At 53.3% G+C, this 66,494-nt stretch overlaps 6 protein-coding genes across 13 annotated transcripts in view; 3 read left to right on the top strand and 3 right to left on the bottom strand.

The window, feature by feature from the left end:
• Positions 1 to 7,676: 7,676 nt before the first annotated feature.
• CYB561 (cytochrome b561) lies at positions 7,677 to 16,619 on the bottom strand. Of its 4 annotated transcripts, none has more exons than XM_083439977.1 (6): positions 16,559 to 16,619; positions 11,693 to 11,923; positions 11,101 to 11,199; positions 10,510 to 10,613; positions 9,432 to 9,589; positions 7,677 to 9,003 (listed from the first exon to the last, which is right to left on the bottom strand). In XM_083439977.1, exons 2-6 carry the CDS (start codon positions 11,898 to 11,900, stop codon positions 8,808 to 8,810), a joined length of 765 nt encoding a protein of 254 aa, XP_083296103.1. In that variant the 5' UTR covers positions 11,901 to 11,923; positions 16,559 to 16,619; the 3' UTR covers positions 7,677 to 8,807. The 4 variants fall into 4 exon arrangements, with proteins under 4 accessions (XP_083296103.1, XP_083296104.1, XP_083296102.1 ...); XM_083439978.1 differs by lacking the exon at positions 16,559 to 16,619 and adding an exon at positions 16,064 to 16,195; XM_083439976.1 differs by lacking the exon at positions 16,559 to 16,619 and adding an exon at positions 15,700 to 15,851.
• Positions 16,620 to 17,704: 1,085 nt separating this feature from the next.
• Positions 17,705 to 20,472, bottom strand: LOC310677271 (zinc finger protein 511-like). The gene is made up of 6 exons (XM_083439963.1): positions 20,345 to 20,472; positions 20,172 to 20,242; positions 19,839 to 20,049; positions 19,408 to 19,532; positions 18,727 to 18,924; positions 17,705 to 18,057 (listed from the first exon to the last, which is right to left on the bottom strand). Exons 1-6 carry the CDS (start codon positions 20,435 to 20,437, stop codon positions 17,988 to 17,990), a joined length of 768 nt encoding a protein of 255 aa, XP_083296089.1. The 5' UTR covers positions 20,438 to 20,472; the 3' UTR covers positions 17,705 to 17,987.
• Positions 20,473 to 20,549: 77 nt separating this feature from the next.
• Positions 20,550 to 32,042, top strand: TUBGCP2 (tubulin gamma complex component 2). The gene is made up of 17 exons (XM_083435129.1): positions 20,550 to 20,723; positions 20,866 to 20,994; positions 21,472 to 21,663; positions 22,084 to 22,243; positions 22,861 to 23,068; positions 23,394 to 23,593; positions 25,016 to 25,205; positions 25,381 to 25,526; positions 26,015 to 26,195; positions 26,634 to 26,814; positions 28,962 to 29,134; positions 29,415 to 29,543; positions 30,048 to 30,168; positions 30,675 to 30,818; positions 30,922 to 31,050; positions 31,301 to 31,464; positions 31,717 to 32,042. Exons 1-17 carry the CDS (start codon positions 20,553 to 20,555, stop codon positions 31,826 to 31,828), a joined length of 2,730 nt encoding a protein of 909 aa, XP_083291255.1. The 5' UTR covers positions 20,550 to 20,552; the 3' UTR covers positions 31,829 to 32,042.
• Positions 32,043 to 32,569: 527 nt separating this feature from the next.
• Positions 32,570 to 43,982, bottom strand: LOC310676769 (erlin-1-like). The gene is made up of 11 exons (XM_083438887.1): positions 43,841 to 43,982; positions 43,671 to 43,752; positions 43,431 to 43,477; positions 42,460 to 42,521; positions 41,161 to 41,286; positions 37,147 to 37,220; positions 36,825 to 36,883; positions 35,657 to 35,748; positions 34,646 to 34,735; positions 33,886 to 33,965; positions 32,570 to 33,679 (listed from the first exon to the last, which is right to left on the bottom strand). Exons 2-11 carry the CDS (start codon positions 43,704 to 43,706, stop codon positions 33,449 to 33,451), a joined length of 897 nt encoding a protein of 298 aa, XP_083295013.1. The 5' UTR covers positions 43,707 to 43,752; positions 43,841 to 43,982; the 3' UTR covers positions 32,570 to 33,448.
• Positions 43,983 to 44,145: 163 nt separating this feature from the next.
• Positions 44,146 to 54,462, top strand: CWF19L1 (CWF19 like cell cycle control factor 1). 3 transcript variants are annotated; one of them, XM_083436970.1, is made up of 14 exons: positions 44,146 to 44,240; positions 44,370 to 44,454; positions 44,549 to 44,627; positions 45,427 to 45,528; positions 46,796 to 47,013; positions 47,820 to 47,938; positions 48,433 to 48,517; positions 48,647 to 48,787; positions 49,634 to 49,745; positions 50,954 to 51,033; positions 51,451 to 51,660; positions 52,136 to 52,255; positions 53,256 to 53,353; positions 53,710 to 54,462. In XM_083436970.1, the coding sequence occupies exons 1-14, from the start codon at positions 44,215 to 44,217 to the stop codon at positions 53,852 to 53,854; spliced, it is 1,620 nt and encodes a 539-aa protein (XP_083293096.1). In that variant the 5' UTR covers positions 44,146 to 44,214; the 3' UTR covers positions 53,855 to 54,462. The 3 variants fall into 3 exon arrangements, with proteins under 3 accessions (XP_083293096.1, XP_083293097.1, XP_083293095.1); XM_083436971.1 differs by having other exon boundaries at positions 44,167 to 44,240; positions 50,954 to 51,015; XM_083436969.1 differs by having other exon boundaries at positions 44,167 to 44,240; positions 48,433 to 48,787.
• A 5,827-nt stretch (positions 54,463 to 60,289) lies between these two features.
• Positions 60,290 to 66,494, top strand: part of LOC310676207 (cytochrome P450 2H1-like) — a 7,889-nt gene continuing 1,684 nt past the window's right edge. The window contains exons 1-6 of one of the 3 annotated variants that reach the window (XM_083437850.1): positions 60,290 to 61,277; positions 62,270 to 62,432; positions 63,065 to 63,214; positions 63,902 to 64,062; positions 65,247 to 65,423; positions 66,253 to 66,394. In XM_083437850.1, coding sequence (XP_083293976.1) covers positions 61,098 to 61,277; positions 62,270 to 62,432; positions 63,065 to 63,214; positions 63,902 to 64,062; positions 65,247 to 65,423; positions 66,253 to 66,394 — 973 coding nt within the window. In that variant the 5' untranslated portion in view covers positions 60,290 to 61,097. Of the gene's footprint in view, positions 61,278 to 61,476; positions 61,691 to 62,269; positions 62,433 to 62,559; positions 62,701 to 63,064; positions 63,215 to 63,901; positions 64,063 to 65,246; positions 65,424 to 66,252; positions 66,395 to 66,494 lie in introns of those variants that run through there. The other 2 variants (XM_083437851.1, XM_083437852.1) reach the window with 2 other exon arrangements.

Here is a 66,494-nt window from a genome sequence, read left to right on the forward strand (position 1 = left end):
GCTTTGGCAGCAGTCTGGGATCTTGGGAGTTCGAGCTTCATTAGGATGGTCAGCTCCAGTCCATTAATGGACTCAAGTCTCTTGGCTTTGGTCAATCAGAGCAACTTCAAGAGGGGCATGGATGGATCACACTGTCATGGACCATGTAATGATCAGCCATTGATGTACACAGGTGAAGAGTCAAGGGGATCTCCCCCTCCTGCTGCAACAAGCTCTCCTCCCATCTCCCAGAACCAAAAAAGGGTTGAAATGGGAGGAGGAAGGGCAGGCTGCATGCAGACACAGTCTCAGATTGCTTGGGGGAAGCCCCGGAGAGGACTTCAATGGCTGTGGGAAAGCTATGAGTTTCAGTCTCTGCAATTAGATCTGATACTCAGCAAAATCTGTGAAGATTGTGTCTTTACAATAAAGAGTTAACTCCAACTTTAAGCAGTGTGCTTTTCTGACAGCTCACTCTGTGACACCCTAGATCATTTTCACATGTACTACTGGCAACTAGGTGTCCCTCATCTTATATTTGTACATCTGGTTCTTCCTAAGTGTAGAAGCTTCCATTTGTCCCCCTAGGAGCTGGGGGCACTGTTATACAGTGGTTCCACTCCTTCCTCCTGGGCCGTGTTCAGAGAGTGGGGGGGGGATGAGTGTTCAGACCCCTGGGCTCTCACTTTTGGGGTGCCTCAAGGTTCTGTCCTCCCCCCCCCATGCTTTTCAACATCTACATGCAGCCACTGGGAGAGATTATCAGGGGGCTTGAGCAGGGTGTTCATCAATATCCGGGTGATACCCAGCTCTCTCTTTCAAATCAGAACCAGTGAAGGCGGTGAAGGTCCTGAGTGAGTGTCTGGAGGTGGTTGGAGGATGGATGGCAGCTAACAGATTGAAGTTGAATCCTGACAAGACAGAAGTACTGTTTTCAGGGGACAGGAGGTGGGCGGGTGTGGAGGACTCCCTGGTCCTGAATGGGGTAACTGTGACCCTGAAGGACCAGCTGCACGGCTTGGAAGTCATTTTGGACTCACAGCTGTCCATGGAGGCGCAGGTCAATTATGTGTCCAGGGCAGCTGTTTATCAGCTCCATCTGGTACACAGGCTGAGACCCTACCTGCCCGCAGACTGTCTCGCCAGAGTGGTGCATGCTCTAGTTATCTCTCGCTTGGACTACTGCTATGTGTTCTCTGTGGGGCTACCTTTGAAGGTGACCCAGAAACTACAACTAATCCAGAATGCAGCAGCTAGACTGATGACTGGGAGTGGCTGCCAAGACCACATAACACTGGTCTTGAAAGACTTACTGTACGTTTCTGCTCACAATTCAAAGTGTTGGTGCTGACCTTTAAAGCCCTAAATGGCCTCGGTCCAGTATACCTGAAGGAGCATCTCCACCTCCATCGTTCTGCTCAGACACTGAGGTCCAGCGCCGAGGGTCTTCTGGCGGTTCCCTCACTGCATGGAGCCAAGTTATAGGGAACCAGGCAGAGGGCCTTCTCGGTAGCGGCACCTGCCCTGTAGAATGCCCTCCCACCAGATGTCAAAGAGAAAAACAACTAACAGACTTTTAGAAGACATCTGACGGCAGCCCTGTTTAGGGAAGTTATCGTATTTTAATATTTTGTTGGAAGCCGCCCAGAGTGGCTAGGGAAACCCAGCCAGTTGGGCACGGTATAAATTATTATTATTATTATTATTATTATTGAAATTCATTTTGTTAGTTTTGGCCCAGTCTTCTCCAATCTGTCAAAGTCATCTTGAATCCCAATTCTGTCTTCTGTAGCATTAGCTATCCTTCCTGGTCTGGTGTCACTGGGTGAGCATCCCCTCAATTCCTTCATCCAAGTCATTTATAAAGACAATGGGCCCAGAACAGAACCCTGCAGCACTCCACTTTTCACTTTTTTTCCAGCATGATGAGGAACCATTAACGAGTATTCTTTGGGTTCAGTAAGTCAACCAGCTACAAATCCACTTAACAGTTATCTCATCCAGCCCACATTTTACCAGCTTCCTCTCAAGAACATCGTGAGGGACTTCATCAAAAGCCTTACTGAAATCAAGATACACTATGTCCACAGCATTGCCCTGATCCAGCAAGCCTGTAAGTCCATCAAAAAAAGAACTGAGATTGGTCTGGCGTGTCATATTTTTGAGAAACCCATGCTGGGTCTTAGTAATCACAGCATCCTTTTCTAAGTGCTCATAGATTGACTGTTGAATTACCTGTTCTAGGACCTTTCCTGGTATTGATGTTATGCTCACCAGTCAGTAGTTACCTGGGTCTTCTTTTTCTCTTTTTGAAAATGGGGACATTTGACCACCTCCTCACCTAATCGCCAAGAATTCTCAAAGATCACAAAGGCTGAGATTACACCTGCAAGCTCCTTTAGTACCCTTGGATGCAGCTCATCAGGCCCTGGAAATCTGAATTCCTTTAAAGTAGCTAGATGTCCCCTTACTACCTCCTTTCCTTTCATGAGCTACAACTCCTTTTTTGCATCATTTCTTTTGTCACTAGGTTGGTCATTGCATTCCTTTTGTGTGAAGACAGAGAAAAAGTATATGTTAAGCAGTTCCGCCTTCTCTCTGTCACCCAAGAGCATTGCTCTGTCTTCTCCATGCAAATGACCTACCACTTGATTGTTCTTCCTCTTCCTTCGAGCATAGCTGAATAAACCTTTATTATTATTTTTAACCTCTCTTGCAAGCCTGAGCTCATACTGAGCTTTAGCCCACCTGACATTCACCCTACATCTATTGGCTACTAGTGTATACTCCTCCTTTGTGATTTCTCCATTCTTCTATTTCTTATACATTCCCTTCTTAACTCTCAGTTCATCTGTAAGCTCCTTATGTAGCCACACCGGTTTCCTTAGGTGCCTCCCACTTTTCTTTCTTGTTGGAAATGTCTGCATTTGGACCTTCAAAATTTCATCTTAAGGAAACTCCCATCAGTCTTGGACTCCCTTCTCTCTGAGTATTTCTGACCATGGGATCTTACTCAGTAGTTGTTCCTGATGTTTCATTGGAGTATTGTATGAAATTTGCAGCAGGTGGGTCACTTCAAGAGTAAGCACTATATGCCTGGATGCCCCTTGCAGGACTCCTGACTTCACAAGTATTTTGTCACAAAACCTTGGTATCACACTGCTTGAAACTTTGGGATCTTTTCCCCCTGTAATCCTTGTTCTTTCTTAATTCAGGTTAGCCAGAGTTGCATGCTGCATACATTGAGAAACGGATATGACTATGCAAAAGCTAAAAGTATTCCACACTTGCACGAGGCGCTATTAGTGCTTCTACAAAGGCAGCAGATGTCACCTTTGTTCTTAGCTCCATGATTACAGGGTGGAGAACAAAGAAGCCACCTAACATTCTTACTAAGAGGATTTCACCAAAGCCTAAAGTTGTCACAACCTATTAAGGCAAATGAAGCCTGGCATTTCACAAAAGGCAGAAACGCTTTAATTTGATTGTGAGAGATAGAATTCCTCATCTCCATGGTTTCTATTTCAGCCTAATCCTACTCAAATGACATAAGCACTTTCATACTGGTGATTATTTCTAAATCTCTGCTCTTGACAGGGGAAACATGACATTATCTCCCCACAGAGGAGTTGCGGTAGATTTGGGGCGGGTGAGGGGCCCTGGGCGAGGCGAGAGAGGCCGCCAACGGCCGGCGCTTTCTGGGTTCCCGAGTGGGCCCGACCCACAGGGCAGAGGGCAGAGTCCAGGTCTTCAAACGGCACCATCTGATGCTGCTGCTGCACCCGAGAGGCAAGGAGAGGAGTCCTGTGGCAGCCAAAACAAGCCAGACCAGGCGCCAAAAGCTCTTGCGGGCTTGGAAGGAACCAGGCAGAATGTCTTCCTGTCTTTCCTTCCGGGCTTCCGCGGGAGTCTGTCCATGGCTGCTGGGAGCGCGGCCTTCCTCTCCTCGCCTCCCCGCGCTTGCTTATACGAGCTCCTCGGCGGGGCGCGGGCCGGAGACTCGCTTGTTCGGGGCCCGGGCCCTCCTCGACCTCTGTGGGATAACTCTGAGGAGGGACACCCGCCGCCGCCGCCCCGCCCTGGCGCTCCTCGCCGCCTCCTTCCCGCCCTTTCCGGCGCCTCAGGCGAAACGAAGTAAAGGGCGGGAAACTTCGGGCGCGGCAGCGCGAGAGCCGCTTCTGGGCTTCCCTCCCCTCCCGTTCGCCTTTTCGGTCTCGGCGTTGGCTGCTCCGCCTGCCTGTCAACATGTGGCCCCTCCTTGCGCCACGCCGCCTGCCCAGTCAGACGCCTCTCTGAGCTGCCCGTCGGTCGTGGCTGGAGGCGGCGGGGGAAAGAGCCAAGTGCCTGAAAGTGCCTTGCTCGCCTGGGATTGAAATCTCTCCGCAGGCGGACCCACCGGGCCCTCCGCTCGCTTTCCATTCGGCCACAGGCTCCCTTTGCATTTATCAAAAGGGGGGCCATTTCGCCTTTAATGAGAAGTTTGTGGGGATGATGCTCAGTGAAATTCTTCTTAGTTTAATTGTGTGTCTTGCCTTGCAATGGCTTTGGCTGCATAAATAAGCAATATCTAGGCAGAAATAAATCCTTTATTCTGTAGGTACATTCCTATCTCATAGGAAGTGCTTGTAAGGCATTTGCAGCGGCTCCGTCCCCGTGTGTGTCTGGGAGGAGAGGCTGCCTTGGGTCATGGCCGGCTCACACGTCTTCCGCAACCAACATGGCCTGGGGAATTTGGCCCTTCACCAGCTGCCTGCCTGCCCTGCTTGTGCCCTTTCTGGCAAGGTGGGTGTAGCTCCGATGCAACTCAGTCCTTCTGAGGAACCAAAGGTCCCGTCTGGATTGTGGCCAGAGATCCTTCTGGGCATCGGTGCCGTGGCTCTGGCTTTCAGTACACACCAGAGGAGCACTCCTTGAACAGGCCTCCAGTAATGGCATCTTAATTCAGGGAGAATCCATACATTTAAAAAAATCACTGGATGAGATTTCTTTTAAATACCCTGCTTCTGTGATAGGGACACACAGAATTCAAGCTGAGAATACAAATTCAGTGCCTAATAATATTATAGGCATGTTGCATCTGAGTTTATCAAAGAAATGTAAGCAAGAATAGACACTGAACTTACAGTACCATCTCATGCATCTCTCCTAAGAGCCAACCTCACTGAGTTCAGTGGGGCTTACTCCCAGGTGAAGTGTGTAGCATTTCCGCCTCAAGCCTGGCAGCAAACAAACTCTGCATCTTCTCCAAGTCCCCGAGGGGAGTATTCCTAAGACTACTGCATTCAGGCCTTCTAGGCGTTGCGCTACAAGATCCCACTTCACATAAGCATAACAATGCTGGTGGAATGAAAAGTGCCATCTGAGAATGCATTCATTTTTGGTACACAAAATCAAAGTTTAGTACAATGTAGTTAAACTCAGGGTATCTGAGCTTTGATCTATGTGAACCAAAGTTTGTTACCTCACCCTGCCCCCAATTTCAGTGCATTGAAATATGTGTTTGTAAGTTTAAGCTCAGAATTTATGAACTCAAGGGGAGAAAAATTGAAAATCTGTACAATTATATCTGAGCCCCATGAATCAGACTTGTAAGAGCAATCGTGTTCTTTTAAAGCATAAGGACTTTATCAACACTCTAAAAAAAGAAAGCTAAGATTTTCTGGTTTCTTGCTTAAGAAGCTAAATTGATGTCATAGATCACACAGTGATGTATTCCCAACTGCTTAAGCCTCTGGACTTATGTCATGGATCACACCATGATATATTCACACAACTCAACAGGTTTTAAAGCAATGACAATTTAACTGTACTCATTATCTTTTTCCTGTCAGTAGGAGATGCAGCTTGGGGTGGATTTGTAGCAAAAAAAATGGAAGCAAAATTGTTAAGAAACTGCCCCCTCCACTATTGCCCACTGCTCAACTTCTGCTAGAAGTTTCAGCCAAGAAAGGAAGGAAGAAGAATAAAGAGAAAGAATAAGAGAATTGATGAAGGGAGGGAGTGGGAGAGGAATGGAACACCTGAGCATCCCACGTTGTTTGACTTCGATAGTCCAGTGGCTCTTCTGCCTCCTGCTTACCCTCTTGTATCCTTGCCGGTTCCTCTAGAGCACTTACCTTCAGCAAGGTAGAGGGCCACCTGAAACAGGTGGGGAAAGTCTACAGCAGCAGCTCCAGAGCAAATATATGGAGCTGGCTTCCACAAAGAGTGAGGTCCCCTTCCTAAAGAAAGTACTAGAGGAGTGGGGGGGGGGGACTCATGGCGCACCGTCCGCAGCACCAGAAAGAGCCTGCATGGCAGCTGATGCTTAGGTCACATGGCTATGAGCAGTCAGCAGGCAGGACAAGAGCCTCCTTTGTTTTATTTATTTTGCTTTACTTTACATTGTTTTGTTTTTTAATTTGTTTTCTGCCCTTCACCCAAAGATCACAAAGCAGTTCACAATATAGGGTGCCCTAGCCTGCTGTCTTTGGTTTTCCTTTGGGTAAGGACAGTGGCCCATCAGTTTGGTAGTCAGCATGTTCTAGCATATTCAGTGCAATTAACTTCAGCCACAAAGGGCAATGAGAGACATGGGAATGATGGCGAAGCCCTATGTGCATTGGGAAAATGTGGCTTTACCCAAAACACTTGTTACATTATACATCCCTTACTAACTCCATTCTTCCATGTCTCTTAACAAAGCAAAACAATACCTGTTTATCTGACTTTTGTGTTCAAATCTCAATTATCACACCACATTGAATATGCCCTAATTACCATATTTACTCGAATCTAATGCACACCTTTTTTGGCCAAATCACGTTGTGAATATTAGGTGTGTATTAGACTCGATGACACATTTACATTTGCCAGCAAATCCTTTTTTTGGTTTCAAGGTTCTAAAAATTGAGGTGCGCATTAGATTCGATGGCACATTAGACTCAAGTAAATACGGTACCTCATGCTTTATAACCACAGTGTAACTAACATTCCCCTTTCCTGACAGTGCGACACTGTCTGAGCAGGAGTCAGGGAACCAGACGGAAGGGAAAGACATTCCGCAACCCAGAAGCAAAGCAAGGCCCAGGGCTGCTGGAGATGCTGCAGGCTGACTCCGAGGGGCCACGTCCATTGCTGTCCAAGGTTCTGAACTACAGTAAGGTCTAGCCTGGAAGCCGGATACTTTGCTATTAATGTGCTGTTCCATGCCTTAATATAGAAGCCCAATCTAGGAACCGGGCTTCTTGCTTTGCCTGGCATCCTATAAGTTGGGGCTGAACACACCGGTGGCACTGATGGCACTAGGGCACTCGAACTGTGGTGCTGAGCATTACCCTGTTAGTCTTTGTGCTTTAACATGCGGTATGCAGGCTAGAACTGTGCATTACACATAATACATTCTGCAGGTTGGCTACGCAGATATGTTGTGCTTCATTCTTGCTGGGTATGAGTAATGTGTGGTCGTCACCCCAAGCATTTTTATTGCCTTCAAATCCAGAAAGAGCAGCTGCCCTAGGCAGAATACAACAAAGATGCTAAAATGGCTGGGCCTCTGGTTTGTGGAACAGTTCTGGGCTTGATTTGGGACCTAGTCTTGAAAGAGCTAAGCAGGACTAAGTAGCTTCATGAGTGTAGCTTGACCAGCAGCCAAGATCCAGTCCTAAAGGGCCCTGCTGAGATTTCACTGACAATTCAACTTCAAATAATTCAAGAACTTGCTGCAAATATTTATTGAAGTTCATCTCAACCACCAAACACAATATATACTGGTCAGTACACAAGAGAGTGTATTTGTATTAAGGCAAGGAGTCCCCAGGAAAATAAATAATTTCACACTTAAGATCAGTATTGTCATAGTGCCTATTGAGTGCTCATAGTGGTCCTCATCCTTAGCTAAGTAATTCTTATACAACCCCACGATTACACCTGATGCATTCAATTCAAATACTTCCATAGGGTAACGTCCCACCTTTTTCTTACAAAGATTTTGCAAACCACAGTATTGTATAATCTTTCTTATATAGTTGAGCCATTAGGAGAGATTAAACATCCAGGTCCCACAGAGATCTCCCAGAGCAGTTTGCGTCAGAGGAAATGCCTGCATCCAAACCCCAGAAAACAGGATAAGTGAGAGACTGTCAACTTTAGGGCTTTCTGGAGTTGGAAAAAACAAACATTTCAATCAAATATCTGCTGGTAGAGAAAGAGGAGACAGAATTGCACAAGCAACATTCTTGCCTCAGCCTCCCAGTTGTTATGCCTGATAATCACTGTGTAAACAGGAGAAACTCTACAAATATTCATGCTTGCTTAAATCTTTTGGACAATTAATGGAAGGAAGGTGTGTATGTCTAAAGCCTTCAGAATTTTGTTTTTTACTGATGCAGCTCTGCAAGAAGTCACAGCCTCCAGCTGCACAGAATCTGCAGCTGCCCTCCCAACACCCCTGAACCCTTTTTGTGAGTGCTGTCAGCCCCCCTTCTGGGAATGGCCCCAGGGGACTCCTTGTCCTGCTGCCATTAATGAACACTGAGCAGGAAGAGAGGAGCCGCTTACAGAGCAGAAACTGGAAGTCCCTGTTAAATCCCCTCTTCACAGGGAATGTGGCACAACACCCCAGATCACAGGAGTGACCAAGGCACTAACCCCCTGAGGGCAGAACAGGGGCAGGAGACCCCTGCTCAGAACGAGACCCTTGCAATGGCCACTTAAGGAAAAGGGATGGCAAAGAGTCCTCTGGAGAGGGCTTGCTGACACGTGGCCCAGCAGGAAAGGTGGCAGCCACCATGTTGCACGACAAGCAAGAGACACCACATGGAGACACAGGCAGGCAGTGATGGCGGCCATCATTGGGGGCTTGTTGGGCTGCCCTCTTCCGTGAGGGTCTTGAAATCCATGGACAGGGCCATCTCCTCAGCCAAAGGGGGCCTTTGCCACTCCTCCCGTGTCAAGATGTAGCCCACAATGGCCCCAAAAGCCACCAGGAGGAGGCCCAAGGTGTTGGCAAGGACACCCTCTGGGGCAAAGGAGCTGTAAGTCTCCCTGAGCAAGAACAGAAAGGTTGACATTAGCACAAGCACTTTATCTCCACCCCACCCCCACCCCCCAATTTCTAATTCATTCATTCATTCATTTAAGAAAAAGGCAGCTCAAGGCTTTCGGCAACTCGTCTGCTGACCAGACATGTTCAGAATCTCATTCTGCCTTCCAGGCCAGAGGAGGCAATGGAGACGGCACTCAGTTCCAAGCCCCGCACTGCTGCCATTTTGCAGGATGTTGATTTGAGAATATATTAGCCACGTAAACTGCAAAAAGCTGTTTACGAACACCCCTCCTAGGCAGTCATTTCTGCTCCATCCCTCACTTTGCAGCCCAGAATTCTGGATTTATCAGAAGGAAGCCGAGCAGAGACAGAGGCATCAGGTTGTAAGTTAAAACAGAAACACTTCCACAAAGTGGGGGCCACTCACTTGATGTTGAAGAGCAGCACCTCCAGGATCCCCAGCAGGGCAGTGGCGACAGAAAGGATGAGGAGGGCAGCCCCAAAGAAGACATGCTGCGGTTTGTATCTGCTGCGGAGCGAAAAGGAGGCTCCGGGGAAGAGGAAGAAGCTCCAGCCCAGCAGCCACTAAGGAGGAAGGGAGGCAGAACCCCAAAGTCACGAGACAGCAGCCCACCTCCCATGGAGCCCATCCCACCCCCAGAATGGACTAAATAATCAGGAGGCAAAGAGGAGCCAGCCCTCAAACCCTGCAAACTCCCTTGCTGCCACCGCCTTTAAGTTCTGGTGAGAGGCGGGTGGTGCCCCAGGATGAGGGGCAAAAGGTCTCCCTTCCAATAATCCACCCCCATGGCCTCCTTCTGATCCCAGGAAGCCATGACTGAGGAGGGGGGGCACAAGGGCTGGCTCAAAGGCAATTCAGAGCAGCAGCCTCCTTCCTTGGAGGTTTTTAAGCAGAGCCTGGATGGCCCTCTGTCATGGATGCTTTAGCTGAGATTCCTGCATTGCAGGGGGCTGGACTACATGACCCTGGGGGGTCCCTTCCAACTCTTAAGATTGTATGTGGTGCCACTGCAAGTGACCCCCACTCCCACCCAGGAGGAAGGTGGGCGCAGGAAGGGCTCCCAGCAATGCAGATCAGCTGTGCTCTGGGAAAAGATGAGGATCCTGGGAGCCAAGACCCAGCTCCCCAAGCAGACAGTGTCAAGAGCCCCGTGTTGTTTCTGCGGTGCAGATGGAGACCTCCCAGAGATTCCCCCATCCAGCGCCTGGAATCAAAGCCCCCCCCCCCCTTGAGAAAGATGTGTTGTGTCCAGACAGACCCCTGGACAGCTCAAGCCCCCCTCCAAGGTTGCTGAGGAATCTGGGGAGCCCCAGATGCCGTTTCAACAGGGGAATCAGCAGCCAGAGTTTCTTCCTTTCTCTTGCTCTGATTTCCTGCCCCTTGTGCATTTCTCCCTCGCTGCTCTCTGGGCACAGACCTGCTTTGGAAGGAGGCCAGGCAGACACCAGCCCCCTTTCTTCCTCCCGCTCTGCTTTTGCCTCACCTGCACAAAGTAGAAGCCAAAGGCCAGGATGCCACACCAGCTGTGCAGGCTGTACATGTCCGGGATGCTCTGCTTCTTGTGGAATTGGAACACGGCTATCAGACCTGGAGGGAGGGAGAGGCCTCAGGTGACCCCCTGCCTTTCCCCACCATCCCAACCCTCAGACAAAACTGCACCAGAGTGGGACCCCACTTAGCATGAGGGACGAGGGATGGGGAGATGGGCATGTCCAACTTGCCTGGGAAGAAGCACATGGGTGGAAATGGCAGGCGGTGGAGACTGTCTGTCTGTCTGGGGGAGCCCTGCTAGCTGTATTCCAATCCACATGTGAGGAACACAGTAAGCCACCTACGGCCTCGTCCACCCCAGCCTTATGTTTTTATGGGAGAGGAGGCCCAAAACATGCCCACTTCCTCCAGCTTGTTGGAGAACTCAGAGGAGCTGTGGGTTGACCCTGAGACTCAGGGAAGCCTCTGACCACCCCCTTGAGCCTGCTGCCCCTCAGAGGGGCTTCTGAGAAAGCAGGCAGGAGGTTGAGGCTCAAGCAAATGGGGCAGATTATTCCAGCTGCCCCCCCCCCCCAGGACTCACCAACCAGTGCAATGACCAGCGCCAGGGCGTGGAGCAGTCCGTGGAGGATTTTGGTAGAGCGCTTGCTCTCATGCCGGAAGACCCGATATACCAGGAGGGCTGCAAGAGTACAACAGGGAGGGGAGAGGGGCAATGAGGTGTGGGGCTGGCTGAGAGGGGGGCTTGGCTCTTGCTCCCCTGGCCAGGAACTGCTCCGCTCAGACCCCACAAGTAGTGTTCTTCAGTTCTGTATTTTGTACACTTATAAATTCATAAATATATTTTTAAAAAACAAATAATTGAAAAGGTTTGAGGGTCCCTCAAAAGTCTGGGATTTGAATAACAGAGTGCAAGATAATCTACTGGAGCATCTGCCTTAATCATGTGGCTGAATGACCATGCGCAGACACAGTTTGTGGACCCTTGGCTGGGCAGTGCAAGATGTGCTTCTGCCTCCTTTGGGACAGGGGGGTGGGGTGGCACATCCTGTTCTGCCCCCTCTCCTAAATTGTGAATGCAGTTACAGCAAGGGGAGGGGTTTGAAATAAGCAGCTCCCAGTTGTCTCCCTTGGAAGGCAGTTCTCAAAAGGCCCCCCACCCACCGCTTCCTTACCGTCTCCTTGGAGGAAGACCATCCCAATGACCATGCACAGTGGGTGGGCATTGAACTGCAGCTTGGATCCATCCCAGGCAATGCCGCCCCGGTATTGGCCCATCCAGGCCCCCGTCAGGGTGATCACGGCCAGGCCCACCACCTGTGAAGCAGCCACGGCGTAGGTGAGGCCAGATGGACTGGCGCTCCTGGCCGGAGAATCCTCCATGCTGTGCTCAGCAGAGCCCGGGGCTGCCAAACAAGAGGAGCACAGCTGTCAGCAGGTAGACCCAGGGAGGGCAGGGGCTGCCTCTGGAAATCTCGGGGGAACTGGAATTTGGGGGAGACCTGCACCCCTCCTTGTCCCACTTGGCAGCAGCACCTTGGAGTAGCTGCACCCGTCACCAGATCTTCTGTTAATTCCAGTGGCCAAAGAAGGCCCAGAGGGGGGACCAGTTCTCTATGAGCCAAAGGTGGCCCTCAAGATCTCGCTGGACTTCCAGTGGAGCCCGTTGTGATTCTTAATTATCTGTCTGCATTGTTTTAAAGTGATATTTTATCTCTTTTGTAAAGCTTGCTACACACTGCTCTGGAATTTTGCACGAAGGGTGCTCTATGAATACTTTTCATATAAGACGCTGGGCTAGGCTGCGTGGGGTTTAGAATCTTAGAATCATAGAGTTGGAAGAGGCCACAAGGGTCATCGAGTCCAACCCTCTGCCAAGCAGGAAACACCATCAGAGCACTCCTGACATATGGTTGTCAAGCCTCTGCTTAAAGACCTCCAAAGAAGGAGACTCCACCACACTCCTGGGCAGCAAATTCCACTGTCAAACAGCTATTACTGTCAGGAAGTTCTTCCTAATGTTTAGGTGGAATATTCTTTCTTGTAGTTTGGATCCATTGCTCCGTGTCCGCTTCTCTGGAGCAGCAGAAAACAAACTTTCTCCCTCCTTTATGTGACATCCTTTTATATATTTGAACATGGCTGTCATATTACCCCTTAACATCCTCTTCTCCAGGCTAAACATGCCCAGCTCCCTTAGCCGTTCCTCATAAGGCATCGTTTCCAGGCCTTTGACCATTTTGGTTGCCCTCCTCTGGGTTTCTCCTTCACCATTTCGTGGCTCTATAAGGATCAGGGAGAAGAGGAAGCTGGCATGGCCCCACTTGGCCCTGGGACAGAGAGCCCAAGCTGAAGCTGTGGGGCAAGAGTCTGAGGCTCCTCCACCTTCTGCAACTGGGAGCTACAACTCCCATCCTCCTCGGCTTCATACAGCAATGTTTTGGGGTACCTGATGGGACCTGGAGAGTTCAGAACATCTGAGCAGGCATGAAGCACCATGTTGGGGAAGGCCACTCTGGCCAAACTCCTCCCAGGAGTCCCTCACCCCAAATGCTTGTTCCACACCTGCATCTTCAGGTCCTTCTCTGCATTTTGACCCAACACAGCAGAAAGGTTTGCAAACATCCTCCACTTTAAAACAAACACAGGCCCCAGGAAAAAACAAAAATGCCTTCATTGAGCCACAACCAACAATGATGGTGTCCTCTCTGCACTGGGAGTTCCCAATCCAAGCAAGAGCCTCTGCTCTTGGGAAAGGGAAATGCAAAGTCTGACCGCCCCCCACCACCTGCAGGCTGCCTTCCAGCTTCTCTCTTCTACTGAGCCTCCACCCAAAGATAGGGCAGGAGGGAGCCTAGATGTGTTTATGGGCAGAACCAGGACTAAACCACTGAGCCTCTTGGGTTTGCTGATCAGAAGGTCGGCAGTTCAAATCCCCGCAATGGAATGAGTTCCTGTGGCCGTTTCCCAGCTCCTGCCAACCTAGCAGTTCGAAAGCATGCCAGTGCAAGTAGATAAATAGATACCGCTGTGACGGGAAGCTAAATGACGTTTCTGTGTGCTCTGGTTTCTGTCATGATGTCTGATTGCACCAGAAGCGGTTTAGTCCTGCTAGCCACATGATCCGAAAAGCTGTCTATGGACAAAAAGCGGCTCCCTCGGCCTGAAAGCGAGATGAGCGTCACAACCCCATAGTCGCCTTTGACTGGACTTAATCGTCCAAGGGTCCTTTACCTTTATGGGCAAAACCTCAGCACCACCATTTGCTGGTGGAGAAGCAGAGCCTGCAATGCCTCTGAGGAGCCTGGTGAGTTGTCCCCTAGCTGCGTTGCTGGGCTCTGGATCTCCCTGCCCCTCTGCCAGGGACGTACCCTAGGGGCCTGTTCTGTTGCACAGCACACAGCTGGCCTTTGCAGCAGGGAGGAGGACTGGGCTAAGCCAATTGACTTAATCCACTTAACTGCGCTGATCTAATAAGGCCTGCAGCTCTGGCCAAGAATCGATGTAAATGTGATAAAGACACCCACTCCCACCTCAGCTTCCAGGATCCAGGCTTCTGTTGGGAACATCCTGCTCCCCAACCAGATCCCCCTCTGGCCCCCCCGAGCACTTTGGAGTCTGCTGCTCCACAACAGCAAAGAGCAGGAGCTACCATTAAAACAGATGAAAACATCTGGCTGCAGAACAGGCCTCCCTAGGGAGAGGCGCAAGGCAGGGGATTCCTTTAGGCTGTGCTGACTTGCCAGGGGGAGGGGCTGCACTTTCCGCCCTGCTCTCCATAACTTGGTCTGTGGTAGAACAGCTGCTTGGCATGCAGAAAGTCATTGGCATCTCCAGGCAAGGCTGGGGAGAGACTCCTTGCCTGAAATCCTGGAGAGCCACTGCTGCCAGTCAGTGCAGACAGTACTGAAGGAGATGCAGCAATGGGTCCCACTCAGTATAAGGCAGCATTGCACGCCCCCCCCCCCTCCATGCCAGGCCCACACTGCCTGTCTCGTGAAGCTTGCCATGTAAGGGATGTGCCATGGCAGGAGGGGAGCAGGTGACTGACAGCACCAGCCTCTAATCACGGAGCACCTTTGCCAGGCTCTCCTTCCTACTCCCAATCACAGTGCCGGGGGGGGGGGGGTAACAGAATGGAGTTACCAGTTGCTGCTAAGGGACAAAAAAGCAAAAAGCAAAACCTCAAACCAACTTTCATACACCCCAAGTCCCTTCCCCCTGTGCCATTGTAGAGTTGAAAGGGACCCTGGGCATCATCTTCTGGTCCAAGTGTGTAAGGCCTGACAAATTCCTCCCTTGCCTTGCTGACCATTTCGTTTCCCAGAAGGTGGAAGAACCAACAAGGGGATCATCTATATTGGATCTGGTCCTCACTAATAGGGAGGAGCTGATCGATGAAGTGGAAGCACTTGGAAACTCTGAAACTTGGGAGGAAGTGATCCTCTTCTCCTGGGTTTCAGGATACAGAGGAAAGGGGAAATGAAAGGGGAGTCGGACACAGACTCTGGACTTCAAAAAGGCCAACTTCATATAGCTTAAGGAGCTACTGGGTGTGATCCCACCGTCAAAGAGAAGGGAGTCCAAGGTGGATGGGAGTTTCTAAAAGGAGAAATATTGAAGGCCCAAATGCAGACAATACCAACAAGAAAGAAAAGTGGGGGGCTCGGCAAAAATATATGTAAGCTATTTTCATACAAATTGCCCCCCAAGTCACAGCAGAGAGATAACCCCCCCACACACACACATTCTAGACTTCTCTTGCACAAAACCCCCAGCACTGACTTGAAAATTTCAACAAATTCTGCAAATAAATAAATATTATAGGTTCCACGTTATACTAAAAAAACACCATTAAAGGCATCTTGCCTACAGGCCCCTCCACCTGTTTGGCTGAACTCTGCCAAGCAGGATCCACTCGGAAGTGGCTGGCAGACCTGCCCTTGCCACCCAGTTCTGCAAAAGAGGCATCTGCTTCCTTGGGAGCCCCTGGCAGTCAGCAGAGCCAAAGAAATCCTCCGTCCACCTGGCGGAAGCCCACGCGACCCAGGTTCTGAGGGGCCAAAGCAGGCTGGGCCTGGCTCTTCCCTCCTCGGTGCCCCCTCTTCACCACCCCCAGCGCTGCCTCCTTCGCCGCGCAGTCCAGCCCCGGCAGGCAGCGCTCAGCCCGGCCAAGACCCACCTGCTGCTGCTGCTGCTGCGATCTCTGCTCCGCGTCCTGAGCCCCAAAGGAGGCGCGTCTGCCGGCCGCTCCAGAGCTCCTTGCGCAGCGGAGAGACGAGGCTCCCGTTTCCTCCTCCTCCTCCTCCTCCGGGCAGAGCCTGGACCTCCCTCCCTCCCGCCCGCCCGCCCCCCGGTGCCCAGCAGCCACCTCCGCCCCTGGCGCGCCCAGACTGGGGGCCCTCACCTGCCCGCCCCCCGCCGCCTCCTGCTCTCAGCCGGCGGACCCTCTTGCCGGGGGCGGGCGGGATGGTCCGATTCCTCGGAGAAGGGCGGGGGGGGGGACACGGGACTGGACGGAGCCACCTTCAGCTAACATGACTCACCTTTCCTGTTCTCGCCCAGGCAGGAAGCCAGAGAAGGACGAAGGCAGAGCAGCCCCGCGGGAGGTGGCCGGGCGGGGCCCCCGGCTTCCTGCGATGCCTCCAGGACCCAAGAATGGCCGGGGCTGGAGGGGACCCCGGGGCACCTAGTCACCCCCCCCCCGCAGTGCAGTCCCCCTTGCTTCCAAAGAGGGGTAAGCCGGGGGGGGGCAGCCTTGGAAGCGCCCCTGCTCCTTCTGCGAGGGCGCCTCCTTGCAGAAGCCTCGTCTCGAGAAGGATCAGGAGGGGGGCGGAGGGACAAAGAAGGGCCGCGAGGGGGGTCCTATGGGGGCAGACGGAAGCCCATCCCGGCCGGGGGGGGGGGAGAGAACTCTGGGTCGCCCGCGGGGGAAGGCGAGGTTGCCCATCCCACTCCCCCCCCCCGCCCAGATCGGGGAGATGCGGGGGGGGGGCCCTTGGCGCTCCAGGGAGGCGCCCCTCTCCTCCCCCCCCCCTCACCTGGCGGCGCCTCCGTCCCAGTCGCTGCTGCTGCGCGGCGTCCGCCTCCTCCTCCCGGCCGGGCTCCCTCCCCACCCCCACCCCGTCGCCATGGAAACGGGGGGAGCTGCGGGGCGAAGGAGGAAGAGGGGCTGCAGCCAAGGGACCCCTCCCTGCCCCTCCAGTCCGAGCAGGTGCAGGGGCGCAGGCCGGGGCGGGGGGCTGCCCTGAGCCCCAAGTAAAGAAGCGCCAGCTCCGGGGGGGGGCAGATAAGCCCCCTCCCCGGATGAGGGGGTCCCCCTGCCGACTGCACCTAGCTGCGCTGGGGGGGCGGATTCCCTGGTTGAGAAACTCAACAAGCTGCTGGTGGCCCCACAGGAAGGAGAAGGATGCCTGTGGAACTCCCTGCAGCTTTTTAGGTCTCTTGGAAACAGTCCTTTTAAGACAGGCCACCGCAATACATTTTTGTATAGAACCACCAGCACCTACTGATGATTTAAATGTTTCATAGATATGTTAGGGGTCTCCCTCCACCAGGATTTTTAACTGGTTTTATCCAGTTCTATTTTATACAGTGTATTGTTAAGTTGCTTTGAGATTTTCTTTGTATAAAGCCACTAAGAAACATAATAATGTCTTAGCTTCCATAGCAAATGTTTTTTAGATTATAAACTACGTCTTGGGCAACAAAAGATAATATTTAGAATTGGACTGGTATTTTTGTACAGAAAGGGACTATTCACAACATGTTGCAGAAGATGTAATTAGGAAAATGCTTCTTTGAAACATAAGTTTAAGCAATGTCTGACGTTTATGAATTTTTGGATTAAAGTCTTAGGATGTATAAATACTATATTTGGGGAGAAATAAAATTGTCAGATGATGGCATTATCCTAAATGTCATGTCAATTATATGAAGCTTGGCAGCTGGTCAATCTAGATGGACTCTTTGTGCCCTACTTCTGCCAAAAGACTGATATTGACTGGAAAGATAATACTTTGGCCCCTTTTTGATTAATGGAGAGAAGATAGGACATTTCTTGCAACATAGGAACAGATTATGTTTAGATGCAGATTGTGTATTTTGTGCATTTTGTTCAGAGAGAGATGACCCTCCATTTGCCTCCTGTGGCTTAATCAACCAGCTGCTCTTTTCAACATACAGGATTCTGTAAACACCAAGCATTTTATTTTCAAAAATACAGAAACGATTTTCACCCTCTGCACGCAACTCTGGTCCTGGGGACTCCTGGCCTGCAGGAGCAGCTCCCAGTTGGAGAAGGACCCAGTTCACTGTCTCTGCCGGGTAGGGCAGGCACACCTCCCTACACCAGAGCCCACTTTGCCTCTGCTGAAGGGTAAACCAGCTCCTCTGCCCGAGGAAAGGCCGCCTGGGCTTTGCAAAAGTCTTTCTTCACTCTGCCACTTCCTGAAGTTCCTCTTTGGTCCCTCAGGCCTTCTTTTTTCTGCCTTGGAAGCTGCGCTTTGCCCCTTGTCCAAAGCAAACAGTGTGTGGGACACTGGAAGAGAAGGAACAGCAAGAGAGCTTTCAGTGTCCTCATGGCCAGCAGTAAAAAGGGCTCTGGGTGGATCAGAGGCTTGGCTGAGGCTTCTCAGGTTTCCAAATGCCATATGCGAGCGCTGCCATTTAAGATAACTTGTGTGACTACAGAAGGCCCTGAAATCTATTGAAATTTGTTACGCTTTCCTGTATGGGTGTAGTTCCTTATTTTAACTCATTTTTGGTACCTCCATATTGAGCTCATGTTACCACAAGTGCATGAAGCGTTGTCATTTGATTAGTAAAAAAATATACATGCAAACAATATTCCAAAAGCAGAACAGCTCTTTCTGACTTATTCCAGAGGCCAGACTTACACATTTCAAGACGTTACTACCCTGTGCTTCTTCAGGAGGAAAGGGGATATAATTTTAATATAAACAACAATATTAGTTAGTAGTGCCAAATCGCCCTGAGTTTCACTCACACAATGCCATTCATGCAGCTTCCAGCCATTCTAAAAGATTTGGGGCAGGATTTTAAGATGAGATACCTATTTTCTCTTGGAGGTTTAGTGACCCTTTTTAGTTTGTGGCTGACTGAAGAAGCAAGCGTTGACATCATTCTCCACACACAAAGAACAAGCAGGTGCTAAGACGAGGACAGCCGCTCCAAGAGAGGCACCGACCTGGACCTGTAGAGCCGCCTCTCAGGTGGCGGAAAGGCTGGCGTGTCCTCTGCCCCAGGCTGGGGCGGCTTCTCCTCTGTGCTCTCGCTGGGGCCGACTTCCATGGCATCGTCCGCTGCCGGCTCCCTGCCGTCTTCTCCCTCCCACACATCCATCAGGAAGGCACTCTCTCTGGAGGGAGATCTCGCTGCCTTTGTGCTGGCGCAAAAACACAGCCCAGAGCAAAAGCCTTGCAAACTTTTTATGACAAGGCATGAGGACCTTGCTGCTGCCACCACCCCCGTTTCTCTCACCACATGGAGGCTGTCTGTGAGTCCTGGCCCTTCTCCCTTGTCAGCTTCTTCTCCCCCCAGCCTTGCTTTTCTTCCTGCAACATGCAGGCAGGAGCCTGGGTGGTGCAGCAGTCACAGTGGCAGGCAAAGACTTTTTAGAAGAGGATCTAAATCCCTCCCCACCCATGAGGCTCACCAAGTGGCTTTGGGGCCAGGCACTTCCTCTCAGCCTCACCTACCTTGGCTCCTGGGCGAAACAGGCAGGATTCCAAAGAAAGCCAAACAGTACTAGATTTGTCTAGAAGATTTGTCTGCTCCCCCCCCCCCCGCTCCATGTCCGAAGCCAGTCTGCTGAACAGTGAGCATGTCTGCCCCCCCCCCCCCCCGTTACCCACACCCAAGTACTTACCTCTTTGCCTTCACGGGTTTATCAAAGCGGAAGTCCGATGGGTAGCAGTGAACTCGGACCAAGTGCTCCTTGCGCTCTTTGCTGTTCTTGAACTTCTCCGGACAGCTCTCAACCAGGCATTGGTACTAGAAAAGGGGGCAAGAGGGGGCTGGTCAGAATTTGGGGTCCCAACCACTCAAACGGAGGTGGGCTTTTAAAAAAAATCTCTGATGTCTTACTGCGTTTTTATATTTTGTTGGAAGCAGCCCAGGGTGGCTGGGGCAATACAGTCAGGCGGACAAGATACAAATAATAAAATTATTACAATATGAAGAAGAAGCTGGCTACTGGTGCAATGGTCTATTATATGGACTAGAAGCCACTTCATGGAGCAGGCGGGAGGATGTGGGCCGCCAGGGCTGCCTTGCCTTCCAGGGGCCTCCAGCTCTCACCAGGCTGCGCTTCTCCGCCATGACCCCGAAGAGGGCGTCGTGCCACTCCAGCAGGTGCAGGTGCAGCAGGTGCGCCGAGGGGAAGGCGCGCTGGCAGGCGGAGCAGGCGCTGCGGTGAAGGAGGCCGTAGTGGTGCTCGCAGCTGGCCAGGGAGTCGAAGACCTGCGCGCAGCCCACGGCCGGGCACGAGAAGGCGGCGGCGGCGGGGGGCCTGCGGGAGACACGGGGGAGGGGGGGTCGGAAGGGGCACACAAAGGCCATCCAGACCCGCCCCGCAGGGAGGGGAGAAGGGGCGCCGGGGTTCCCCCGAGGGCGCCCGCGGGCGAAGCTCACCGGGAGGCCCCTCCGGGGGGGGCGCTGGGCTGCGCATCCTGGAGGCGGAGATGCCGCTGGACGTCGCCGTCCTAAGAGGAAGGAAGAAAGACCCGGATGACGCCACTTCCGGGAGGGCCCCCTCCCAGGGCTCCCCTCTCCCCCCCCCCCAGCCCGCCCGCCCGCCCGCCTGCCTCGAAGAAGGGGTGCTGCGCGGGGAAGCGGAGCCTGGCCGGGCGGAAGCGGAAGGGGCCTCCGCCGTCACGCTCGCCTTCCTCGTCCCGCATCCTCCCGCTTTCCTCGCCCGCTGCCGGAAGAGGCGGGTCTCCCGCTTCCGCTTCCGCTTCCTCTCCCTCCGCGGCGCTTCCGGTGCCCCGTTGCCGGGGAGACGCCTCCCGGTCCATGGCGGCCATGAGCGAGTTCCGGCTCCACCACGACGTGAACGAGCTTCTCCGGCTCCTCCGCGCGAGGGGCTCCTGCGGGGAAGGCGGCGCCGAGGGCTACGTGGAGCTGCTGCAGAGGAGCCAGAGCGGGCCCTTCCTCGCCACCTCCGCCGCCGCCCTCGGAGCCAAGGCGAGCGAGGCCCCGGGGAGGGGGAGGGAGGGAAGGACCCCCCCCGGGACCCCCGCCGGCCCCCTCCCTCCCTGGACCTCCCCAGGGACTCTCCCCGCCGGGCCCTGACCCCCCCCGCTGCGCCCCCCCCGTCTCCCCGCAGGTGAAGATCGCGGAGTTTTCTCGGACGCCGGAAGACTTTCTGACCAAGTACGACGAGCTGAAGTCGAAGAACACCCGGCACCTGGACTCGCTGGTGCAGCTGCTCTCCAAACTGACCGAGGACAAGGAGGTGAGGAGAGGCGAGCGGCGGGGGGGGGGGGACAGACCCCCCCACCCCGGGACAGGAGACCCAGAAAGCCGTTCCAGATCCGGGGAAGGGAGGCGGGGGAGACCTCGGCGAGGTCCCCCCAGAAGCAGCCCCAGCCAGCCGTTCCTCAGCCCAGCCCAGCGCTGTCCTTGATACCTGGCGCTAGCTCACCGGTTCCCCATCAAGAGAAGAAGCAGAGGGTGGGACCTGCAGCCCATGGTTGGAGGGTCCAGAGCCCCCGCTCCCCTCTCTCCCTTTCCACCCGGCAGACTGACAAGAGAGAGACAGGTTGCTCTGGCCTGAGGCCTGAATTTGAATTCAGCCCCCTGAGGGCTGCAGGTTGCCCACCTCGGCTGTCATATATCAAGACTGGGGAGGCAGCTGGGAGATCCACTCTCCCTGTGGGCTGTGGCTCTTTGGTGCCATTCCTGAGTTCTGCTTTTTGTGGGGCTTTTGCAGACCCTCCAGTACTTGCAGCAAAATGCCAAGGAAAGGGCAGAGCTAGCAGCCAATGCAGCGGCCAACAGTGGCGGAGCCAGCAGCAGCGTCACTTTCTCCATCCCCTCAACAACAGCCAAAATGACCGTCCAGGAGCTGGAGGAGCTACGGAAGCAGCTGGGCACCGTCACAACCAGCTCCAGCGCCCCACAGGTCCCTCTCTTCTCTCGGGTCCCCTGATTTGTTATTTGGGAAGGGAGGGTTCTGCTGCAACCAAAGCCTTTGGGATCTCTCTCTCACACACGGCAAGCCTAGGATGGGAAGCCAGTGACCTCAGTGGGCAGCTACAGGAGGTCCTTAGCTGGGCTCCCTGTAGCGCCTACGTCAGAGGAAGTTCTGCCTTGTCCAACGCTCTGGGCGGGTGGGCTGCTCTTCGGTTTGCCAAGGGGTCTAGGGGTGGGTCCTGAGAGGCCTCCCTGGGTGCAAATACTGTGCCAGCCTGTTTTGCCCCCTGAGCAAAGGGGGCAGGAACTGGCAGCGAGTGGGAGCCCAGCTGCCACACACCCTGGCTGCCATGGCTGCTTGATAGTTCAGTGTCTGGGCTGGCCTGTCACTCGCTCTCTTCCTTGGCAGTCTCTGGAGCTGGTGCGGAAGTCGCTCAGGGACAAGCAGAACAGGAAGAACTCTGGGCAGCCCATCCCGTCCTTTCCCGCCTGGGTGTATGAGAGGCCGGCCCTCATCGGGGACTTCCTCACGAGCTCCAGCCTGAGCCTGGACACCACGGTGCCTATAGGTGAGTCTTGCACGAGAGGAGCAGAGGGTCTCACGGCTTGGGGCTGTTTCTGCCTCCCCTGCCTGCTGGACGTTTCTCTTAATGGGCAGCTGGTGATGCTCTGCCAACGTGGGTCTGGGCAGTGCAGTGCGGAAGGTCCAGAACACAAGAAGAGTGGGGCAGCTGGATCAGGCCAAAGGGGCCTATCCATTCCAGCATCCTGTCCTCACAGGGGCCCACCAGATGCCCCCAATGGGAAATCCATTGGCAGGATCCAAGCCCAAGAGCCCTCTCCTCTCCCATAGCCACCAACAACTGCCAGCTTATCATAGATTAAAAACACATGAATACGAGTAGAGTTTTATTTGTGAGCCCAGCAGGCACAATAAAAAGTGTCAAACAGCTTGACGTAAAAAAATAAGCACACAAAACCGTATCCAGGTACACAAAATATCAATACGGATAAAGTCAAAGAGCATTTCAAGGCAGCCACCTGTCAAATGCCCTCTCCTCTCCCGGTGGTGGGAGACCCTGCTCTTTTTAAGAATGGCCAGCAGCCCTTTTGGCCCTCAGGCGGGTTCCCCAGATGCATTTGTTCGAGTGGCGCCGGTGCATGACGTGCCGCTTTCCTCTGCCAGGGACTTTGCCACTGGCAGCCCAGGAATCTGCTGTGGTGGAGGACTTGCTCTACGTCCTGATTGGGGTGGATGGCCGATACATCACTGCGCAGCCACTGGTGGGCAGAGAGAACCGCACTTTCTTGGTGGATCCCAACCTGGATATGTCAGTCAAGGAGCTGGTCACCAGGATCCTCCCTGTGGCAGCGAGCTACTCCATCGTCACCAGGTAGCAGCCTGGGGTTCCTCATCAGGGACGGAGCTGGGGGAGGCGAAGAAGATGCAGCGACAGCCTGTGTCCCATCCCTCTGGCTGAGGGCTGGGTGGGGGGGCCTCTGGGGTTCCTCCCACCTGGGCGCTGCAGCAGCTCAGAGCCCCAAAGGCCCCTGGAACCTAGGGAGCTTCCTGCTTCCTCTCATTGCTGAGCTGCACAAGAACAAGGCTTCCTTGCATCTCGGGCAGGGGGGGTGGCATTGGTGGGCCACGTTTCTGGTGGGGCCCAGAGGTGCTGGGGCTGGCTTCCAGCAGCAGCTCTCTGTCCTGCGCCCTGACAGGTTCGTGGAAGAGAAGTCTTCCTTTGAGTACGGGCAGGTGAACCACGCGCTGGCGGCCGCCATGAGGGCCCTGGTCAAGGAATACATGACCCTGGTGACGCAGCTGGAGCACCTGCAGCGCCAAGGCCTGCTCTCCCTGCAGAAACTCTGGTTCTACATCCAGCCCACCATGAGGACCATGGAGATCCTGGCTTCCCTGGGTGAGTGCAGGGCAAGGTCTCTCTGGGGGGGGGGGGCAGTGAGCAGGGTGTCTTTCTGGGCAGCCGCCTTCTCTGTCTGCTTGCCTCCTGCTCCCCTGGAGGGGGCAAGGGAGGGAGGGAGGCTTGGACCTTGGAGCCCCAGTGCAAGGAGAGGCCGAGCTGGCTCTCCTTCATCAAGGGGGGCGGTGGAAGGAGATGGGTCCGTGTGCCCAGGTGGGGCTCTGGCTCTGCCCACTGCTGGGATGTCGCTGCAGGGAGGGTCCTTTCAAGGGAGTCCAGCAGCCCACCGATGAAAGGGGTTCCCTCGTGCCACAGTCAGTCTCAGGTGAGGCCAGTGATTGGGTCATTCCTTTTCCTGGGGGCAGCAAAGTCAAAGGGGCTCCCTCTGGGCCTACCCACCCCCTGGAGGGAGGACCAGGGCCCCCTGGGAATGCCACTCCTCCTCCTTCCCACAAGGAGCCCCATCCCTCAGCCCTAGAAAGAGGAGCTGCAGGGGAGCTTCCTTTGTACACACATCCCCCCCCCAATGCTGTGGAAGCCTCCAAGTCCCCCCTACCCTGGTGCCCCAGAGCAGAAGGGGGCATCCTCTGGCCCCTCCCTATTTTGGTAATAATTTTTATAAAGTTGCCACAGAGGGATGTCGGGATGTCTTCATTTTGATTACTGTATATATATTACAGTTTTTAAGGTTGATCTCTTCTGTGAACCGCCCTGAGACCTCCAGGTATAGGGTGGTATATAAATTCAATTAAGAAGAAGAAGAAGAAGAAGAAGTTTGCAATTACAATCCGATAATAGCCTCATTATAACAATACCAACTTATAATACAGTTATTAAAACCAATCCCCTGGCCCCTCCTGCTGACTGCAGGAATAATGCTGGCGTGCTCGCTCTCTGTTTCTGTGTGTCTGCAGTCTGTGAGCTGTACACTATTTGTTGATTTTGCAGAAGCTTCTATCAGCTGAATAGGGTGGGGTGGGGGGGCATTCTTTGAATAAACAGTTCTACATGATTCAGATTCAGCACAGCAGATTGGCTGGAGCACCTCAATCGCGATAAGTGCACTTGAGGACAACCAGGGAGTGGCAGAGATTCTGTTCCTGAAGTGGTTGCCAGTAGCCTCTTTTCAGAGGTTCTTGGGCACCTTTGGGGGCCACAAGTGACCCCTGAGAGGCAGGTTTCGCTTCACCAACCCCAAGGGCCCATTGAGCCTTGCGGAAACCCAGCCTCCGCTCTGGGTGCTCACCTCCTAAGCCGGTGTCCCAGGCCATGGTCCAGAGCAGCCATCTCCTGCTGACCCCTTTTCAGATGGGGGAGCTCCTGCAACCTCCAGGTGTGTCTGCCATGGATGGGCACCTGTGCCCTGACCAACCCTGGCTTCAGCGGGACGTGACTCTTCTTGGCCTTTGCTTCTTGTTGCAGCCACTTCTGTGGACAAAGGGGAGTGTGTTGGAGGGTCAACACTCAGCCTGCTGCATGATAAGACGTTCAACTACACGGGAGACAGCCAAGCCCAGGAGCTCTGCCTCTACTTGACCAAGGCTGCCAGTGTCCCCTACTTCGAAATCCTGGAGAAATGGATCTACCGAGGCATCATCAATGATCCCTACAGGTGGGCGGAGGAACCTGTGGTCCTTCTCTTGGCATGTGAGCTGGAGAAACCTCTGTGGTCTGTTTGGGAGTCCAAGCAGGGTGCTGTGTCCTGGGACTGCCTGGATGAAGAGCCCTGGGGAGCCTCCTGCTCTGCGCCTCCCTGCCATGGGCCTAACCGCTTTTTAATTCTGCAGTGAATTCATGGTGGAAGAGCATGAGCTCCAGAAGGAGAAGATCCAAGAAGACTATAATGACAAGTACTGGGACCAGAGGTACACGATTGTCCAGCAGCAGATCCCCTCCTTCCTCCAGAAGATTGCAGACAAAATTCTCAGTACAGGTGAGGAGCCAACTTCCTGCTTGACAGGAAAGCGGGAGGGGAGGAGGGAGGGTCATGCAGTGGATGGAGAAGCCCCCAGGCGGGGCGGGCGGGGAGCGGTTGTGGAGTGCCTGGGAGGTCTGGTTCCCTTTGCAGCTCTTCCCTTCTGCCTCTGGGCGAGTCATATGGAGGATATCCTGTGAGATTTTTTTCTCAAGCTCCAAAAGCCGATCGTTGTATTTATCTGGCTTCTTTCCATTGCCCTTCTGTCAAGGTGGGAGATGACAGATGAAGAAATTGAGGGGATCCTCATCAGCCCAAACTAACAAAATGAGTTTCAGCAGAGACTAATGTCAGGTTGTGTGCTTAAGTTTCATGCATTGGGAGGATGAGAGGGACAGCAGGGAAGGGAGAGGAAATGTGCTCATTTGTTTGTGTACAAGGTCTGAACAGCGTTTAGTGAAGAGCTGAGCCCGTCCTCATGTCCCTTTGTCCCTCCCGTCCTGCAGGGAAGTATTTGAATGTCGTTCGGGAGTGTGGCCGTGATGTCACTTGCCCCCTGGCCAAAGAGGTCATCTACACACTGAAGGAGCGGGAATATGTGGAGCAGATCGAGAAAGCCTACAACTACGCCAGCAAAGTGCTGCTCGATTTCCTCATGGAGGAAAAAGAACTTGTGGCCCACTTAAGGTTTGCTTCCTTCCAAGTGGCGTCTCTTGCAGGCTGCTTTTCTTCTCCATGCCAACTGGGACAGTTTTAGGGGCTGCTGATTTGGGAAAGGAGGGGGGAAAGTGTGGAGGAGCTTGTGCTTTCCCAGCAGGGGGCGGGAAGCAGGGACTTTCATAGACTTGCCCTGAGGATGCAGGAGGAGCTGGGTGGAGGGGCAGGGGCCATGGGACCCCCACTCCAAGAGAGAGTCCTCCCATTTCCTGCCTCCCAGCTGAATTGCAAGGGGCTGCTTTATTGCAGATGGCATAAAGATACTTGCAGCACTTCTTATTCCAAAAGGCAGGTCCGCTTCTTCCTGTTTCTACCGGGCGGGAGGAGGCAGGCGGTGGGTGAGGGGTCCCTCCTGCCTCCTCTGTCCCTGCCGCAGTGAGTTGACTGGTGGCCCCTTTCTGTGAGCAGGTCCATCAAGCACTACTTCCTCATGGACCAGGGGGACTTCTACGTCCATTTCATGGACCTCACCGAAGAGGAGCTGAAGAAGCCGGTGGACGACATTGTCCCCACCCGGCTGGAGGCTCTGCTGGAGCTGGCCCTGCGGATGAGCACAGCAAACACAGACCCCTTCAAGGATGACTTGAAGGTAAAGGATGCCCGGCACAAAGGCAAGGCCTCAGAGCCCCAGAGGTGCTGCTGGTGTCTCCCCATTTAGCCTGGGCAACCCCGCAAGTGGCTTTGGCTTGTCTAGCAGGGCTCTGGGGGATGTTTGGTGTGGAGCCCTTGCCCACCCAACCAAAGAAAAGACTTTTTGCAGATAAAGTTCCTCAGATTTAGGAAGAGGTAAACTCCGCCATGGAAGCAGGGTCAGGCCAGGAGAGTGCTAGAATCCTGTCTAGTCAAGTTGCATGGAATCAATTCCAATCTGTTACCTCTGAGGATGTGGACAGACTGCTTGGACGAGTGAAACCAATCACCTGTCTCCTTGATCCTTGCCCATCCTGGCTTATAAAAGCTAGCCGGGAAGGGCTGGGCGATGGGCTTTGCGGGGTGGTAAATGCTTCTCTCTGAGGGAGCCTTCCTAGACCCGCTAAAAGAAGCGGTTATCAAACCACTTCTTAAAAAACCATATTTAGACGCGGCCAATATGGCCAACTATCGCCCAGTCTCAAATCTTCCATTCTTGGGCAAGGTGATTGAGCGGGTAGTTGCTGAACAACTCCAAGCACTCCTGGAGGATGTGAACCATTTGGATCCCTTCCAGTCGGGATCCAGGCCTCATCATGGGACTGAAACTGCCTTGGTTGTGCTGGTCGATGATCTCCGGCGGGCTAGGGACAAAGGTGAGAGCTGTTTCCTAGTTCTGCTGGATCTCTCAGTGGCCTTTGACACCATCGACCATAACATCCTTCTGGACCATCTAGAGGGGCTGGGAGCTGGGGGCACTGTTATACGGTGGTTCTGCTCCTTCCTCCTGGGCCGTGATCAGAAAGTGGGGGGGGGGATGAGTGTTCAAACCCCTGGGCTCTCACTTGTGGGGTGCCTCAGGGTTCTGTCCTCTCCCCCCCCCCCAATGTTTTCAACATCTACATGCAGCCGCTGGGAGAGATCATCAGGGGGTTTGGGCTGAGTGTTCATCAGTATGTGGATGATACTCAAGCTCTACCTCTCTTTCAAATCAGAACCAGTGAAAGCGGTGAAGGTCCTGTGTGAGTGTCTGGAGGATGGATGGTGGCCAACAGATTGAGGTTGAATCCTGACGAGACAGAAGTACTGTTTTTTGGGGACAAGAGGCGGGCAGGTGTGGAGGACTCCCTGGTCCTGAACAGGGTAATTGTGCCCTTGAAGGACCAGGTATGCGGCCTGGGAGTCATTTTGGACCTGCAGCTGTCCATGGAGGCGCAGGTCAATTCTGTGTCCAGGGCGGCTGTCTACCAGCTCCGTCTGGTACGCAGGCTGGAATCCTATCTGCTTGCGGACTGTCTTGCCAGAGTGGTGCATGGTCTGGTTATTTCTCGCTTGGACTATTGCAATGCGCTGTATGTGGGGCTACCTTTGAAGGTGACCCGGAAACTACAACTATTCCAGAATGTGGCAGCTAGACTGGTGACTGGGAGCGGCCACTGAGACCACATAACACCAGTCTTGAAAGACCTACATTGCCTCCCAATACATTTCCAAGCACAATTCAAAGTGTTGGTGCTGACCTTTAAACCCTTAAATGGCCTCGGTCCAGTATACCTGAAGGAGCGTCTCCACCCCCATCGTTCTGCCCAGACACTGAGGTCCAGCACTGTGGGCCTTCTGGTGGTTCCCTCACTGTGAGAAGCCACGTTACAGGGAACCAGGCAGAGGGTCTTCTCGGTAGTGGCACCCGCCCTGTGGAACGCCCTCCCACCAGATGTCAAAGAGAAAAACATCTACCCCACTTTTAGAAGACATATGAAGGCAGCCCTGTTTAGGGAAGCTTTTAATTTTTGACGGACCAATGTATTTTAATACTTTGTTGAAAGCCGCCCAGAATGGCTGAGAAAACCCAGCCAGATGGGTGGGGTATAAATAAATTATTATTATTATTATTATTAATTATTATTCCAGGTTTTTTAAGACTACTATGGAGCGTTTCTGCTGGTTCTGGTTCAGGGTTTGACTTTGGCCTCACGGACTGTCAGTGAATGAAAATTCAAATATTTGCTATCATTTGTTTGTTGACAGTCTAGTCACATGCTCTGTTTGGCAGTTTGAGTGTCTGACTGGCCTCCTTCCTCTCGCGGCCCTTTTCCCTCTTTCCAGGTTGACCTGATGCCCCACGATCTCATCACGCAGCTCCTGAGAGTCCTGGCCATCGAAACCAAGCAGGAGAAGGCCATCATCCACGCAGACCCCACGGAGCTCTCGCTCAGTGGCCTGGAAGCCTTTTCCTTCGATTACATCGTGAAGTGGCCTCTCTCGCTGATCATCAACAGGTAAGGCAGAGCAGCTCAGCTGATGGTGGCTCATCCTTTCCATCCAGAGGGGACAGAGCATAGCCAGCCATTGGCCTGATCCTGATCCTCCTTCCTCCGTCCGTGCATGTGCCTCAGTCAATGCATCATCACTCTGGAGGGGAAGGGGGTGCTGGGAAGGCCTCCTCGGTGCCTCTGGAGGAAAGAGGGCTGGCTGGCCCCTGGCCCTGAGGTATCCTGCCTTGGCCCCTCCGGGCCCTGGCCAAGCAGCGGCTCCTCCACGCCTCTCCCCGTCTCCTAGGAAGGCCTTGACGCGCTACCAGATGCTCTTCCGGCACATGTTTTATTGCAAACATGTGGAGCGCCAGCTGTGCAACGTCTGGATCAGCAGCAAGACGGCCAAGCAGTGCTCCCTGCACTCCTCCAAATGGTGAGCTCTCCCAGAGCCAAGCAGGCCCAGTCGCCAGCAGAGTCTCTGAAGGCGGAGGCCTAGAGCGGGGCCTGGCCCTTCCACATGTGCTGTGGGTGCTCAGCCCACTGAGCTGTAGCCACTTCCTGGGGCTTTCTGCAGAACGAATACCCTCTTGGATGGACAAGGCCAATGGGAGGGCATTGGGCTGCTGGGTCCCCTGGCAGCAAGAGGGTCTCTCCCTGCAAGTCCCCTAGCCCTGGGAGCTCCCCCTTCAGATTCTGGAAGGGGGGACTGAGGATTCAGAAGCCGCTCAAGGGGCAAAGACCTTGGTAGTCAGAACTGGGGGGGGGGGGTGTCTCTTCTCCTTGCTGCCTTCCTCCCCCCCCCCCCCCCAATTGCAGGGCTCCTCCTGCCTGGCACTGGTTTGGGCTCCTTCCTGGGCTTCTGGGCAGCATCCTGCAGCCCCACAGGGGCTCTCCTCCCATCTACCCCTCCAGGCTCCTCCCTCTCTCTCGTTCTCAGGTTTGCTGGCGCCTTCACTCTCCGCCAACGGATGCTCAACTTTGTGCAGAATATCCAGTACTACATGATGTTTGAAGTGATGGAGCCAACTTGGCACATCCTGGAGAAGAACCTGAAGTCGGTCAGTTTTGGGCCAGTGGCTCTCAGAGCCTCTGTGGGCCACACCAGGCCCCCAAGTCCTCCTTTCACACCCCCCCCCCCCCCGATGGTGGGGCTGGGTGGGGCCTCTGTTCCCAAGGGCCTTTCTTCTTTTTCCGCTAAAACAGGGGCTTCATTTGTGAGTTGGAAGGGTGTCAGGCTCTTTTGGGAATGCAAGGTTCTGGGTGGTAAGGAGCTTTCTGCTGTGCCAGAGAGCCTGAAGTAGCTGCTCACAGGAGGCCACTGGCCCAGAAACCCCCTTGGCTACATTTTGGCTTCTAGTGCTCCCTTTCCTCCAATGTGACAGTGAGATGGAGCTCCCTTTGCCACCTGCCTCAGCCCCTGAAAATAAGGCTTTGTCATCGCTAGCTCTGCATGTTGATTGTAGCAAAAGAACAGAGAACTATTTCTGGCCATGGCTGTTTCCAATTCCCTCTTTGCTGCTTGGGGGGGGGGCGTTTCTGATGGGCTGCTGTCTCCTCTGGGCAGGCTTCCAATATTGATGATGTCTTGAGCCACCACACTAGCTTCCTGGACAACTGCTTGAAGGACTGCATGCTCACCAACCCGGAGCTGCTGAAGATCTTCTCCAAGATGATGTCTGTCTGCGTCATGTTCACCAACTGCATGCAGGTGGGCTTCCTTTTGCGTTCCTGTGTGCCACGGGGAGCAAGGGGCACCCCCTGGGTGCGCCAGCGTGGTCTGGGCTCATGCCTGCCTTTGTCCCACCCACCAGAGATTATCCCACAGCATAAAGCTGGACAATGAGCTGGGACGCCTGACGGTGGAGCACGGGACCATGAGGGGGCCCCCCACCGAGCAGGAGCGCACAGAGGAATCCACCCGGAAGCAGCAGGCGAACAAGGTAGGGGTGGAGGGGAGGGTGGAGGTGCCTCTTCATTTGCAGATCCCAGCCCTTTGCTCAGGAAAGCCCCTCAGGTGTGGGCAGAGTCCTTCTCTCGTGGTGCTGAGCACTATCTGGCTCCTTCCCAAGTCCTTGTGCTCTCCAGGAAATCCTGCCCCAGGATGAACCATGGCAGCAAGGCCAGGCCCACTTCCTTGCCTGCCCTCCCCTCTCCCTTGTGAGCCTTAACTCTCTCCCCCCCCCCCTGCAGCTGTCAGCAGAGCAGGCCGATGCCATGCACGTCACCTCTGGCTTCGAGGCCACAATCAACAAGTTTGACAGCAATTTCTCAGCCCACCTCCTGGACCTGCTGGACAAGCTGAGCATCTACAGCACCAACGACTGCGAGCACAGCATGATCAACATCATTTACAGGTGAGCAGGGACCCTCTTTGGCAGACGGAGCAGCATCTCTTGGGCAGCTGGAGGGAGCCTGGGGCTCGTGTGGAGGCTCTGTCCTCCTCCCAGCATCAGGGCGGCTGTGCAGGGAATGGTGCCTGCTTGGCCATGGCAGGAAGGAGGAGGTTGGACTCTGCAGACCCTGCTCTTCTGCTCTGGCAGAGGGACTTCCTGGTCACGCTCCTGCGCTGCTTCCACCCTCCTCTCCCTCTCTCTCTCCGCCCCCAGATTGGACTTCAACGGCTTCTACACGGAGCGGCTGGAGCACATGTCTGCCGAGCGGAGCCAGAAGGCTGTGCTGCAGGCGGGGACCCCCAGGCCTCTGGTGGCCACCCAGTGACCCCCTTCCCTCTCCCCGGGGGCTGCACCCAGAACTCCCCACGTAAATTTAGCACTTTTATTGCGTAGGTAGCCTAGAACTGCAGCAACACACTCCCGCTGCAGCTGCCGTTGCTTGTCCATAAAGAATTGTGGCGTTTCTGGATGCATCTACTTTTTCAACGCAGCTGAACAATTTGGTGTATTTTACTTGACATAAAAAGTACCTGTAAGCAGTTCCTGAAGTCCTGTCATGTGACACAGGTGGCGGGAGGGAGGCGTTGAGGCCTATGAGATGGTGATGGAGCCAAAGGGGGCACAGCAAGGCCTCACCCCATAACCTTGGGGCAGTGGGTGGGTGGATGTTCACCCACACTGCGTCCTACATGCTCTGTTGGGAAAGAGGGGCCTTTCCATTAGACTGTCTTAGTTGTGGGCTTGCTAAAGAGGTACCCACACCATATATTGAAAGCTCCCTTGTAACACCCCAACACACACACACACCCGCAAGGAGGGAAGCTTCTTGCTTGTTCATACGGCATTGGCAATGTTGCTGCAACCTGCCTTTTTTGGAGCTGAGAAACTTGGCACTTCAGACTCACTCTTCAACCCCTCCCCCCCCCCCCTTCGTTTTCTGCGGAGGAGCGGGGAGAGAAACTAATCTGCTCTGGTGAAATGCAGTGTGTGTGAGATGAAGAGCAGTTTGTTAAAGGCTAGAAGGCAACCATTGAGGAGATGCAGCACAGATGCAGATGCCACAGGAAAAGATTATGAAAATAACTTTATTTTCCCTTAATCCAAAGTTCAACATTTTGCATATATCTCTTGCTTTTTTGAAATAGAAGCCATACAAAAAAAGTCAGGAAACACTTCCAGTCAGCAGGTTTACCTTCCACAAATGCATTTTTAAGTTCTGAAGCAAAGTCTGCCCACAAGTTTAATCCAGTTTACAATTACAACCCAACAAATGTGTCCCCACGCCCTGGCATCGTGGTTCATTCAACCTGGCCATTGGCCCCCAGAATGAAGACACTCTGAGCCTTTGGGCATCTCTGCAAGGAGCATCCAGTAGCATGTTGTGGGGTGGGCTCCGCAGAGGGGCAATGCCCCACCCAGGGGACACAGAGAAAGAAGCAATGATAAAGCAGCCAAACACACCCACACCCAAGGGAGCTTGCACTCTAAGCCCATCTGCTTGAAAGTACTACCTGGAGGAAGGTTTTGAGTGAGGAACACTCTCCAAAAGGACAACAGATGCTCCTTCATCACAAGCAAACCCTGCAAGGAGGCTTAAAGAGCAGCTTTCCAACAAAACCCATGACCATGAAAGCACCAGTGGTAAAATCAGATTTCCCTGCCCCCACTTTGCTGTGTCAAAGTTGTCCTCACAGGAGGTCTGTGGTAGAGTCTACCCTCCACGGACTTAACTGAGATCCTCCAGAGCATCCCCCCCCCCACACCCCTCCTCTGTGGGGCAGATGCAGCAGCCATAAAACTCCCATGAAAGCTGGCCCTTGGGCTGTGGAGGACCACGCAACTTCAAGGACGGTTTGTGCTGCCCTGAATAAGGCAGATCTGAGGCAGCCAGTGAGTTTCAGTTTCAGACCACGGAGCAGACACGACGGCTGGTGCCGCAGAGGCATCAAGTGGCGGCTGCCGTGGCAGAGCTGGCCCTGCCTCCCCTGTGCTGGAGGCGCAGCTTCCCTGCTTTGGAGAGGAGACGGCTGTCTCTAGCAGTCCTCGCCTCTGCCGGCTCAAAGGCGTAAGAGCCCAGAAAGAGGTTCGGGGGGAGGCTGCTGCCGAAGTAGAGCTTGCTGTTGGAGGCCACGGCCTGGTACCTCATCAGCTCCAGGAAGGCAGGTGTCAGTTTCAGCTGCACAGGGCAGGGGGAGAGAGGAGGAGAACGAATGAGGCAAGGATTTCTGTGCCATGAGCATCCACGGGATACTCACAGTGCAGCCATCCTTCCAAATGAGCACGAGTTCTGCGTTTCTGAGGCAAAATCCTTTTCCTTCTCCCAGAGGATGGCTCAGGATCTGCCCCCAGCACACACACGGGCAGCCAAGAGTCAACACCCACCTTGTTCGAGGCAGCTGCTTTCTGGGCCATGTAGAAGTTGGCATCAGCCTTCGCCTTCTCTCGCGCCAAGAAAGCCGTGTCTGGGAAGGGACCAAGGAAGGCAGCTCAGGAGAAAGGAGGATCACCAGGGTGCCCTATGGGGATACGGCCCTGGAAACCCACAGGGAAGCAACATCCCACTCAAGCACAGGCTGGTTTCTCACTGGTTCCACCCATGGTGAAAATAATAAACAGCCCCAACCCCACGGTCCAGAGGATTCACCAGAGCAGAAAGCAGCCCCTTTTCTGCCTGCCTCCTCCCTGCCCACCTTGGCTTTGGGGACCTGGCTTATGCTTTGCGCACAAGGCTTTGGGGACAAGAAACACAAACACACACACACACACACACACACACACACACACACACACACACACCTTCCCACTCTCCATGAGGCACATGGCTTGTGCAGGCCCTGCAGATCTGTTTTTCAGACTCAAGCAATCTGAGCCAGTGAAGACAAGTGAATCTGGAGCAAAGGAGCCCCTGCCTTGGGCCACCCCCAGTGGCATCCACAAGGCATCAATGCTCAACTATGGCCAGACACCCAGGCTGCACCCGGACTTGGCTTCTCAGTCCCCAGAAGACAGGCAAAGTCCCAGTGCTCTGCTTGGCTGCAGGCAAAATGCTTGTGGGTAGCACAGTCAGAGACGCAGGGTTATTTGGCTCACAGCTTCTGCTTTGCAGGCAGGGAGGAGGTAGAGGTAAGGGCTGCATAGCTACCTTCAAGCTCAGAAATTTGCTTCTCCATCAAAGTCTCCATGACCCTCTGCTGGCAATGAATCTTTGCCACCTGAGCCTCCTTCTCTGCTTCTGTGAGGAGAGAGCAGTCAGTCAAACACCAGCAGCCAAGGGCACCAATGCTCCAGACCCGGGCAAAGCCGAGCCCCACAGCCAGCGCTCCAGGACTCCCGAGAGGCAATCTGTGGCACCAGCGCTCTAGCAGCAGGCAACCAAGAGCCCCAAAGGGCCCGCAGGCCTGGCTTGCGACACATCGTCACTGGGACCTCACAGGCCATGTCCTCTTCTCAGAAAGGCCCTGCTGGGCCTGGGGAAAGAAGACACTCTGGCCGCTGCCAGAAGTGAAGCGGTCACCACAGGCCCCTCTCCAGTCTCTTGCTCCAGGCTGTCTTTGCCAACCAGGCGCTAGCAACTGTTTGCCATGTCAAGCAATAAGCTACACAGCTGCCACAGGATTCTCGTTCCGCATTTGCCAGAAACTGATCTTTTATTGCAGCAGCCTCCACACTTCAGAACTCCCTGTCTATTGACACCAGGCAGGTGCCTTCATCACTGTGGCCTTTTTGGCGCCTGCTAAGAATATTTTGTTTAAGACAAGCCTGCCCAAAAAATGTAAGATGTTTCATCCATTTTTAGCTTACTGCTGGTTTCAATTCTTATCTAATTGTTTTAAATAGCTGTTTTTAACTGCTTTTACTGTTTTTTTTCATTTTATGCATTTCATAAACCACTTTAGGGTTTTTTAACAATCACATGGTATATAAATTGTATGAAACAAATATGGCGCTGTGGAGTTCCGTTTTTCATGAGGTTTGCAATGCATTTTCCTGAAATGCTTTTTGGATGTGTCTAGACCCAGCCAGAAGCCTAGAATCTAAGGTCTTTGTGCCACACATGCCTCCCCAGCCTCGCCATTTTCTGCCCCAAGGGAAGATAAGGGACCAGGGGTGGGGGGAAGAGAGAGAGAGACTCTCCCAAAGGGAGTCTGGTTACCTATGACGGCCCTTTTCCTCTCCGTCTCGGCCTCCTTCTCCACCACTCTCTGCTTCTGGGTCGCTATCAGGAGCTTCGTCTTCTCTGCTTCCCTGAATGGCAAAACAGGAAAGGTCCTTGCCTGCTCCTCCCTGGTGTGGGGCCCCAGCCGCCTTGGGAAGGAAGGGGCCCTGGGAGGGGGTGGCTGCCCCCCCCCCTGCTGTTTGCATCCCAAGGTGCTGCGCAAAGCAGGAGCTTGGCCTTTAAATCCCCTCCAGCTTTTGCCCTGCTCCGGACTCACGCGTTTCCTTTTCCAGCACTGGATCTTGGCCCTTCCCTTCACTAGACAGAATGTTTTCTCATTCAGATACATGGTGTGTTTGGGGGGGAACCCAAAAGATAAACATTTGCACTTCAGATTGTCACGGGTCCTGAAGAGTTACTGAACTGCCCAAGATGTTTTTCCTTCAGCCTTCCAGCCACGTCTCTCGGCCTGCTCTACCCAATACCTCCAGGCACCACTGGTGGTCTCCAACTCCTGCCACCTTCCGCTAGTTTACAGCAGTCCAAATGATGGCCACCTACTTCTCCATATGCCAGATTCTAAACCCCGAACAACCATCCCTCTCTTCACATGCCTGCCCCTCCGCCACAGAAGGGCCAGACCTGAGCAATCTCAGGCATAGCCCAGAGCAATCCAGCAACAGCCTTGGTTGCTCCTTTCCTCTTTGCAGGGGCCTGGCAAGCAGAGACACTCCGCTCTGATTCTCCTGGCAACTGCAGGGCAGCCCAGGCCTGAAAGCCCTGAGAAGGAGACGTCAAGCAAAGCCGCCTGAGAGGCGCTTCTCCCACCCTGGCCGCTGCATCAGCTGCACAGAATGGGGAGAGACCTCTGAGAAAATGGTGGGCACAAATCCACAGAGGAGGAGGTTGTCCATGTCTACGAAACCACCCTGTGGCTGTGTACTACCTTCATTGCCGGATGGAGGAGATGCCTCAGGAGAGCAGGGGCTGAGGAGCCCAAGGGGAGGTGAAAACTGGTGGAGTTCAGGTCCAGCCTGCCTGCCAGGGCTTCCCAGAAGAGACGTTTGGTTGGCCCCCGTGGGAATCCTGAAACACTGGCCTAGAGCCCCTCCCTGGCCCTATGCTTTGGCCTGGCCTTTCTCTGATGCTCTCAGCAAATACTCACACAAGTTCAAAATCTCTTCGGATGGCTTCTGGGATCTTGGGCTTCGTCACACGCACTGCCTGCACACACACAAAAGCCAGCAGACCTCATAAGACTGCAGCAGCCCCCCAAGTGCAAGCTCCTCTGCTGCAAAGAAAGGAAGCAGCCCCCTGCATCTGGGCCCGTCCTGCTGGACTGGACCCCCCAGCCAGCAATATGGCAAGTTTCCATTTTTGACAGAGGGAAGCTCTCTCTCCTCAACCTGCATCCCCCCACGCAGAGAAGTGGGCTAGTCCTAAATCCACCAAGAGCCAGGAAAGGGAAAACGGAAGGGGGCCATTACCTGGATGGTGAGACCTGGAGCCATGGCATTCAGATCCTGCTGCAGGGCCAACTTCAGATTTTCATCTATTTGATCTAGGATTAGGGGGAGAAAAGATGAGAGGCAACATCAGCCAAAGAGAGTCTGCTACACAAGAGCCCCAGCATTTCTCCAGCTGGCTCTGTGCTGCCTGCACTGACCAGCCGCAATGGCTTCAGGTCAGTCTCACCTGGAAACGCTGCCAGGACTTGACCCACAGGAATTCTGCATGCACCACAGATGTTGCGCCACTGAACCACATGCACCCCTTGTGCCAACCACAGGCAAGAGTCAACAAAGACACCAGACTGCCCTGCCAACTGCCCAGCTGTGGACAGGCAACCCAGTCAAAGATTCCCAAAAGCAGAGAATCGGATCTGCCAGACAAGCCCAAGAGCAGCTAGCAAAATATCAGGATGCCATAATAAATATTGTTCTCAATACCAAGAGTAATTCTGTGGTGCTTAATGTGAAGCAGAATACTTGAAACTCAGACTGGGAGCTCTGTGGGTGTCTCTACACAATGCCCAGCTGCCAGCTGCATCTCTCTCCTAAAAATATTATTCCTCCTTCAGAAATCCCAAATTCCCCAAGCACTCCATCCCAGTCTGGTCATGCAGCCTCTTACCCTGCCTGCCAGACATCTAAGGAAACAGGAGTGCAGATTCTGAAATTGGAGCAGGTCCAACAACACAAAAGGCTCCTGCATTCCTCCTGATCCAGCACCTCAGGAGGACCAGGAAGACCCAGCTCTACCTCTCCTTCAAATCAGAATCAGTGAGGCTGGTGAAGGTCCTGTGTGAGTGTCTGGAGGCAGTTGGCGGATGGCTGAACCCTGACAAGACAGAAGTACTGTTCTTGGAGGACGGGGGTGGGCAGGGGACTCCCTGATCCTGAACGGGGTAACTGTGCCCCTGAAGGACCAGGTGCGCAGCCTGGGAATCATTTTGGACTCACAGCTGTCCATGGAGGCGCAGGTTAATTCTGTGTCCAGGGCAGATGTCTACTAGCTCCATCTGGTATGCAGGCTGAGACCCTCCCTGCCTGCAGACTGTCTCACCAGTGGTGCATGCTCTGGTTATCTCCTGCTTGGACTACTGCAATGCGCTCTACGTGGGGCTACCTTTGGAAACTACAATGAATAAAGAATGCGGCAGCTAGACTGATGACTGAGAGCAGCCTCCAAGACCACATAACACCGGTCCTGAAAGACCTACATTGGCTCCCAGTACGTTTCCAAGCACAATTCAAAGTGTTGGTGCTGACCTTTAAAGCCCTAAATGGCCTTGGTCCAGTATACCTGAAGGAACGTCTCCACCCCCATCGCTCAGCCCGGACACTGAAATCCTCCTGCAAGGATCTTCTGCTTGTTCCCTCACTGCAAGAAGCGAAGTTACAGGGACCCAGGCAGAGGGGCAGAGGACCTTCTCGGTAGTGGTGCCCTCCCTGTGGAACACCCTCCCTCCAGAAGTCAATGAAATAAACAACTATCTGATCCGGAGCTCCGGAAAATGAAGCAGGACCTCAGACGGCTAGAGCGAGTATGACGGAGCCTCAAGAACATCTTATAGGGCTTTTATAAAAACCTACGAGATGGCGGTGAAGGCTGCTAAGAAGTCTTACTTCTCGGCCTCCATTGCATCCGCTAGCTCTCGCCCGGCGCAATTATTTAGGATAATCAGGTCTTTAACGTCCCTTGAGGGACAGCCAAATTTAAATAACAATTTGACACACAGCTGTGAGGCATTTGCGAGCTTTTTTGCGGAGAAGGTCTTGTTGCTCCGCCATGACCTCCCTGCCAATTTGGATACAATAAAGGAACTGGAGGCCCCTCGACTGTCCTCGGGTCCAGTATTGGACCACTTCAACTGGATATCCCCAGCTGATGTGGACAGACTCCTCCGAGCTGGAAAGCCCACCACCTGTCCTCTTGACCCGTGCCCGTCTTGGCTGATTAGAGCGTGTCCAGACGAGGTGCGGGCCCTCCTGGGGGATATCATCAATTTGTCCCTTGGCACGGGGACATTCCCAGGAGAATTGAAGGAGGCAGTGGTGCGCCCGCTCTTAAAGAAAACATCATTAGATCCTTTAGATCTATCCAATTACCACCCAGTTTCGAATCTTCCGTTCCTGGGTAAGGTGATTGAGAGAGCGGTTGCTGAACAGCTTGGTGGGTTTTTGGATAAAACATCGGCTCTCGATCCATTCCAGTCCGGCTTCCGCGCTGGTCATGGGACCGAGACGGCTCTGGTTGCCCTAACAGATGATCTTCGTAGACAGCTGGATCGAGGTGGGTCGGGGCTGCTGATTCTTCTAGATCTGTCAGCAGCTTTTGACATGGTCGATCACGAACTTCTGGACCACCGCCTTGCCGATGTGGGGATTCAGGGCACAGCCCTTCAATGGCTGCGCTCGTTTCTCTCTGGTCGGGGACAGAGGGTGGCGCTTAGGGGGGAATTGTCATCGCGCCACTCCTTGGTGTGTGGAGTACCTCAGGGTGCGATACTCTCCCCGATGCTTTTCAACATCTTTATGCGCCCCCTCGCCCAGCTTGTCCGGAGTTTTGGGCTGGGTTGCCATCAGTATGCTGATGACACCCAACTCTATCTGTTGATGGATGGCCATCCTGACTCGGCCCCAGACACACTGACCAGATGTCTGGAAGCTGTGGCTGGATGGCTACGTGGGAGCCGGTTGAAGTTAAATCCTTCGAAGACAGAGGTCCTGTGGCTGGGACGGGACGATATGGGATTGGGGGGGGCAACTCCCATCTCTTGCGGGGGCGCAATTAGTGCCAGCACCGTCCGTTAAGAGTTTGGGTGTAATCTTCGACACCTCCCTTTCCATGGAGGCGCAGATTGCAGCTACAACAAAGGCGGCATTTCTCCATCTCCGCCAAGCTAAGCAGTTGGCTCCTTACCTCTCTCGCCCTGACCTAGCCACTGTGATCCACGCGACGGTCACCTCCAGACTGGATTATTGTAACTTGCTCTACGTGGGGCTGCCCTTGAGACTGACCCAGAAACTCCAGCGGGTGCAGAATGCTGCAACGAGACTCCTTACGGGGTCTTCGCTGCGAGATCACATTCACCCGGTGCTATACCAGCTGCACTGGCTCCCGGTGGAGTACAGGATCAGGTTTAAGGTGCTGGTTTTAACCTTTAAAGCCCTATACGGCCTAGGACCCTCGTACCCACGGGACCACCTCTCCTGGTATGCCCCACAGAGAAACTTACGGTCTTCAAATAAAAACATCTTGAAGGTCCCAGGGAGAGAAGTTAGGCTGGCCTCAACTAGAGCCAGGGCTTTTTCGGCCGTGGCTCCGATCTGGTGGAACACTCTGTCACAAGAGACCAGGGCCCTGCGGGACTTAACATCTTTCCGCAGGGCCTGCAAGACAGAACTGTTCCACCAGGCCTTTGGCCAGGGCACAGCCTGACTCCCTCCATTGGCAATCTTCGCAGAGCTCTGGCCCAATGGTTGCCAGTGGCTTGAATTAATTAATTTTATAATGAATGATTTTAAAGTGTTGTTTGTACTGTTTTATTGTTGTTAGCCGCCCTGAGCCCGGCTTCGGCTGGGGAGGGCGGGATATAAATAAAAAAATTTATTATTATTTATTATTATTATTATTTATTATTATTATTATTAGAAGATATCTGAAGGCAGCACTGTTAAGTTTTTAAGGAATGATCTTTTTATTATTTTTTAGGTTTGTTGTAAGCTGCCAGAGTGACTGGGGAAACCCAACCAGAGGGGTGGTGTATATATGAGAAAATATCATCATCATCATCATCATCAGGTGAGAGCTGGAGGACGAAGTCTTGACCGAGCAAGAGGCACAAGATCTCTATGGGCTTCCTCTTCCATGCCGTCCCAGAAGAGGAGGGATGGAACTATGTAAACATCCTTGCTCCATTTCCAATTCACTGGATGTGCTTTGAGGAAACGGTACCAGCAAAAGCAAGCCCCCCCCCCCCCCCGTCACCTGCTTACCAAAGAGCTCAATGTAGACCTCCTGGAGGGTGTGGGCACTGCAGAACTGGTTGAGCTCATGATGGACTTTGTTGAAAATGAGGGTCTTGTCATAATCTGCAGTGTAGTTCTTCACAACATCGTATACTAAGAAAAGGAACAGCAGAAGTGTCACCGGAAAGTCACTCTGATGCCATTGGTGCTCTCTCACCTGTCAGGCAAATTCAAGATGCTGGTGCTCAGCGTTTCTTGAACACATAGGAGCTATGTCTCTGAATTAATCACAATTCCTAACTAACAATTGAATATGACTTGTAAGTATAAAAAGTTGTCCACACATCTGAAGCCGGATCCTAGCTATATTTACTCAGAAGGAAGTCCAACTGGTTTTGGTGTGATTTACTTGCAAGAAAGTGTGCTTAAGGCTGCAGCCCCAAAAAGATGGCAGTGGCCTAATGAGCAAATGTCCTAATTTTTACTCAGCAGTTCCAAAGTGAGCAGCTCTAATGAAAACATTACAATGTGATGTTACAGGAGACTGATAATATTTTTCTTCCTATGTCAACTGCAACTGATAGCTTCTATACAGAAGTCCACCTTTACAAGTCCAGTGAGCAGCAGTTCCCAACATCCTGCAAAGCCTCTCAGGGACTGTGGTGAGAGCCAGGCCCCAGCGGGAGTCAGTCTCTGCTTTTTCCTAGAAGCCCAGCTGCGAAGCTTCTTCTCAAAGCTCACCCTCTGCCATCCCCAAGAAGCCCTGCCCTGCGCTCCTTTTCCAGCTGGTGCCCTTCCGGACCCCACCTCCCTTCTCTTCCCCCTCCTCCTGCCGCCCCAGCCACTCCCCCCACCAGAACAGCTCTGCCCACTGCCTCCCCTGCAGGTGCCCAAGGAGAGTCCCTCTGCCTGCTCAGCCTGCCCCACACAGACAAACACACCTTTGACTCTGACAGATTCAGAAGCAATTTAGCCTTTTTGGCTGGACCAAAATCAGTTCCTTCGGAGGGTGTAAGTCTCGCTCATGCCAGTCACCAATAACAACACTGAAGAGCATCAGCTTCCGGACCCACCCCTGGCTGTTTTCCATCAGCCTAGCAATCCTTACTGAGCCAATATCAAAAGTCAGGAACAGTCAACAGGAAACCTTCCTTTTCAGCAACATGAGCTCCTCCAACTTCCCTCTGCAAGCCCCTTTCCATGCCCACCAACCCTCCACCTCCCTCAGCTCTTGCTGCTGGTGAGCCCACCCGCCCCGTCTCCGAGGGGCTCTGCTTCTCTCCTTCCTCCAGGATTTGCTTTCAGGCACAGGAAAAGGAGCCATACCTGCATGTGGAGCCAACATGTTCACCACCTCTATCCGATCAATGTAGATCATGACTCCTCCACTGCAAGGCAAAAAGGAGGAAGATGAGCTATTGCCACCCCTTGGGGCAAACTCGGTTTCCTGGAGCCTTTCTCTACACCAAGAGGGAGAGAGGCAGAGACAGCGTGCACAGAGTTTAAGTGCAAGAGAGCCGGGGGTGGGCAGGGGCTGGTCTGAGGCAGCTTCCTGCTCTCATCTCAGGGTTAGAACCAGGAGACCCTAGATAACCTTTGGCCCTCAACAATGGGCACAGGAGCGAGTGGCACAGACCGCCCAGCTGGGCTGCTGCACCAGCAGCACTTCCCTCCACAACACAAACTCCCGCCAGAGCCAATGACGACAACAGCAATGAAGCCGCCGGCCGAGTGACTTGGAACAGACTCAGGTTATTGCACTGCTATTGACTTGGAACAGACGCACGGTTATTGCACTGCTATTGGCGCAGACTGAAGGTTAACCTACACCTCTACTGAGCAACATGCAAGAGAAAATGAAGAGGAAGCAACACAGGACTCTAGAGGCAACCCCAGCTCCCGTCTTTGCCTTCACACTGCTACAACTGAAAGATAACTAGGTAGCCTGGCTGTGTCCAGCAGCTGCCAAGAGCCAGACTGGGGCACCTGCCATACACCTGACTAGCCCCCCGCCCTGGCAAGAGAAAGGCCAGCAGCCCCACAGGAGAGCATCTTTCCCAAGATGAGCCTGTTGGCTGCTTGCAGCTTCCCTTAAGCAAACTGCCTTTGAGCCCTTTGGTTCCGGAAGAGAATCCTGCCCAACACATCTCAAAGAAGCAGCCAAGAAGCAGAGCCACTGACAGGTGCTGGGTGCTTCCAGCCCAGAGAATACCGCTCAGGCTCCACCGCACCCAGCCTAAGGGGCTCCTCCTTGCACAGCCTCCGACGCAGCAAGAGCCATAAAAAGGGCGACCCACCTGGTCCCGCAAGGCACGTTTTTCACCTCGTCCGTTTGCAGCGTTGTCTGAAACAGAAGAGAGACTGAGCAGCCCTGGGAGGGAGGGCGGAGGTTCCCTGCCAACCCCAGAAGCAGCAGCAGCAGGGCTGCGGGGGGGGGGGAGCCTGGAGCGGGGAAGGTCCCGCCTGCTCCTCCCCGGCAGGAGCCCCGCGCGGGTCGGCAGAGGCCCCTTTCCGAGCTTCCGAGGGGAGATACAGACCTGGACGGCTCTGGGCGTGGTGACGAAGGGCAGCATGAGGTGGTAGCCCGGGCCGCTGAGGGTGGCCAGCAGCGCCCCGCCCCTGGGGGGAGAGAGAGGGGGCTGAGCGGAGAGGCCGGAGGGGTCGCCCCTGGGGGTCCCGGGGGGGGTCTCCCCTCTGCCCGCCTCACCTGTAATAGACGGCCAGGTGGCCCTCCTGCACCTTGTGGACGGAGGCGCCCAGCAGGAGGAGCAGCGCCGCCGCCGCCCCGGCCAGACTTGCCCCGGCGCTGGCCCAGCGGGGCGGGCGGGCGGGGAGGGAGCGCGGCGCCGGAGAAGCCGGGCCGGGCCAGCGACGGACGTCCCCCTCCCCGCCCAGGCCTCCGCTGCTCCCGCCGCCGCCGGAGGACATGGCGCTGGCTTCCTTCTTTCGCTCTCGGGAGCCGCATGCGCAGAAGCGCCTCCCGCCCCCGTTTCCCAGGGGGCCGGAGGACTTTGGGCGACGCACCGCCCGCCCGAGCCGGAAGTGCCCTTCGGCCGGAAAGAGGAAGCGCGAGGGAGAGCGATGGCGCCCGGCGGTGCCCTGAGAGTGTGAGCCCCAAGCAGGCCCAGCCGGCCTCCCCTCCCTCCCCTCCTCTCCTTCTCGGGACTCCTGGCCAAGGCCGCCTCCGTCCGCCTTCCGCCCCCCTGACGCGCCTTCTCTCTCTCTCTCCCCTCCAGGCTGGTCTGCGGGGACGTGGAGGGTCGCCTGGGCTCCCTGTACAGCCGCGTCCAGGCGGCGCAGAGCAAGAGCGGCGCCTTCGACGTAAGGGCGCCCCTTCCCCTCGTCTCCTCAGCGGCGGGCGCCGAGTCTCCTCCGGGGCCTCCTCCTGAACGTCTCCCTTGGTCTTCTCTTGCAGCTCCTCTTGTGCGTGGGGAACTTCTTTGGCTCGGCCCAAGACCCAGAATGGGAGGAATACCGGACAGGAGCCAAGAAAGGTAGGGCGAGGTTGCAGGAGACAGGAAAACGGGAGCTGATACAAAGCTGAAAATGAATGAACTGCAGCTAAAGTCTTAGGCTCATTTTTCACATGGTCTAGTCCTTATCTGTAGACTGCAAAAAACAAAGCCATGCATCCCCTGCCTGCCCCCCAAGCATCCTCCTAGCCTTCCACTCTAGTTTTAATCTGAAATCTTAGGCACACTCCTGCACCTAGAGCTCAGAAACTGCTCATGCTAATGAAATTCCCTGTCACAAAATGCGCACAGAACAATGGGCATTTCAAACCCTGACTCCCAGCCCCTCTCCCTCACCTCAGGCTGTTTCCCAGCCAAGGTGATGATCTGTGTCTGGGCTGCAGCCCTTCAGACTTTCACTGTGGGGTCACACATCTGCATCGTTCTCCCTGTGAAGGACCCCTTTCCATGTAGGAAGCTCACTCTCTAGCCTACACCACAGTGCCCAGTCATGTCTTTTTCAAAAGCCAGCACTTTATCTAAAATGAATTGTTTGTGGAGAAAGAAATAATAATTAATTAATTTATACCCCATCCATCTGGCTGCATTTCCCCAGCCACTCTGGGCGGCTTCTAACAAAAGATTAAAAAGACATTAAAACATCAGTCATTAAAAACTTCCCTAAACAGGGCTGCCTTCAGGTGTCTTCTAAACGTCAGATAGTTGTTTATTTCTTTTACATCTGATTGGAGGGCGTTCCACAGGGCGGGTGCCACCACCAAGAAATAACAGCCCTGCAAAGTTCATCTCATTTGGGCCACGGTGGCTTTGTCTCCCTCAGCTCCTATACAGACATACGTCTTGGGTGCCAACAACAGTGAAACAGCACAATGTTTTCCAGATGCCAGCGGATGCGAACTAGCGGAGAACATCACTTACCTGGGTAACTTTATGCTTATTGTTTACTACATTTAATTAAAAGGAAGGGGGAAAATGTCTGAGAGTAGCTTCTTAAAAAAATAAAGGTAAAGTTACCCTTGACCGTTAGGTCCAGTCGCGGATGACTCTGGGGTTGCGCGCTCATCTCGCTCTATAGGCCGAGGGAGCCGGCGTTTGTCCGCAGACAGCTTCCAGGTCATGTGGCTAAGCCGCTTCTGGCGAACCAGAGCATCACACGGAAACACCGTTTACCTTCCCGTCAGAGCAGTACCTATTTATCTACTTGCACTTGACGTGCTTTCGAACTGCTAGGTGGGCAGGAGCTGGGACCGAACAACGGGAACTCACCCTGTCACACGGATTCGAACTGCCGACCTTCTGATTGGCAAGCCCTAGGCTCTGTGGTTTAGACTACAGAGAGATAAATCAGTTAAAAGCCAGATTTAAAATGATGCACCATACAGAATCTTAAAACTGTTCGACCAACAATCCAATGAAAAGGACGATCCCTCCCCATGCCCACTAAAAGATGAGTACCACAATGGAGGTGAAGAACCACCAAAGCCCAGGCAAATAGAAAGGTTTCAGGCTTGCACCTAAAAGCTGATGAGGGGAGGAGGAGCTGACTGCTCTTGGGACTCAGGCATGGTTTGGGCCCCAATTTAGGGCTCTGTGGGAACCATATTTTGTATTTCCTTCAAACCAGCAAGACCAGAAATTGTTTCTTTTTCCAAATGGAAAGTTACTGTGCTAAATGAGATTTCTCACTTGGGTCCTTCCTTGCTGGGGTCTGGGCTTGGGAGCACGGCTACCACCTGCCCTTTCTTTGGTGGAGAACAAAGATCTTTGATCTTCAGCCTTCTTGTTTGGAGGAGAGGGATGATGTCCCTCTGACCTCTCTCAATGCTCCCAAGAAGGTGATGGTGTGGGGCTCGCCAAGGTTTCTACCCCTGTTCACTCAGCCCCCCACCCCACTCCATGCCAAGCTACCTGACCCAGGAATTGAATGGGTCTTAATGCAGGCAGCTGCCAGGCTCTACCAGGGGCTGGGAAAAGACTGGGCATTTTTACTGGCCAGGGAAAAGTTCTTTCCAGCACAAGGCAGAGAGGCTCCTTCCCTGTCTCTTGAAGAAATCAGAATTCCAACATATACACCCAATTAGGATCTTTCTGGTTCTCCCTGTAGAATTAATTGTGTCCAGGCTTCAGGCATGTTGCTGGTGTGTCAAAGGGTTTGATCCTGACTGTTGTGTTCTGTGCTGTGCATGTAGGACGTAAAGGGGTCTTCAGCGGCGCCTCTGGGCTGCAGATTGCCTACCTCAGTGGGACTGAGTCCACAGGGGGGGAACCAACTCCAGCCCACTGCTTCAGCACCAAGGATGTGACTGATCTCAAAACCTCCCTGCTGTCTGCCTCTAAGTTCAAAGGCGTAGACATCTTGCTGACATCTTCTTGGCCAAAAGGAGTAGAAATCTTTGGAAATAGCCCTGTAAGTATCCAGTTTTGGGTGGGAGGGGCTTGTATGTTCTGTTCCATAGAAATCCACATTCTGGATTGATGGTGGTGGTGATTGTAAATCTGTGCTTGAAATTATACACCACTTTGGAAAAGCAGGAACAGTAAGGAATACCACAAAGTCAACTGAAACAAAAATATGTGGTGATGTGCAATACTTGAACCCAGAGGATGGCAGTAGATAAATGTGGCTCAGCGTTGGAAGAAAATAAATGCTGACTACAAGAGTGGGATGCAGGCATAATAAATAAATTTTGCAGTGACAATAAAGGAACAGGAAATAGCCCAACCCTTTCTAAAATGGACAAAGGAAGTGCATAACAGTATATCCAAAACTGTGGTAAATAGTTATCAAACCAAATGCTGTCATTGTTTCAAAAGTCTGAGAGAAGAAGAAAGTCTCCATTAAATTGAGAGCCAGAAGGCCAGATGTGCTTCTGGCTGGAGACCCTTCTCAGGTTTGGGCCCACCATGGGGAAGCCACCAGGCACCAGCCTGAGATCAGACGAAGGGGGGTGCAGCACGAGGCCCCCTTCAGAGACCTCCACAGGTGAGCCGTTTACCATGGAAGCCAGACAGCCTTTCAGCAGCCTGGCCCAGATGTGGAGGGGGCTGTGCTGGAGGGAGAGGCTTTCTAGGAAGCAGGTTTACTTTCCCCAAGAAAACAATCCTTTCCTTCTGCAGTTCACAAACATGGGCAGAGGGGGACTTTCTTTCTTTGGGCTGCTAACAAATCCACAGAAATGTGAAACAAAATATATGTGTTTGTGTTTTAAACAGGGTGACATAGACACTAAGAAATGTGGCTCCGGCCTAGTGTCTTTACTAGCTGCGAGTCTGAAACCACGGTACCATTTTGCTGCCCTGCAAAAGGTCTATTACGAAAGGCTACCCTACAGGTACGCAGAGCCTGGGATCGCAGTTCGCTGACTGGCTGGTGTCTCTGTGTTGATGCAATCCCATGCATTAGGCCAGGGAGGAATATTGTTTATTATTACTATTTATATGATACCTATTGTTGTGCATAAGTGGCCTCTTGAAATTCTCCAAGCAATTTCTTTGCATTGAGTCCTCTTGGAGAGGCAGATGGGGAATCTGCTTGCTTACCCTGATATTTTGGGATTTTATAGAATTCCAAATTTGTTCTGCATTGATGGTTCTACCTGTAGCCCATCTCGTGCCCCTCCCATAACTGGAAAGTGGTGCTGTGAAGCAGGACACCTTTCAGCGTGGGAGTTTTGGAATCTCCTTTCCTGGAGGCTTTCAATGAGTGACTTGCCGAGCTGCTCTGGAAGAAGCTGAACTCTGCCCAGATTCCATGTTGACCTGTGCATGGCACTTCTTTGGTTTCTCTGATTCCTGCTGGAAGTGGCCTCACTCTTCTCTCCTGCAGGAACCACGCGGTTCTCCAGGAGGCAGCCCAGCATGTCAGCAGGTTCATCGCCTTGGCCGGGGTCGGCAATTCCGACAAGAGGAAGGTACAGAGAGTTCCAGGGACCCTCCTGTCTCCTCTTATGAGAATTGTCAAAGTAATCACCGTTTCATTGATGGAAACAAGTCAGTTGTTTGTGTTTCTCCTGACTCTCTTTGCTGTTCGCTTTCTCCAGTATCTCTACGCCTTCAGCATACTCCCAATGAGCTCCATGGAGCCTGCAGAGCTGGTCAAGCAGCCACAAGATGTGACGGAGAACCCCTATCGAAGGCCTGGGGGCGGCAAGAGCTGTGCCCACCTGCTGCCGGATGAAAAGGTACTGGGGGCGGGGGCTGCACACGTGCATTTCCAGCAGAGCCCCCCCCCCCCCCCCAATTTGCCTCTGCATTGGAATTGTCTTCACAAACTTTAATTGGCTTATCACTAGTGTGTTTCCTGCCCTGAGAGGAAGGTGGGATATAAATCTGGCATGTTTAAGAACATGTAAGGAGAGCCAAAGGGGACCCATTCAGTCCCACATCCTCTTCCTCTCTTATGGCCAGCCAAGTGTCCACTATGGGGAGCCCCCAAGTGGCACGCCAGCCACTTGCGATGCCCAGCATTTGGGATCGGGAGGGTTGGCCGTTTCTGACCGGCTGGGTGATAGGCACGTGGGGGAGGGAGGTTGCGGAGCTGGTGGCTTCAGCAGCCAGGGAATGGTCAGTAGAAGGAGCCATTCCCTTTTCTGCATCCAGAAGATCCTGGCCAGAATTCACTTCATGCGCAACAGGACTGCCACTCCCCCCCCCCCCCGCATCCCCCAAAAACAGCTCATGGGGGGAGGACAGGGGAGGTTGTTCCACCTGGGGAGCTGAGATGCCTTCATCCTGGCACAACAATGAGTTCCACTGATCCTCCCTCTGCACTGCACAAGAGTTGAATTTGGATCATCTCCCAAGTTTCCTCCGAAAGAAACTTCCAGCAGGCTGTGCCCTGTCTGCTCGTCCTGCTGCTCCCTATTTTGGGGCTCCCCAGTCCCGCTTTGCAGCTCCTTCAGAAAAGAGTTTTGTTCCTAGGGTTTCAGAGCAAGGATTGCCAGGCCTCAAGGTACATGGAAGCAGCCCTTCCCCAGTCTGCTCTCCAGATGGTGGCTTGATAGCAGCCCTTCTCCTTTCCTCTGCAGGAGGAGCCGGCTCCCCAGTTCTTCTTTGACTTAAGCAGCAAGCCAAAAGGAAGGAAGCGCCGACCAGAAGGTGGGGAGGGGCAGCAGCCCAAGCGTGCCCCCGGCAAGCCCCGTGAGTACCAGGCCCACACCTCTCTCCATGGGCTGGCAGCCCCTCGGCCAGTCGGGGGACAGAGGGTGGACTTCTCCCTTCAGGCCAGGAATTGGATTTGCCTTTTGTGGGGTTGTTTCCGCACTTCTTCCATGGAGACTCTGACTGGGCGGCAGGCAGAGAACAGAGCCACTTAAGGGGGAGGCTCTAGACTTGCTACTCACTTGTTACAACACAGTACAAAACATAAAGGTAATTGCACTACACCGTTAAAGAGCACACACACGCAGTGGAGGCAGCAGCAGGCAACCTTGCTGGGGAAAGGACTCTGCAGATGTGGAGCCACAGCAAAAAAGGCCCTTCTCTTGCACCACCTTCCCAGTCTCCCTCAGGGGGTCTGGCAGGTCTCTTTTGTGGGAGAGGGGATCCAGAAGATAACAGGGTCCTAATAATAATAATAATTTCTTATTTATACCCTGCCCATCTGCTGGGATTGTCCAGGCACTCTGGGCAGCTACCAACAGGATGATAATAAGAATAAGAATAATACATGATAAAACGTTAGGGCTAATCCCTAATTCACAAAGAGCTTCCTGGGTCAAAACCAGCCCTTTGAATGAGGCTTGGAAGTGCCCAATCACTTCCAAGCGGAGCTGCAACAGGATTCACGTTATAGGATCTGCTTGCCTCCAACCTGTCAACTGTCAAGCAGCTGCACAAATTCAGCCTTCCAAGCCGCTTCCAAGGGCAGCCCCCCAATGAAGCACATTGCAGTAGTCCAGCCTTAGGTTGCCAAGTTCCCCCTGCCCAGAGGGTTCCCGTTAGGCTACTATCCTATGCTGAGAAGGGAGTTGTCTGTGGCTGGATGGTGAAAGAGTCTTCCCACCTTGGATGGGCTTTTGATCCTCAAGGGAGTGGGCTCACTTGCCTGAGTCAATTTCAGCCCCCTTGTAGCACATGCCTGTTCTCTGCCTGTGGGGCTACACCTGAGATCCCCATTGTGCTTGGGAAGAAGCAGTGGCCATGCCTTGGGGGCTCGGGCAAGAAGCGAGGAAATGTCAGCTTCCCCACATGAGTCCAGTACAGCCTTGGCCTGCAGGAGGGTCTTTCTGGAGGCCTGGCCCACCAAGTTGCCCAGAGGAAACAGTGCTCTTGCTGCCTCCTGCTGGCCATCCTGCGACACATGTGTGAGTGTTTGTGTCTCTCCCCCCTCCACCTGCCTGTTTAAGCTCTTCCAACGGCCGCCTGCTGGTTTTGCCTTGCTAGCCCAGAAGTCGAGAAGCATTTGGTGGTGAGCATCGGCACGCACGTGAGTCTTTCTTTCTGCCTTGGTCCCTTTCGGAGCTTGCCGGGCATTGTGTGGGTCTGAGATGGACTCACAGCTGAGGACAGGAGTTGCTGCAGCATGACTGAGATGCAGCGAGGCTGGCCGTGACTTGGCCTCCTGGAGGGGAGGCTGCTGGGAAGTCTGGCAGGGATGCTTAGTTCCCTCTTAAAGGACTTCCCGTGGTTTTCTGTCCCGTCCCTGGATGCTCTTGAGCTGCTCTTTGGTATCTCTCAGTGTGCAAGGAAGCAGCAGCTGATCTGGGAAACCTCAGTATGACGACAGGGAGAGCCGCCTTGGGGCTCTGGGCTGCTTCAGCTTTGACCCGGCTGGTGTCACTGCTGGAGCTAGCGGGGTGGGGTGCTCACCCTTTGTGTTCCTCTGTGCCTGGTTCTGCTGCAGTGCTACCTGGCCCTGGCCAAAGGGGGCTTGACTCCAGACCACGTCCTCATCTTGCCCATTGGGCACTGTCAGTCGATGGTGGACCTGGCATCAGAGGTGGTGGAAGAAGTAGAGCAGTACAAGTCCGCCCTGAAAAGGTTCTTCGGGGCCAGAGGGAAGAGATTCGTGGCCTTTGAGAGGAACTACCGCAGTCAGCACCTCCAGCTCCAGGTGAGAGGCCTCTGGGCTAGTCCCTCAGGAACGGGCGAGGGATGGCCATGGGCGTAAGAGCAGTGGGGTGCTCCTCCTTCCTTCCTTCTGGGGAGCAGTTGCTGCTGGGCTCTCAGAGCCTGGGCAGCTGTTGTGGCAGTTCTGCGTAGCCGGCCAGAGACAGTGTCTGAGCGGCGTCTGGCTGTCACAGAGAGTGTGGAGGAGGCCAGTTAGCGGAGGGCTCCTGGAGGGTGCAGAGTCCCCGGCTGCTGCTGCTCACCTCCTACAGCTACAGGAAAGCTTTCCTTTCCTCCTTTCCTCAAATTTCATAAGTTTAAGCCTGCAGGAGAGGCTCTCTGCCTTTCACCATGATGACAAGCTGTACTGAGGGACGCCCTGTGGGCCCCTGTGATGGTACTCTCAGCTTGCTTTGCAGTTCTGCTCTTAGGCTGCGATGCACCATGCCAACTCCTCTGTGCTGATTCTCATCCCCCAGGTGGTTCCTGTTCCCCTGAACTGCTGCACTACGGAAGACATCAAGGAGGCCTTCATCGTCCAGGCAGAAGAGCAGCGGATCGAGTTGCTGGAGATCCCAGAGCACTCGGCTCTCAAGCAGGTAGAAGGAGCACACCAGGGTCTCCTGGGGCCACGAGGTCCATCTCATCCGTAGCAAGGCTGGAGCTCCCCCTCCTTGGAGCAACCCCTTTGGGTGGGCCATGCTCAGAGACGGCTGGTGGCTGCATGGAGCCACCTTTTTATGCAAAATTCATCTGGACGTCCAGAAATCAGAATTGCAGGGTTGGAAGGGACTTCAAGGGTCATCTGGTCCAGGAATCACAGCTAATCCAGGGGACCTCAGTCACTAGTCCTTCCTTTGCCTCCTGCTCCATAGTCACTGATTGCAAAGTGGCTCACCTAACCTGGAGCCATTTCTGCTTCTCTCCCCATCAGCCGAGGGGGACACTCAGAGGGAAGTAGGCCTATAGCAGGGCCCCTGGGGGGGGGCAGGTGTAATCAGAGGAAGGCCTGAGAGTCATGCAGGCCCAGCATCTGCTGCTGACAGATCCTGAACGGGAGTCCTTTTGGCTTCCCCTTCCTAGGCTGTGTGAAGACTCCTCTTCAGTAGCCATTAGGGCAGCTGCCCAGACCATCTGTGTCCTGGGCCAGCCCACAGAGCCACCCACGGGGGGGGTGAGGGAGTATTGGCCTCTCCATCACTCTGTGGTTGCTTGAAGGGTCTCCAGATTTCCTGGGTCCTGCTGCAGCCATGAATAATAATAATGCAGTGGTACCTCAGTTTTTGAATGTAATGCGTTCCGGAAGACCATTTGACTTCCAAAATGTTTGAGAACCGAAGCTGCAAGTTGGCTGCAAGTGGGCAGGGTCCTACCTTCCCCCTGGCATATTTGCTGCCTTTGGGTCAACGGGCAGGATAAACTTAGCAAATAACTTGCTGAAACCTCTTCCAAGGCTGGGCCCAGCACCTCCAGCTCAGCCTGGGGCTGGCAAGGCAAGGAGGAGGCTGCTCTGGTGTTCTGTCCACTCTGAGCCCTGGGGCCCCAGCAGCGGAAATGCTGCCCCAGAAACGTTCTGAGGCTTTGGGTTTTGTCTTTCAGATAGTCCAGCCAGGGACGCCTTATTTCTATGTGGAGCTCGATAATGGGGAGAAGCTCTTCCACCGTATTAGGAAGAACTTTCCCCTCCAGTTTGGAAGGTTTGTCATTTGTCCCCACCCCCAATAACAGGGGCTCTGCACATGCTGGGTGGTTGCTGAGCCCCAGGATTCTCTTGGTCAGAGAATCCTAGAATTGTAGAGTTGCAAGAGATCCCAGTTGTCATCCAGCCCAGCCCCCTGCAACGTGGGAATCTCAACTGAAACCATCCAGGCTCTGCTTGGAAACCTCCAGTATCTCTGCCCCTTCAACCTCCCCCAGCAGAAGATGCCCCAATCAGGAGTGGTTTGGGGAGGGGGCAGGAAGCCAACTGCTCTGTGGGTCTGGTGGGGTTGGGGGCGCTTGAAGAGAGCAGGCTGGGCTGACGCTTTCCTGGGTGTCCTCTCTCTCCCCTCAGGGAGGTCCTCGCCAGCGAAGCCATCCTGGCCATGCCTGGGCGGGCAGACTGGAGGAGCTGCCAGGCGGGGCAGGAGGAAGAAGCCACGGCAGCCCAAGACTTCCGCCAGGCCTTTGAGCCCTTTGACCTCGCCCAGGAAGATTAAGGGCCAGGGCGGGAGTGAGCAGGCGGCAGCACAGACCGGCTGGATCCTGCCCTCTCTCTTCCTGTGAGGAGCCTCCTTTCCCTCCCTGCGAGGGCTCTTCTTCCACAGCCACAGAGACTTCCTGCGTGGAGGGAGTGTGGCCAGCCACATCCACCTGACCATTGGCCTGTCTGGCTTCCAGAGCAGAGGTGGCTGCTGGGTCTAAGCGGGGGGCCTGCGCACAACTCCAGATTGTGCTGTGGAGGAAAGGAAGGCAGCTGTTCCCTCTGAAACGGAGGCAGACTCACCCCACACCGAGCATCTCCTATGAGGTTCAGGGAGAGAGGGGTCTCTCTCTGCTACAGGATCCTCCAGGGCACCCAGGCAGGATGGGCATTCGAGGCCATGGCAGGACTCCCATTCCCCTCTTCATGGCTTTGTTTCAGCTCAGAAGATGCTGCTCCTTGTTTCCGCTGGGAAATATTAACTGCCGGCCAAAGGCGGATTCCTAAGGATTGCTCTGAGGAGGGTGTATATAATTTGAACATATGTTGGATTGTTGTACTGTAAAAAAAAGTGTTTTGTCACAAGAAAATCCTCAAATAAAAGGGTGTTTTTATATATTTAAATACATGAGCTGAGCCCATCTGCTCCTGGCTAGTCGGTCGGGGCTATGGCTGTCAGAGAGGGAGGGATGTGGAGGGGAAGGGGTGGCTAATGGCTGCTCCAAAGGACCTTCATTTCATACCAGCCGTAATGTGACAGTCAGAGGGTGTTGCCTTGTGGCTCCCTCTGGGCCCACTGACCTTCCCACCCATGGAGATACCAGCTGGAAAGAGAGGAGCATTTTGGCTCTTATCAAATCATAGAATCGTAGAGTTGGAAGGGACCTTGAGGATCATCTAGTTCAGCCCCCTGCAATGCAAGCATAGGCAGCTATCCCCATACAGGGTTTGAACCTGCAACCTTGGCATTATAAGCACCAGGCTCTAACCAGCGGAACTCAGGGGAAGTGTCAGCTTCGCCTTTCAGCCAGTGCCAACGACTGGGCTCAACCTCTTCAGCCCCAACTGGGCCAAGCGAGCTGGAAAAGCACTCCCAGAGACCCTCCACTGCAGGGAGCAGGTCTAAGTGCTGTGGACTCACAACTTAGAGCTGTGAGCACCAAACTCAGTTCCAAAAGTCAGCAGGGTATGAACCACACGAACGACAGCTCTGAAGTAGAACTTCTTTTATTCTCTACAGCTACTGCATAAACTAACTAAAGACTAATCAGAGACGCTGGGCTGCATGAGTGTTACAGCTGCTTGAGCAGTCACCTTATCTATATACAGATAACACTCAGACTCACTTTGAAGTCAGGCTGGAGCGGAAGAAGCAATGAGCAAAATCCGCCCCCTCCTTTCTGAAACATTTGTCAGCAGATTCTTGCAATGGGAGGGGTGAAACATCCTCAGCAAGATGGTCTCTTTTGAGAAAATTCTTCAAGGAAGGTCTGCTAACCTTTGCCTTCCTTAGCACCCTCTTAAGGTGGAGGGTAGAACACTTAAACTGCCATAAGAGCAAAATGCTGCTTTGGGGTGTTGTGCCGCTCTCCTAACACCCCATTCACAGTTTATATTCACGATTCAGGAGGGCAACTTACTTGTAGGGCAAAGACTCTGTTGAGTGTCCCTGCAGAAAAACCTCTTAATGGCAAATGAGAGGTAAGTCTTTCCCAGAGCATTTCTGAAAATACAGCTTTAAAAATATAATGACAACGAAAAGTGATGAACAGTTTATTATGTATGTTCTTCTGAGCTCTTCCTAGCTGCTAATTAGCTAGGCTAATGGATGCCAATACTAGTCCGTCCATGCAGTTTCCTCCTTCCTTTGTTGGAAGGTGGAGCTAAGGGAAGGAGGGAGAAGGTTCTGTAGACAAGCCAAATTTGCATTTCAGAGAGACATGTTTGAATGAATGCCCTTAGGTTTTAGATTCAGGTAGCTAGCTGTGTTGGTCTGACGCAGTCAGAATATAAAGAAAACCACAATAAATTGTCCAGTAGCACCATGGAGACCAACTAAGTCTCTTCTGGGTATAAACTTTCGTGTGCATGCACACTTCTTCAGATACACTGAAACAGAAGTCACCAGGCCCTTATATATAGTGGGAGGGTGGGGTGGAGTTTTTCTGATGTGATAGGAATTTTGAGGTCTAGATATATGGTAATGTTCATAACTGCACTACATAGATCAAGCACAGGAAGACTGACCTGAAGCCATTTTTTGATTCCTAAACTGAGCAAATGTTTCTCTGCATGGTCAAAGTGGAAAAACCTCCCCATTGTCTTTTCCTTCACAAATCCTGTCTTAAGGGTATGTCTGTGTTTGAATAAGAGTGTGAGCCTTATCATTACAAAAGACTGGCCAGGCTCCTCAGGCAATCCAATCAAGTAACCTGCCAGACAGGAAATAAACAAGCCACTGGAGAAAAACAACATGCAAATGTTCTGTTTTAGACCGCCCTTCTGTGATGTATGTATAATGTTTCTGGGGGTGGTCTTGATCTACAGGAAGGGAATTTCAAAAGTCTTTATAAGCCCTTGCACAGCATTTTTTGGGGTCCTCCTTTCCTGCGAGTGAGGGGAGCACCCTTTTGCAACAGATCAATAAAGATCAAGCTTACTAGCTGCTTTGCTTCTCAATATTCTCTGGTTGGCCTCTGTTATTTTCTCCTACCAATAGGGAACCTATGTAAGGACTCTATATGGGCTCTTGGATACCCCATAAGGGAAAAGGGCATATTTTTATTTACAACACTGTCTCATTACATATGCTGATCCAGTGATAGGCAACCTCAGCCCACCAGATGTTTTGGGACTACAACTGCCATCATCCCTAGCTAACAGGACCAGTGGTCAGGGATGATGGCAGTTGTAGTCCCAAAACATCTGGAGGGCCGAGGTTGCCTATGCCTGTGCTAATCATCTGCATACTATCCCTTGCTTTTTCTTGTAGGACTAATTGCAGTTGTTGACAGTTGTCAACAGGTTTACCATACCCATTGAGTCTATCACCCATCTCCTACTACCCTAAGAAAAGCCCCACCCCACCCTCCCACTATATATAAGGGTCTGGTGACTTCTGTTTCAGTGTATCTGAAGAAGTGTGCATGCACACGAAAGCTTATACCCAGAACAGACTTAGTTGGTGCTACTGGACTTTTTATTTTTTTATATTTCGACTGCCCTTAGGTTTGTTCAGGTTAACTGCAGAATTTGCCCCCCCCCCCTTTTAAATTCAAGCATATGATTCTATGATTCCAAGGAGGCAAGCTCCCTTTGACAACAGAGTTGTTAGGCTTCTGCCAGGCAGCAAAGGCTTACCAACACTACCCCTTGGCTACTCTGCTTCAGGAATGGGTAGAAAAACCCACCACAAAACATGGTGACAAATTATAATGCTAAATATTCCTTTCCTGTACCTCAGTGCCTTATTCTTTCAACTTCTTGTCCACTTGATTTGGCTAACAAATAGGTTTCAACCTGTAAACAAGTGATTTGCTCTACAATTAGACCATTCCTTTTTTCTTTTTCTGTCCACCCCTTCTTTGCCTGCCTGCTTGGATGCATCCCATGTATGGGCTCATAGAATCATAGAGTTGGAAGAGACCACAAGGGCCATCGAGTCCAACCCCCTGCCAAGCAGGAAACACTATCAGAGCACTCCTGACATATGGTTGTCAAGCCTCTGCTTAAAGACCTCCAAAGAAGGAGACTCCACCACATTCCTGGGCAGCAAATTCCACTGTCGAACAGCTCTTAGTGTCAGGAAGTTCTTCCTAATGTTTAGGTGGAATCTTCTTTCTTGTAGTTTGGATCCATTGCTCCGTGTCCGCTTCTCTGGAGCCGCAGAAAACAACCTTTCTCCCTCCTCTATGTGACATCCTTTTATATATTTGAACATGGCTATCATATCACCCCTTAACCTCCTCTTCTCCAGGCTAAACATGCCCAGCTCCCTTAGCCGTTCCTCATAAGGCATCGTTTCCAGGCCTTTCTTCTGCTATTTAGTGCCTGTGATGTTTAAAAGCAATAAGCACACTGAGAGTTTATAAAAACAATAAGGTATCACTAAAAGCATGCAATGCCTCTATTTATGCTCTAAAATAAATGTAAACCAAATGATGAGCCAAAATGCTAAGAAAAATGGCAGGAAGGTTCATTAGCTGGTTAAAGGCAGTTGGGGAAACTAAACTTCCCTGTCCCTTTTTCTTTCTCTTTTTACATTTTCCAATATTGCAGATTTGCTCCAAATTGCAGTAAAAAATAGTAAGATGGAGAAAACATGCACGTGTTCCTCCAACCTAGGAAACCTGATGTCTGTTGTGGACATGTGCAGAGGTATTCATGCAACTGTCCAGCACACCAGGAGGGCCAACGTGAATAAAATAATGAGGGGCACAGGTAAGCCCCGCCATGCAATGCCCTCAAGGCTCTTATGCGACCCATACACCTGTGGATCGTTCCCATTTTTAAAACATCTATCTGCACTTCTGGCACCAGAGCACAGTTTGTCTCCTTTGGGGGCTTCTGAGGTGCCCTCCAGCCAAGCCCTCAGCACACAAGGTGCTCTCTTGGGGGAAGCGGAGCCCTTTGCCGCAAGGCGACTTCGCTGTGTTTGTCCAACGCAGCAGCTCCTGTGCTTGGCTTGCGTAAAAGAGCCTTTGAGAGCCACTCAGGTTGATAAAACAGGAGATCAGCATTCTAAACAGGGCCTGATCCAGGTCAACCGTGCAGGGCACACCCTTGGTCAGGGTTTCGGCCCCCCTGTGGGGGTTGGGCTTCTAGGGCTCGCCTGGCCTGCCTTCCAGAGGCTGCAGCTGCTGCTTCCCTAAGCATTGTGGGAAATGGCCCCTGCTGGGAAACAGGACTCTGCCCCACCCCCCAGCTCTTGCCTTGTCTGTCTTAACAGTGACACATCTTGCAGTTTCAGCTGGGGGCAGTTCTGGATTCCTCTCGTGATTGCAGCACTGATACCAGGCCAGAGAAACCAGAAGGGCGACATGGCAGGATCCAGCCACTGCACGAAGGCCACAGAACCCTCTTCCCCATAAGCACCTCAGAGCGGAGGTTGAAGAGGGCAGCTGAGGGGCTATCGCATCCATGAGGGGCTGCCATCACGAAAGGGGCTGCTAAGTGCAGTTCAGACTCCAGCAGGAGACGCCTGTTTTCAGTATGGCTGACCTATAAGTCTTTGACATATCTTAGAAACCTAAAAAATGTCGTCCCCCCCCCCCCCCCCGGATTTATACCTGTTGCAGACTGGCTTTGCAGCTTCTGCCATGGTGTCTTCAGATATTCTTTTGTTCCTGTTTTCAGTTTGTGACTTTCTGAATCTTTCACTTGTGTCTTCAAAGAGAAAAGAGAAAAACAAGACTGGTATTGTTACAAGTGATATTGACCTCTATTACTCCCCCGTCTCCTCCTAATTAAATTTGTATAGCATCCTTCATCTGAAAATCACAAGGCAGTTAACAATGTAAAACCCTCAAAGTACATAATAAAAACAAGAACAAAAACAAAACAGTAATACCCCTGCTCCCGTCCAAAAAACACATTTAAAAGCACATTGACTGCTAATCAGCCAAAGGTCTGGTTGCATAGGAACATTTTTGCCTGGGTCTCTGGGCAGACACAATGATGCTAAGCTTACAATTCAGAATCCTTGTACTGAAGTTTGTGCGATTTTCGAAGGCTCTAAAAACAAGTTTAAAGTGAATCACACTGTCTCTCAGGGACCCACTGTCTGGGGGCCTGCAATGCAAAGCTCAGTGAGCCCATTCAGAATACCCTTCCATTATTTGATATTAAGCTGGAGCTTATTAAGAAGGTCTGTCAGAAGTGTCCAGAATAGAAGTAGACCTCCATCTTGAACGCAGGTCAGCCGCACAGAGTTAAACTATGGAACTCATTTCCAGAAGAGGCGGAGATGGCCACCTGCTTGAATGGCTTTGAAAGAGAACAAGACAAATCCATGGAGGAGGAGGACTGGCCGAGAGGCCATGGATGGCTCCTAGCCAGGATGTCTATGCTCTGCCTCCTGGTCAGAAGCAGCAATACTTCTGAATCCCATTTGCTGGAAACTACTGGAGGGAAGAATTGCTCTTGTGCTCAAACCCTGCTTGACGGTTTCCCACAGGCATCTGCTTGGCCACTGGACTAGAAAGGGTCATTCGCCTGGTCCAGCAGGCTCTTTGCAAGAACATCATGTGGAAGTATCTGCTTCAGTGTCCACACTTGGGTAGGATCAGTGGCGTAGCGTGGGTTGTCAGCACCCGGGGCAAGGCAAGTAATTTGCGCCCCCTAACCCATGGATTTGTGCCCCCTAACCCATGGATTTGTGCCCCCTAACCCCCAGATGTTGCGCCCGGTGCGGCCAGCCCCCCCTGCACCCCCCACGCTACGCCACTGGGTAGGATGTGATTTTATGTTGATCTCCCCCACTATCAACCCGCATCAGATTATTCATAGACTGGGGAAACCCCAATTAATTGGGAGGAAAGTTCAGGTTGTCACTTGGATGAGGGTGACATCATGGGGACAATGCAAAAGCCCTGAACCCATGAAGTGCATTGAATCCCCTTGGACCTGCACCCCCAGGCAGCGAGCAAGCAGCTCCTTCCCTGCCACCACCTCTGGTTGGTCAGTTGCTGTGGCTCCCTGGGCAAGCAGATGGCCAGCTGTTCTGGAAGGAAAAGCAGATTTGCTGTATGATGAAATATGCTGTGTCTCATTCCTGCCCTTCTTAAAACAACCCAAAATTCAGAGGGGACAGACTGCAGGTGACAGAAAAGACGCTGCAGCAGTGTGAAAGAGAGAAGCAGGGACACCCCAAAGCAGGGAACTTTGGCTGGGGCTTGTGGGTTCCTGGGAGGTGCCTGGTGGGCCTTTGGGGGGGGGGATGCTGCACGCTGGGCCCACCTTGCTGTGAGCCAGCAAGAACCTTCTCATGGATCCGGACGTGCCAGGAGAGTCCTGCATTTTGGAGGCTCTGTGGGTGGCTGCATGTGCCTGCATCTGCCTTGGCTTTCCTTCAAGGGCCTCCCACACACCTCCGGCGGTGACCTTTGGGCACAGAAGGTTGCAGTTGTTATCCTGAAGACCAACAGAAGGTGATTGGCTAGCAATCCAGCCCCACATTCATCTGAGCCGTTTTGCATATTTTGGACTGTAATAAACAGCTTCCCTTCGTCCTGCAATCTGGTGAAGTGCAGCTTTTGGTCATGGAGACTTGGGGGGCCCCTGGCATATTTCTTCTGCTATGTGCTGCTTGCCTCTTCTTCCTCTCAGTCCGGAGGAAGGCGCCTGGCCGCCAGAGGCTCCCTCCAGGCCCCCAGGCCCTGCCCTGGGTGGGGAACATCCTGCAGCTGGACACCAAGGACTTCCCCAGATCTTTGGAGAAGGTAAGGCAGCATGCAGTACGGGCAGGTGGGGGCTGGCAGGCTAGCCTGGCATGGAGCCCCAGGGCAAAATGGGGCCTGTGCCACCCCAGGGCCTGCCCAGCAAGAGGCCTGAGTAGTTCACCCTCTTGGTCTTCACAGTCAGGAGGCCCCAGATGTTTGCAGACCGAGATTCACTTTGCAATGTGAGGGTTCCCAGGAGGGCTGCTTTGGAGCAAGGGGGGACCGCATCCTGCAGCATGCCTCTGCCACCCTGTCTCAAGGAGGCACACATGGTGGTGAGTCTGCAGGACACACTGGGGCCCAATAAGGGCAGCCCTGCCCTTCTCAGCTGCCCAGAGGCACCACCTAGGAGCTCCTCCTTACAGCAGCACCAAATGGCTGCAGAAACCGCCGGCGAAGGAGACTCTGCCCAGGTGGGCGGGCCGAAGGCACCTGGCTCAAAATAAGCAGCCCTCTTCTTTTTTTAATATATTTTTATTTGATTTTAAAATATATATAAACATACAACAAAAAACAATTCAAGATCCAACTATCAAGATTACTCTGAATTTCCTGACTTCCTCACATCCCTTCCATGGGTCCTAATGATAATATTTACAACTGCATATCAATACTTATCCAAATTTTTGTCCTTCCAAATTATCCATACTTTCCATTACTTTACAAGTGTGTTTAAAATCCTGCTAATGTTTTAACATGCTTACAATGGTCTCGTAAATAAATTATGAACTTTCCCCATTCTTTTGTGAAGTTCTTGTCTTTTTGATTTCTGAACTTCCCAGTTCATTTTGCCATTTCAGCATAGTCCATCAACTTGTTTTGCCACAATAAGCGGCCCTCTTCTAGTGCTCCCAGTGAGGAGCCCAGAAGGGCCCATCCCTCGGCGGTGGAGGCTGGGCCGGGGCTCTTGGGGTGCAGCCTGAGGGTCCCCCAGAGAGGTCAGCCTGTACTTGCGCAAAGGAAGCCTGCCCACCTCCCTTCTCTTCTCACAGCTCAGCCAGAGGTACGGACCCATCTTCACCATCTACCTAGGCTCTCAACGGGTCGTGGTGCTCTATGGGCACGAAGTGGCGCAGGAGGCCTTGCTGGCCCAGGGAGACTCCTTTGGGGCCAGAGGAAGCAACCCCATTCTGGCTAAAACAGCCAATGGTACAGGTTGGTTTCTAGAAGAGCTGCACGCCAGCACAGGCACAGCCTCCAGCCCCTTAGGCAGAGCCCACAGGGGCTTTGTCAAAAGTATTTATGGGCTGCTTTCTAAGGTGTGGCTTATGCAAGGTAGTGAACGCAACACAGAAGTGCCCCCCTCCCCACACCACCCATTAGGTATCTGCTGGGCATTTGACAGACTAAGGTCCGCAGCTCCCCTTCATGGGGGTGGGGGGGGGGTGTTGGTTAAGGTCCAGAGACCAGGAACTGAGGAAAAGTAAGTAAGTATTGGGGGAGCTCCTTGTTCCAAGTAGTTCTCTGTTTTGGACGACCCTCCCCATCCCCATTCCTGCTCTCTTTTCCTGCAGAAATACAGATCCAAGTATGTGGGCAGAAAGGCAGATTGTTTTCCCCTGTGCAATGAGGCCGAATCCTGTACATGCCCCATTCGCCTTCTCTCTAATTGCCCTATTAAGCTTCCTTGGCTCCTGTGGTGTGTGAGAGACAGACAGACAAATTCCACCCTCTGCTGCTCAGCTTACGGCAGAGGGACAGCACAGCCCTGCGGTGGGGGGAAGCATCCTGGCCCCACAAGGCCCCTTTGCCCCTCATGCATTGCCTTCCTCTCTGCGTGTCCTCAGGAATTGGCTTCAGCAACGGGGAGACGTGGAGGCAGCTGCGGCAGTTTGCTGTTGCCACCTTGGGCAGCTTGGAGGTGGGGAAAAGGAGCTTTGAGGAAAGGATCCAGGAGGAGGCGAGTTTCCTGGTGGAGAGACTCAGAAACACAAATGGTAAGGAGGCCTCTTTTCCTCACCTCCAGACCACACAGTGCTACGGGCTCCTCAAGCAGACTTCTTTTATTCCAAGTAGCAAATGGCTGGTGGCTCATAGAATCATAGAACTGTGAAGCTGGGAGGGACCCCGAGGGTCTTCTAGTCCAACCACCTTCAATATGCCAGACTGCTCTAACTTTTTGGCTCCACAGGATAGATCCTGATCAGGACTGGCCTTGTGGGCAGAAGAACCTAAGGGCCTGCTGGATCAGGCCAAGGGGAGCCCATCTAGGCCAGCCTCCTGGGCTCACAGGGGCCAAGCAGATACCCCATCAGAGGCAGTTTTAGGGTAGCGTGAGACACCCTGCAGGGGGACCAAAACAAGGCTGTAGAACAGAGCGGGGGAGGGGGGCTGAATTGTAGCGTTGCATAGACCTGAAAGCCCAAAGTCTGCCACTGCCCCCATGGGAAACCCCCAAGCAGGATCTGAGTGCAAAAACAGTCCCTCTTGTGGGATTGAGAATCATTTCTGACTCTGGCTGTGAAAGCAGAGCAGAGTCAACGTGGCCAGAAGCCATCCTTAGTCCTCTCCCTAGGGTCTGGAGATGGGCCCTTACCCTTCCTGGCCTTGGAGGGGAGCCTGACCGGATGCAGCCGGGATCTCCCCATGGCCTCGAAATGATGCCTCTGTTTGTGCCCTGGCAGGAAGGCCCTTCGACCCATCTCACTTCCTCAGCCAGGCAACTGCCAACATCCTCTGCTCAGTTTCCTTTGGCAGTCGTTTTGACTATGAAGACGAGGAGTTCCTGGGATTCATCCGCCTGGTTCAAGAAAATGCCCTTCTCCAGTCCAGCCCAATGACAAAGGTGAGCACACAGGCAGCAGGAGGGGAGGGGCTTCTGTTCCAGCCATTCAGCCACTGGGGGGGGGGCAGCGGCGATGCTCTGCATAGGATGTGCAGGGAGGGCAGAAGATGGCTGAGGTTCCTTTCTTCCTGTGGGGCAAGAAGTGACCCGTCACGCAATCTATGCCTGAGGCAACATGGGGGCCCTTCTGTGATGGTGCCCCCCGCCAGCACTTCCTGACTCTGGTCTGTCTCTGCTCCTGCTGCCCCCATCTCCCTCTGCCAAGAGGCACAGACAGAAGACACGCTCCCTTTCAGACTGCACCCAGGGCATCCCCACTGCTGACTGGGGAAGCCACAATCCATATCTATCCTGTATCTACCCTATGAAATACTTCATTTTGATGTCTTTCTCCTCTAAATCAGCTTTGATCAGAATTGAGAAAAAACAGGTACAGTAATGGGCACACAGCCACACAGTTGGGGTCCTTTATGGAAAACTCCCTAAAATGCCTGCACCGTCTCACCGAAAAGGCAGCCCCTGCTCCCATCAGCCGGGCCCTTCCAATTCCCCTTGCCCACCAGGTGAGGTGAGCAGGAGGGGCGGGCTAGGGCAGGCCCCCAGCAGTGGGTGTGGGGCTGGAGAGGTCAGCTTTCCCCCTTCACAGAGATGGGTCCCAAGTTCCTGAACCAAGGGCTGAACGGGGGGGGGGGGGGAGCAGCTCCAACCCGCTTGCTGGACCCCAGCTGACCAAGGAGTGGGTCAGAGTGCCTGCCCCCCACCTGCCAACTCACCCCTGGGCTGCAGCATGCAAGGTAGCCTGCAAGAACAGAGAGCTGAGCTATGAACATCCAGAGGAGGAGGAAGAGGTTGCAGGGGGTGGGGGTGGGCAGAGCAGCACCATCTCCTGTGTAAATGCTATGCACTACCCTGGGGGGTGAGTGGGGAGGTTGGCTGGCTGGTTTCCAGTTTAAGATTTTGGAAAAGGCTGCCTGATGTGAGCAGTTATTGGGCTACTCAGGTCAACCTGAACATAGGGCAGGCAGACTGGAAATGCCATTTGAATGGTAAGAAATGCTCCTTTTTATGGCCAGGCAACTACAGAATCCCAGAACTGTGGTGTTGGAAGAGACCCAAAGGGCATCTACTCCAACCCCCTGCAATGCAGGAATCACCTGATGAGTTTTACCTCCTGCTCTTCACAGCTGTACAATATTTTCCCGACAATCCTGGAATACTTCCCTGGATCTCACAAGAAGATATTTAAAAATACAGAGGAGTTAAAGCGTTTCATCTCAAGGCGGGTGAAAAGACACCAGGAGACAACGAAGCCCAGCCAGCCTCAGGACTTCATTGATGCCTTTCTCGTCAAGATGGAGCAGGTGGGGGCGTGTCACCTGCCTCCTTGGCTGTCCTGTCTGCAGTGATCCCTGGGACAGCCTGCTCAGAAGCTGATCCGCTGTCTCACTGGGTCTCACTATGGCGGCCATCCGAGGGCAGGTGCCATGTGGTGCATGTGGTCCTGTGCTACCCCTGGCTGTGTGCTCAGCAGAGCCTCTCTGCCACGTTTCCAGACTGGAGTGGCAGGGAAACATGTCTGTATGAAAGGGGGCAGCAGGGCACATTTTTTTGCTCTGGAAGTCCACATCCAGGGTCAAAGCACCCCCTGCTCCAGTGGCGTAGCGTGGGTTGTCAGCACCTGGGGCAAGGCAAGTAATTTGCACCCCCTAACCCGTGGATTTGTGCCCCCTAACCCATGGATTTGCGCCCCCTAACCCTAACCCCCAGATGTTGCGCCCGGTGCGGCCGGCCCCCCCTGCACCCCCCACGCTACGCCACTGCCCTGCTCCCACCTTATGCTGGGCCATGGCAGCAGGGGCAGAGGGAGGGGGCACAGAAGGCTTTATTCTGCTTCTCATTGCACCCCCTTCCCCCCAGCTTTACGCAGGGGGTCAGGAGGGAGTGGGGGGTGGCTTGGGTAGTGGGTGGGTGTGCTGAGGAGAGGGATCCTGGAAGGTGGCAGGTTGGGGAAGTCCTCTCCCCTCACACAGGATGAGAGGAAGAGTTTTCCAGGACTGCATTGCAAACATGACAGACAGGCCCAGCCCCAGATCCTTGGGAGGTGTTTGTGGTGGAATTCTGTAATGGCAGAGTTACTTTGGGCAAATAATGTGCTTTGTGCATCTGTCATCTCTTCCAACCTCCCTACAGGAGAAGCAGAACAGTGGGTCAGTGTTTGATCTTCAAGGTTTGGTGAGGAGCATCTTAGACCTTTTCATTGGAGGAGCAGAATCCACCAGCCTCACCCTGAGTTACGCCCTCCTGACTCTCATGAAGCACCCAGAGGTCAAAGGTAGGCAGCACCCTGACAGAAGTGGGGGGCTTCTAGTTCGGAGACTGAGGAGCTTGGAAAGAAGGGGGCAGAGAAGAGGGGCAGGAACAGAAAACAAAGC

Source organism: Podarcis tiliguerta (assembly GCF_965153285.1).
Source record: "Podarcis tiliguerta genome assembly, chromosome: 1".
In the NCBI taxonomy this organism is placed as follows: Eukaryota; Metazoa; Chordata; class Lepidosauria; order Squamata; family Lacertidae; genus Podarcis; species Podarcis tiliguerta.

Bases quoted from the DNA above. Each gene is read 5' to 3' on its own strand.
- CYB561 (XM_083439977.1), bottom strand. From the start codon at position 11,900: ATGGAGGATTCTCCGGCCAGGAGCGCCAGTCCATCTGGCCTCACCTAC. The intron at 9,590-10,509 runs GTGAGGCAAAAG...CTTCCTCCTTAG, and splicing joins TTGGCTTCTACTTTGTGCAG to TGGCTGCTGGGCTGGAGCTT. The intron at 9,004-9,431 runs GTGAGTGGCCCC...GTTCTTGCTCAG, and splicing joins GTGCTGCTCTTCAACATCAA to GGAGACTTACAGCTCCTTTG.
- LOC310677271 (XM_083439963.1), bottom strand. From the start codon at position 20,437: ATGCGGGACGAGGAAGGCGAGCGTGACGGCGGAGGCCCCTTCCGCTTC. The intron at 20,243-20,344 runs GCAGGCGGGCGG...CCTTCCTCTTAG, and splicing joins CGCAGCACCCCTTCTTCGAG to GACGGCGACGTCCAGCGGCA. The intron at 18,058-18,726 runs GTCGGTGCCTCT...CTTCTCTTCCAG, and splicing joins AGGCGGCTCTACAGGTCCAG to TGTCCCACACACTGTTTGCT.
- TUBGCP2 (XM_083435129.1), top strand. From the start codon at position 20,553: ATGGCGGCCATGAGCGAGTTCCGGCTCCACCACGACGTGAACGAGCTT. The intron at 20,724-20,865 runs GCGAGCGAGGCC...GTCTCCCCGCAG, and splicing joins CCGCCGCCCTCGGAGCCAAG to GTGAAGATCGCGGAGTTTTC. The intron at 31,465-31,716 runs GTGAGCAGGGAC...CTCCGCCCCCAG, and splicing joins ATGATCAACATCATTTACAG to ATTGGACTTCAACGGCTTCT.
- LOC310676769 (XM_083438887.1), bottom strand. From the start codon at position 43,706: ATGCTGCCCTTCGTCACCACGCCCAGAGCCGTCCAG. The intron at 43,478-43,670 runs GTCTGTATCTCC...CTTCTGTTTCAG, and splicing joins CCACGCCCAGAGCCGTCCAG to ACAACGCTGCAAACGGACGA. The intron at 37,221-41,160 runs GTAAGCAGGTGA...CCCTAATCCTAG, and splicing joins GGTCTACATTGAGCTCTTTG to ATCAAATAGATGAAAATCTG.
- CWF19L1 (XM_083436969.1), top strand. From the start codon at position 44,215: ATGGCGCCCGGCGGTGCCCTGAGAGT. The intron at 45,529-46,795 runs GTAACTTTATGC...CTGTGCATGTAG, and splicing joins GGAGAACATCACTTACCTGG to GACGTAAAGGGGTCTTCAGC. The intron at 47,939-48,432 runs GTACGCAGAGCC...TCTCTCCTGCAG, and splicing joins TACGAAAGGCTACCCTACAG to GAACCACGCGGTTCTCCAGG.